Consider the following 72,089-nt stretch of genomic DNA (forward strand, 5'->3'; position numbering starts at 1 on the left):
TATTTCCAATAGGAAACATTTTATGATAACTTGGTATTAACTATAGTATCACATGAATATCCAATATTGCAGCCATGGCAGCTGTCTCAGTAACCTTATTGCTACTCCACCGGAATGGATGGTCATATCAACTTTGTGTTTTCACTGAAAGACTCCTTATGATGCATGACTAATAGGTGCTGGTCCAAAGCCCAATGTATCTATCGCAATCACAGTATTGAAAATCTTTGTAGTACTACCTCTCAATGAGGACTGAGCATATTGACATTGTCACGAATATCTTACTAGGATATGATAATTTGTATCTAATTATTTTAATTGTTTAAATGAATTTTTCAAAAGTTAACCTTCCTACTCTACATATTAGTAGACTGAGACAAACTGAAACTGAAGTATGTCAGATACCTCACAAGAAAAGGCATAATTACTTGAGTAACTTTGATTGGCATTAATTTCAAATTTCCTCAATTCTTGGTATTTTATTTAATAAATATCGGTAAGTTCATCCATTGATAAACACGGTCTTTATATGTATCCTTTAAATAAAAGCAATTAAACTCGAGTTCTGGTCTAATTTATCATTTATTTTTAAAACCATAACACAAATAAAATGGTTATGGAACTTTATTTACTTTTATCGTAGCCAGAACATTAAAATGCTTTTCCTGTTCATTGGCATTAATACAAAGTCATAATTTTACCAGTGTGACATCAGCGTGTTGCTTACTATTTAAATTTTATCCTTTAAATAGGAGGAGGAGGAGGAGGATCAGGCAAGTTGAATTTTTCTTTTTATCTCTACTGATCCTTGTTTGCTGTCACTACTCCTCGTAAACTATTTAAAAAATTAACCTTTTTCCATTGTCTAGTTGGTCATAAAGCAAATGCTCCTGCTCAGACAAAAATATTGCAGTCACATGAGCCATCTTCAAAGTCTTGTTATTGATATTCCTTCTGAATGGATAGTCATATCAACTTTGATTTGAGACTGAAACTTGTTCCTTCTAATGTCTAGTTAATCCTAAACGAAAACGATACTAATCTGAGTTCCAGTATGGCCACCAAAGCAATCATCTTCAAAATCTTGTTATTTCTACTCCTCCAGATTGAAAAGACATTTTGGATTGAGATATCTACCAGGAGATTTGTATGATATATATGTGATCCTTACATATAGTTGCTTCAGCTGGTATCACACAGATATCTAATATGGCTGCCACAGCAGCTGTCTTTATAATTGTATTCCTACTCGACCTATATTGATGGTTTTTCCAATTGAGGATTTCACTGGAAGACTTCTTATTATGTCTATTTTGTTCTGAACGAAAATGGTGCTGATCCGACATGTAAAATGATCACCACAATGACCATGTTGAAAATCGTATTACTAGCTCTTAAATAACTGAGCATTTTGACATTGTCACCAAAATCATATTAAAATGTCTTAATTTTCATCTAATTATTTTAATTGTTTAAATGACTTTCTCATAAGCTAACCTTCCTAGTCTACATATTAGTAGATTGGAAAACAATGGAAACTGAAGTATAGAAGATACGTCAAAAGAAAACACCTAATTATTTGAGTAACCTGGTCATATTAAAAATATCTAATAACTATCCTAGATACCGAAATGCAGCAACAATATGAGTAGTAAATTCCACAAAGTGTGGTAAATTCTCTTTTAAACTTCACATCCACAGTGTTATTTTACAGGCTGACAAATGATGAACCAAGAACAATTCTTGTTTGAAAGAAATATCAAGATGATTTCAGCATGCTTGTGACCTTACTGTGAATGTGATTATATCATTTTATTTAGCTGTCAGCATCAGTTCACCTTAGAGATAACAAATTGCTCCAAACTTTCTTTGGTTTAAGCCTTTTCACACAGAACATTTTTAATTGCTTGCTTTCGTAATAATTTTAAATTAGATTTAATCTCTAATTTTCATAAATTTTTGATATTTCAATCAATGTGTGCATTCTTTGACAAACATGGCCTTTGTACATACTTTATAAAAGCAAGATAAATATATTTCTTGTCCAATTTTCATGTATATATACATAATATAGAAAATTTGATAATGAAACTTTTTCATTTATTCACCGCTTTTATTGTAACCAAAACATAGGAATGCTTTTCCTGTTCCGCTGGCATTGACACAATCGCATCATAGTTCACGAATGTGACATCAGTTTTTTGTTGATTATTGGTCTTTATCTTTTCAACAGGTGGAGGAGGAGGATCAGATAGTTTGAAATCAATTTTTATTTCTGCTGGTCAATCTTGTTGTCACTACTACTCTTGAACTACTTAGAGAACTGATCTTTATCCTATGGTCCAGTTTAAAAAGCAAGTGTTGTTGCTCAGACATTCATTATGGCATCTGCATCAGCCATCTTGAATATCTTGTTATTATTACGCCTCTTGAATGGATAGTCTTATCAACTTTGAGTTGAGACTGGAAGGCTCTTTCTGTTTCTACTTGGTCCTAAATGAAAATGATACTGATTTGAGTTTCAGAATGGCCACCAGAGCAGTCATCTTAAAAATCTTGTTTGAATTGCTCCTCCAGATCGAAAAGACACACTGACTTGAGATGTCCACCAGGTGACTTTGTATGATATTCAAGTGATCCTTACATATAGTTGGCAAAACTGGAATCAAATGCTCACCCGATGTATCTGCTACAGCAGTTGTCCTGGTAATCATTTTGCATATTGCTGCTCCACCTGAATGGATAGTTTTATCAACTTGGGTTTTTCACTGAAAGACTTGTTACAATATTTGTTTTGCCCTTAATGAAAACTGTGCCAATCTGACATCAAAAATGTTCAACACAATGACCATATTGCACAATCTTCTAACTAGCTCTTAGGTGACTGAACATATTGACATTGTTGTTGTTGATGTTGTTGAGTGGTTATAGGCCATTTTTCAGGACACGATAGGCTATACATGGCGGCCAGTATTAGTGGTGGAGGAAGAGCCCGAGAAAACCTCGGAAAGAACCATAGACCCACGAGAAGCTTCTGTCAAGCTTTCTCACATACCAACATTGGCTAAATCAAACCCTCGAAAGCACGCAGACACAGATGGGACGGCTGTGATCCGTGACGGAGAGCGCCTTAGACCACTCGGCCACAGCGGGCCCCATATATTGACATCGTCACCAAAATCTTATTTAGATATCTCAATTTGTATTTACTTATTTTAATTGTTTAAATGACTTTCTCATAAGTGAATATTCATACTCTTCATAGTACTAGATTTAAAAAATGGAAACTGAGGTATGCAAGATATTTTACTTGAAAACTCCTAATTACTTGATAAATCTGATCACATTCAAAAACTATTATCATAGATACTGAAAGTCAGTAGCAATACCAATGTTTAATTCCACAAGGTGTGGAAGGTTCTTTTTCATATTTGACACAGAGTCTGGAACAGGATACGAATGAACAGAGAACAATCCTTGACTTCATAGAATTGTCTGGCTTGAGGCCTTACTTTGAATGTGATCATATCGTCCTGTTTAGCAGCCAGTGTCAGCTGACCTTAAAGATAACATATTTTTCCAAACCTGTTTTTATTTTAAACTCTGCTCCCAGAAAATGTATTTTCACTACCTCATTTGTTATATAATTTGTGGTTAGCTTCAGTCTCTAATTTCCTCAGTTCTTGATATTCTATTAATACATATTACCTATGTTCGTGGTTTGATAAGCATGGCCTTTGTTAATACTTTTCATAATGGCAAGAAAGATTGATTTCTAGTCTAATTTATTTACTTGTATTTATTACATAATACAGAGAAATTGGTTATGGAACTTCTTGATTTATACATCACTTTTTTCGTAACCAGAGATAAAAATGTCAGTTCACCTTAAAGATTACAAGATTTCTCCAGAATTTCTCTGATTTAAAACCTACTCCCATAAAACTTATTTTAATTATTTAATTTCTTAAATGATGTTTTGATAGCTTTATTCTCTCATTTTTCTTAATTCTTCGTATTTTAATTAATAAATATCTGTAAGTTTATGCTTTGATAAACAAATCCTTTGTATGAATACTTTTAATAACAGGAATGAAACTAAATTTGGAAATAATTTTTTATTTATTATTACAACCACAACACAGTGAAAATGGTTATGGAACTTCATTTACTTTTATCGTAGCCAGAACATAAAAATGCTTTTCCTGTTCCATTTGCATTGATACAGACTCATTATAATTTTACCAGTGTGACATCAGCGTGATGTTTACATTTTAAATTTTATCCTTTCAACAGGAGGAGGAGGAGGGGGAGGAGGGTCAGGCAAGTTGAATTTTTACTTTTACCTCTACTGGTCCTGGTTTGCTGGCTTTACTCCTCATAAACTACTTAAAATATTACCCTTTTTCCATGGTCTAGTTGGTCATAAAGCAACTGCTGCTGCTCAGAGAAAAATATTTCAGTCAAATGAGCCATCTTCAAAGTCTTGTTATTGATACTCCTTCTGAATGGATAGTCTTATCAACTTAGATTTGAGACTGAAACTTGTTCCTTCTAATGTCTAGTTGATCCTAAACGAAAAGGATACTGATTTGAGTTCCAGTATGGCCACCAAAGCATTCATCTTCAATATCTTGTTATTTCTACTCGTCCAGATTCAAAAGACATATTGGCTTGAAATATCTACCAGAAGATTTTTATGATATATGTGTGATCGTTACATATAGTTGGTTCAACTGGTATCACACACATATCCAATATGGCTGCCACAGCAGCTGTCTTCATCATAGTATTGATATTCGACTAGATTGATGCTTTTTCCAACTTGAAGTTTTTACTGGAAGACTTCTTATTATGTCTATTTTGTTCTGAATGAAAATGGTGCTGATCTGACATGTACAATGATCACCAAAATCACGATGTTGAAAATCGTATTACTTGCTCTTAGATGACTGACCATATTGACATTGTCACCAAAATCATGTTAAGATGTCTTAATTTCCATCTAATTATTTTAAATGTTTAAATGACTTTCTCATAAGCTACGATTCCTAGTCTACATATTTGTAGATTGAGAAACAGTATAAACTGAAATATAAAAGATACGTCAAAAGAAAACACTTAATCACTTGAGTAAAATGGCCATGTTCAAAATCTGTAACAACTATCCTAGATACCTAAATCCAGCAACAATACGAAAGGAAAAGTCAAAAAGGTGTGGTAAATTCTCTTTTAAACTTGACATCCACAGTGCTAATTTACAGGCTGCCAATGAACATAGATCAATTCTTGTTTTCCAAGAACTATCAGGATGATTCCGACATGGTTGTGGCCTTACTGTGAATGTGATTATATCATTCTATTTAGCTGTTAGCATCAGTTCACCTTAGAGATCACAAATTACCCTAAACTTTCTTTGGTTTTAGCCTGTTCACACAAAACATATTTTAATTGCTTACTTTCGTAATAATTTTAGAATAGATTTAATCTCTAATTTCATTAATTCTTGATATTTTAATTAATATTTGCTTATTTTGATAAACATGGCCTTTGTAAATACTGTATAACAACAAGAAAATTGTATTTCTTGTCCGTTTTTATTTTTTATTTATATACATAATACAAAAAATTTGGTTATGGAACCTCTTCATTTATTCACCACTTTTTTTGTAACCAAAACATAAGAATGTTTTTTCCTGTTCTATTGGAATTAACACAATCGCTTCATATTTCACGAGTGTGACATCAGCTTTTTGTTGATTATTGGTGTGTATCGTTTCAACAGGTGTTGGAGGAGGATCAGGTAGGTTGAAATCAATTTTTATTTCTGCTGGTCAATTTTGTGGTCACTACTCCTCTTAAACTACTTAGAGAACTGCCTTTTATCCCATGGTCTAGTTAAAAAAGCAAGTGTTGTTCCTCAAAACATTCATTATTGGATCTGCATCAGCCATCTTGAATATATTTTTATTACTACGCCCCCTCAATGGATAGTCTGTTCAGCTTTGAATTAAGACTGGAAGGCTCTTTCTGTTTTATTTGGTCCTAAATGAAAATGATACTGATTTGAGTTTCAGAATGGCCACCAGAGCAGTCATCTTGAAAATTTTGTTTGATTTGCTCTTCCAGATCGAAAAGACACACTGACTTGAGATGTCCACCAGGAGACTTTTTATGATATCCAAGTGATCCGTACATATATTTGGTAAAACTGGAATCAAATGTTCACCCTATGTATCTGCTACAGCAGCTGTCTTGATAATCATTTTGTATATTGCTGCTCCACCTGAATGGATAGTTTTATCAACTTGGGTTCTTCACTGAAAGACTTGTTATATTATCTGTTTTGCCCTCAATGAAAACTGTGCCAATCTGGCATAAAAAAATGTGCAATACAATGACCATATTGCACAATCTTCTAACTAGCTCTTAGGTGACTGAACATATTGACATTGTTGTTGTTGATGTTGTTGTGGGGTTATAGGCCATTTTTCAGGACACGATAGGCTGTACATGGCGGCCAGTAATAATGGTGGAGGAAGAACCCGGGAAAACCTCGGAAAGAACCACAGACCCACGAGAAGCTTCTGTCAAGCTTTCTCACATACCAACATTGGCTAAATCAAAACCTCGAAACCACGCAGACACAGATGGGACGGCTGTGATCCGTATCGGAGAGCGCCTTAGACCACTCGGCCACAGCGGGCCCCATATATTGACATCGTCATCAAAATCTTATTTAAATATCTCAATTTGTATTTACTTATTTTAATTGTTTAAATGACTTTCTCATAAGTGAATATTCATACTCTTCATAGTACTAGATTTAAAAAATGGAAACTGAGGTATGCAAGATATTTTACTTGAAAACTCCTAATTACTTGATAAATCTGATCATATTTAAAAAACTATTATCATAGATACTGAAAGTCAGTAGCAATACCAATGTTTAATTCCACAAGGTGTGGAAGGTTCTTTTTCATATTTGACACAGAGTCTGGAACAGGATACGAATGAACAGAGAACAATCCTTGACTTCATAGAATTGTCTGGCTTGAGGCCTTACTTTGAATGTGATCATATCGTCCTGTTCAGCAGTCAATGTCAGCTGACCTTAAAGATAACATATTTTTCCAAACCTGTTTTTATTTTAAACTCTGCTCCCAGAAAACTTATTTTCACTACTTCATTTGTTATATAATTTGTGGTTAGCTTCAGTCTCTAATTTCCTCTGTTCTTTATATTTTAATTAATACATATTGCCTATGTTCGTGGTTTGATAGGCATGGCCTTTGTACATACTTTTCATAATGGCAAGAAAGATTGATTTCTTGTCTAATTTATGTATTTACATTTATTACATAATACAGAGAAATTGGTTATGGAACTTCTTGATTTATACATCACTTTTTTCGTAACCAGAGATAAAAATATCAGTTCATTTTAAAGATTACAGATTTCTCCAGAATTTCTCTGATTTAAAACCCCACTTCCATAAAACTTATTTTAATTACTTAATTTCTTAAATAATGTTTTGTTAGCTTTAATCTCTAATTTTCTTAATTCTTGGTATTTTAATTAATATATATCGGTAAGTTTATGCTTTGATAAACAAGATTTTATATGAATACTTTTAATCATAGCAATTAAACTAAATTTCGAAATAATGTTTTATTTATTATTACAACCATGACACAAAGAAAATGGTTATGGAACTTCATTTACTTTTATCGTAGCCAGAACATAAAAATGCTTTTCCTGTTCCATTGGCATTGATACAAACTCATTATAATTTTACCAGTGTGACATCAGCGTGTTGTTTACTATTTAAATTTTATCCTTTCAACAGGAGGAGGAGGAGGGGGAGGAGGGTCAGGCAAGTTGAATTTTTCTTTTTACCTCTACTGGTCCTGGTCTGCTGTCACTACTCCTCATAAACTACTTAAAATATTACCCTTTTTCCATGGCCTAGTTGGTCATAAAGCAACTGCTGCTGCTCAGACGAAAGTATTTCAGTCACATGAGCCATCTTCTAAGTCTTGTTATTGATACTCCTTCTGAATGGATAGTCTTATCAACTTTGATTTGAGACTGAAACTTGTTCCTTTTAATGTCTAGTTGATCCTAAACGAAAACGATACTGATTTGAGTTTCAGTATGGCCACCAAAGCATTAATCTTCAATAGCTTGTGATTTCTACTCGTCAGTATTCAAAAGACATATTGACTTGAGATATCTACCAGAAGATTTTTATGATATATATGTTATCCTTACATATAGTTGGTTCAACCGGTATCACACACATATCCAATATGGCTGCCACAGCAGCTGTCTTCATCATAGTATTGATACTCGACTAGATTGATGCTTTCTCCAACATGAAGTTTTTACTGGAAGACTTCTTATTATGTTTATTTTGTTCTGAATGAAAATGGTGCTGATCTGACATGTACAATGATCACCACAATCACGATGTTCAACATCCTATTACTTCCTCTTAGATGACTGAACATATTGACATTGTCACCAAAATCATATTAAGATGTCTTAATTTCAATCTAATTATTTTAAATGTTTAAATGACTTTCTCATAAGCTAAGATTCCTAGTCTACATATCTGTAGATTGAGAAACAATATGACCTGAAGTATAAACGATACGTCAAAAGAAAACACTTAATCACTTGAGTAACCAGGCCATGTTCAAAAATCTGTAACATCTATCCTAAATACCTAAATCCAGCATCAATATGAATGGAAAAGTCCAGAAGGTGTGGTAAATTCTCTTTTAAACTTGACGTCCACAGTGCTAATTTACAGGCTGCCAATGAATATAGATCAATTCTTGTTTTCCAAGAACTATCAGGATGATTCCGACATGGTTGTGGCCTTACTGTGAATGTGATTATCTCATTATATTTAGCTGTTAGCATCAGTTCACCTTAGAGATCACAAATTTCTCTAAGCTTTCTTTGGTTTTAGCCTGTTCACACAAAACATATTTTAATTGCTTACTTTCTTAATAATTATAGATTAGATTTAATCTCTAATTTCATTAATTCCTGATATTTTAATTAATATGTAAATACTTTGATAAACGTGGCCTTTGTAAATACTTTATAACAGCAAGAACATTATATTTCTTATCCATTTTTATTTTTTATTTATATATATAATACAGAAAATTTGGTTATGGAACCTCTTCATTTATTCACCACTTTTATTGTAACCAAAACATTAGAATGTTTTTCCTGTTCAATTGTCATTGAGAGAATCGCATCATAGTTCACGAATGTGACATCAGTTTTTGTTGAATATTGGTCTTTATCTTTTCAACAGGTGGAGCAGGAGGATCAGGTAGATTGAAATCAATTTTTATTTCTGCTGGTCAATTTTCTTGTCATTACTCCTCTTGAGGTACTAAGAGAACTGCTCTTTATCCCATGGTCTAGTTAAAAAAGCAAGTGTTGTTGCTCAGACATTCATTATGGCATCTGCATCAGCCATCTTGAATATCTTGTTATTACTACGCCTCTTGAACGGATAGTCTTATCAACTTTGAGTTGAGACTGGAAGACTCTGTCTGTTTCTACTTGGTCCTAACCGAAAATGATTCTGATTTGAGTTTCAGAATGGCCACCAGAGCAGTCATCTTGAAAATCTTGTTTGAATTTCTCCTCCACATCCAAAAGACACAATGACTTGTGATGTCCACCAGGACACCTTTTATGATATCCAAGTAATCCTTACATATGCTTGGTAAAACTGGAATCAAATGCTCACCCTATGTCTCTGCCAAAGCAGCTTTCTTGATAATCATTTTGCATATTGCTGCTCCACCTGAATGGATAGTTTTATCAACTTGGGTTTTTCACTGAAAGACTTGTTATGATATATGTTTTGGCCTGAATGAAAACTGTGCCAATCTGACATCAAAAATGTTCAACACAATGCCCATATTGCACAATCTTATTACTAGCTCTTAGATGACTCAGCATATTGACAATGTTGTTGTTGTTGTGGGGTTCAGGATACGATAGGCCAGACATGGCGGCTAGTATTAATGGTGGAGGAAGAATCCAGGAAAACCCCGGCCGGAAAGAACAACAAACCCTCGACAAGCTTCTGTCAAGCTTTCTCACATACCAACATTGGTCAAATCCAAACATCGAACCCACGCAGACACAGGTGGGACGGCTGGGATCCGTGACGGAGAGCGCCTTAGACCACTCGGCCACAGCGGGCCCCATATATTGACATCGTCACCAAAATCTTATTTAGATATCTCAATTTGTATTTACTTATTTTAATTGTTTAAATGACTTTCTCATAAGTCAATAGTCCTACTCTTCATAGTACTACATTAAGAAAAATGGAAACTGATACATATAAGATACTTTACTTAAAATCTCCTAATTACTTGATAAATCTGGTTACATTCAAAAACTATTATCATAGATACTGATAGTCAGTAGCAATACCAATGTTAAATACCACAAGGTGTGGAAGGTTCTTTTTCATATTTGACACAGAGTCTGGAACAGGATACGAATGAACAGAGAACAATCCTTGACTTCATAGAATTGTCTGGCTTGAGGCCTTACTTTAAATGTAATCATATCGTCCTGTTTAGCAGTCAGTATCAGCTGACCTTAAAGATAACATATTTTTTCAAACCTGTTTTTATTTTAAACTCTGTTCCCAGAAAACTTATTTTCACTACTTCATTTGTTATATAATTTGTGGTTAGCTTCAGTCTCTAATTTCCTTAATTCTTGATATTTTAATTAATAAATGTTGCCTATATTCGTGGTTTGATAGGCATGGCCTTTGTACATACTTTTCATAATGGCAAGAAAGATTGATTTCTTGTCTAATTTATGTATTTACATTTATTACATAATACAGAGAAATTGGTTATGGAACTTCTTGATTTATACATCACTTTTTTCGTAACCAGAGATAAAAATGTCAGTTCATTTTAAAGATTACAGATTTCTCCAGAATTTCTCTGATTTAAAACCTACTCGCATAAAATTTATTTTAATTACTTAATTTCTTAAATAATGTTTTGCTAGCTTTAATCTCTAATTTTCTTAATTCTTGGTATTTAATTAATAAATATCGGTAAGTTTATGCTTTGATAAACAAGACTTTGTATGAATACTTTTAATAATAGGAATTAAACCAAATTTCGAAATAATTTTTTTATTTATTATTACAACCATGACACAAAGAAAATGGTTATGGAACTTCATTTACTTTTATCGTAGCCAGAACATAAAAATGCTTTTCCTGTTCCATTGGCATTGATACAAACTCATTATAATTTTACCAGTGTGACATCAGAGTGTTGTTATTGCTACTCCTCCAGATTCAAAAGACATACTGGCTTGAGATATCTGTCAAGGAGATTTTTATGATATATATATGTGATTCTTACATATAGTTGGTTCTATTTTAAATTTTATCCTTTCAACAGGAGGAGGAGGAGGGGGAGGAGGGTCAGACAAGTTGAATTTTTCTTTTTACCTCTACTGGTCCTGTTTTGCAGTCACTACTCCTCATAAACTACTTAAAATATTACCCTTTTTCCATTGCCTAGCTGGTCATAAACCAACCGCTGCTGCTCAGACGAAAGTATTTCAGTCAAATGAGGCATCTTCAAAGTCTTGTTATTGATAATCCTTCTGAATGGATAGTCTTATCATCTTTGATTTGAGACTAAAACTTATACCTTCTAATGTCTAGTTGATCCTAAACGAAAACGATACTGATTTGAGTTCCAGTATGGCCATCAAAGCATTCATCTTCAATATCTTGTTACTTCTACTCGTCAATATTCAAAAGACATTTTGGCTTGAGATATCTACCAGGGGACTTTTTATGATATATATGTAATCCTTACATATAGTTGGTTCAACTGGTATCACACACATATCCAATATGGCTGCCACAGCAGCTGTCTTCATCATAGTATTGATACTCGACTAGACTGATGCTTTTTCCAACTTGAAGTTTTTACTGGAAGACTTCTTATTATGTCTATCTTGTTCTGAATGAAAATGGTGCTGATCTGACATGTACAATGATCACCACAATCACGATGTTGAAAATAGTATTACTTGCTCTTAGATGACTGACCATATTGACATTGTCACAAAAATCATATTAAGATGTCTTAATTTCCATCTAATTATTTTAAATGTTTAAATGACTTTCTCATAAGCTAACCTTCCTAGTCTACATATTTGTAGATTGAGAAACATTAGAAACTGTAGCATAAAAGATACGTAAAAAAACAACACCTAATCACTTGAGTAACCTGGCCATGTTCAAAATCTGTAACAACTATCCTAGATACCTAAATCCAGCAATAATATGAATGGAAAAGTCCACAAGCTGTGGTAAATTCTCTTTTAAATTTGACATCCACAGTGCTAATTTACAGGCTGCCAATGAACATAGATCAATTCTTGTTTTCCAAGAGCTATCAGGATGATTCCGACATGGTTGTGGCCTTAATGTGAATGTGACTATATCATTCTATTTAGCTGTCAGCATCAGTTCGCCTTAGAGATCACAAATGTCTCTAATATTTCGTTGGTTTGAGCCTGATAAATATGGCTTTTGTAAATACTTTATAAGAGCAAGAAATTTATATTTCTTGTCCATCTTTATGTTTTATTTATATACATAATACAGAAAATTTGGTTATGGAACCTCTTCATTTATTCACCACTTTTATTGCAACCAAAACATACGAATGCTTTTCCTAATATATTGGCATTCACACAATTGCATCATAATTCACAAGTGTGACATCAGCGTTTTGTTGATTATTGGTGTTGATCTTTTCAACAGGTGGAGCAGGAGGATCAGGTAAGTTGAAATCAATTTTTATTTTTTGCTCGTCAATTTTGTGGTCACTACTCCTCTTGAACTACTTAGAAAACTGCTCTTTATCCCATGGTCTAGTTAAAAAAGCAAGTGATGCTCGTCAGACATTCATTATGGCATCTGCATCAGCCATCTTGAATATCTTGTTATTACTATGCCTCCTGAATGGATAGTCTTATCAACTTTGAGTTGAGACTGGAAGGCACTTTCTGTTTCTACTTGGTCCTAAATGAAAATTATACTCATTTGAGTTCCAGTATGGCCACCTGAGTAGTCATCTTGAGTTTAAAGTATCCGTTCACCTTAAAGATTACAGATTTCTCCAGATTTTCCCTGCTTTAAACCCTACTCCCATAAAACTTATTTATATTAATTAATTTCTTAAATAATGTTTGGTTAGCTTTAATCTCTAATTTCTTCAATCCTTGGTATTTAAATTAATAAATATCGGTAATTGCTTGCTTTGATAAACATGGCCTTGTATGTATACCTTTAATAAGAGCAGTGAAGCAATTTCTTGTCTAATTCTTTATTTGTTATTACAAACTTGACACATGGAAAATGGTTATATAAATTCATTTACTTTTATCGTAGCCAGAACATAAAAATACTTTTCCTGTTCCATTGGCATTGATACAGACTCATTATAATTTTACCAGTGTGAAATCAGCTTTTTGTTTACTATTTAAATTTTATCCTTTCAACAATAGGTGGAGGAGGAGGATTAGGCAAGTTTAATTTTTCTTTTTATCTCTACTTGTCCTGGTTTGCTGTCACTACTCCTCATAATCTACTTAAAATATTACTCTTTTTCCATGGTATAGTTGGTCATAAAGCAACTGCTGCTGCTCAGAGAAAAGTATTTCAGTCACATGAGCCAACTTCAAAGTCTTGTTATTGATAATCCTTCTGAATGGATAGTCTTATCAACTTTGATTTGAGACTGAAACTTTTTCCTTCTAATGGTTAGTTGATAATAAACGAAAACGATACTGATTTGAGTTCCAGTATGCCCACTAAAGCATTCGTCTTCAAAATATTGTTATTGCTACTCCTCCAGATTCAAAAGACATATTGGCTTGAGATATCTGTCAAGGAGATTTTTATGATATATATGTGATTCTTACATATAGTTGGTTCAAATGGTATCACACACATATCCAATATGGCTGCCACAGTAGCTGTCTTGATACTTGTTTTAGTCACATATTTATTCTCGAATAAACACAAGAAAGAGTGTAAACAACAAGCTTTAAAAAATACAATAATCATATATTTCCCTGGAACATTCTGTAAAAATGAAAAATATATGAACTTACAGTTTTAAGAATCAAATCAAAACATAATCCACGAATGAAGTGTTTGAAGTCCTAATTACAAAATGTTCCAATGATTTCAAGTTCTAGTCTCGACAGAAAATTCAAAATGGAAGATGATGATGTATGCTGTAACCTGTGGTGTTGAAATTTAGAGTTCCTTGTAGAAACAAGAATTATTACTCCGGTTTTGGAAATCTAAATACATTTCTTATAAGAACTGTCTTTGATTAAGAATCTCACGTGTAAACATGTATTTTCCAGAAAAATAACAGAATTAATCCTTTTGAATCCAAGTAACTTGAAATAACTCCAAACAGTACAACATATAACTTCCAGATTAAGAGAAAGCCCAGCTGCAACGGAGAATAATTTTCCGAAACGGAGGTTATATTGTCTTTAGAAATGTAAACAAGGTTCACGTGATCATGTTCTGGAAGCTCGTAGAAATTAAGTTCCTGTTAAAGATCACGTTCACCCAGTGTGGCCCTGACGAAAACCAATCATTTTTCTCTAAGAAATAAATAACATTGTTTACATCATAAACACATAGTCCCATCATCACCTCGACAACACCCAATCATTTTCAAATAAAAATAGAACTTGTTTACATGGTTGCTACAAATTTTTAATCAAGGTCAGGATTTACATCAACACCTGGTGTTTATAAACTAACAATCAAGGTCAGATTACTTTCTGAAAAAGTGTCATATCTAGTTAATAACTTTACATTAAAATAGCATATAATAAAACAATATGTAAAAAAATTGACAAACAATTTAAATGAAATAAATATATTTTAAATCAGATATAATTAAGCCAAATATACATAACAATTGTATTGCTACTCGACCTAGATCGATGGTTTTTCCAACTTGGGGTTTTCACTGAAAGACTTATAATGATGTCTTTTTTTCTTTTTTTATGAAAATGGTACTGATCTGACATGTAAAATAGTCGCCACAATGACAACGTTGAAATTATATTACTGGTTCTAATTACTTTAATTGTTTAAATGACTTTCTCATAAGCTGACTTCCTACTCCATATATTAGTAGACTGAGAAACAATGGAAACTAAAGTATATAAGATACGTCAAAAAAATACCTAATTACTTGAGTAACCTGGTCATGTTCAAAATCTATAACAGCTATCCTAGATACCGAACTCCAGCAACAATACGAATGGAAAAGTCCACAAGTTGTGGTAAATTCTCTTTTAAACTTGACATCCACAGTGATAATTTAGAGGCTGCCAATGAACATAGATCAATTATTGTTTGCAAAGAACTATCATGGTGATTCCGACATGGCTGCGGCCTTACTGTGAATGTGATTATATCATTCTATTTAGCAGTCAGCATCAGTTCACCTTAGAGATCACAAATTTCTCCAAACTATCTTTGGCTTCAGCCTCTACACACGAAACATATTTTAATTGCTTACTTTTTTAACAATTTTAGGTCATCTTTAATCTCTAATTTTATAAATTCTTGATATTTTAAATAATATGTGCATGCTTTGATAAACATGGCCTTTGTATATACTTTATAACAGCAAGAAAATTATATTTCTTGTCTAATTGTTTATTTATTTTATATACATACTACACAGAAATTTCTTTATGGAACCAGCCTTCATTTATATACCACTTTTATCGTAGCCAAAAGATAAGAAGGCTTTTCCTGTTCCATTGGCATTGATACAAGTGTATCATAATTTATTTTTGTGAAATCAGCTTTCGGTTGACTATTTAAATTTTATCTCTTCAGCAAGTGGAGGAGGAACAGCAAGTAAGTTGAAATCAGTTTTTTGCTCTACTGGTCAAAGTTTATTGTCACCAATGCTCTTGAACTATTTAGATAATTACCATATTTCTCTTGGTAGTGTTGGTCATGAAGCAAGTGTTGCTGCTGGGACATCCAATATGAAAACTTCATCGTCCATCTTGAATATCTTGTTGCAACAGCAGTCATCTTGAAAATCTTATCACTACTTTTCAGCTAGGAACGACATACTGACTGGTGATTTCCACCAGGAGACCTTTGAAGATATCTAGGTGGTCCTAGTTTTGTAAATTTGGTATCGTGTGCACATCCAATATGGCTCTCACAGTAACTGTCTTGATTATCGTATTGCTGCTCCACCAGAATGGATAGTCATATCAGCTTGGAGTTTCACTGAAAGACTTTCAATCATGTCTATTTTTAAGATGTCTTCGATTTCCTGAATAAAAATGGTGCGGATGTGACATCCAATACAGCCTGTAAATGGACTAGGAACAACCCCAGATTTACAAGAATTCATCAGACTGAGTCAGACATGGACAGGTCCTCTATTGCAAATGTGGTTATATCTTTTTGTTGAGCAAGTCGGCTTTAGTTCACCATTAAGCTTATTAATGTAACTCAGATGCTCTGGTATATATATATATATATATATATATATATATATATATATATATATATATATATATATATATATATATATATACATATATATATATATATATATATATATATATATATATATATATATATATATATATATATATATGTATATACATACATATATGTATAAACATACATATATATATATATATATATATATATATATATATATATATATATATATATATATATATATATATATATATATGTGTGTGTGTGTGTGTGTGTGTGTGTGTGTGTGTGTATTATTATTGATAACTTTTTAGCATCCTCAGTGTTTAAAACACTTGGTCTTCGTGCTTGCTTTTAACAACAACAGTAAATTTCTTATTTCTTCCACGAAAATGTTGCCCAGTTATAATTCCTTAGAATAACAACTTCAGTCTCATACATGTTATCCACCCACCTTCATGGCAGTTAAAGTGATCTCCATCAATAGTGAAGTTTTCAGTTACTATTTCTGCTCATACCTAGTAGCATGCTCTCTATTTACAATTAGGCCTCACACAATCCATAGAAGTTGTTTGGAAATTGTCTGCCTTAAAACAAGCTCGAGGAAGTTTACGTTTGAAGGGAAGTATACGCCATATGATAAATTTAAAATCATTTATTCTTCCATTCGTCAACGACACAGGCTCAGACTTTTCAGTATTATAATTTAGCCTTCTTCAAAAAATAATCATCCGTTAGAAAATGTCAAACATAAAAAATAGTAGGCGTGTCCGTAGATAATAATTTATTATGGAATGACCATATTGACAAGCTTAGTAAAACACTGTCATCCAAAATTGCCCCACTCAGCAGAATCAAGAAATATATACCTATGGAAACTCACAATCTATGCTACAAGTCATATATTATTTCAACAATGGATTATTGTTCAAATGTATGGGGGAACCGTGTTAAATCGGAGCTTGACAGGATTTATAAACTTCAGAAACGAGCAGCACGCATAATTTTAGATACATCTATTGATCATGCCTCAAAAGCATTGTTTACATAACTCAAATGATTCACAATATATAACATGATAGATTTTCATAAGGCAGCTATTTTATATAAATGTCTACATGGAACTACACCAGAGTATCTGCAGGACTTATTCAGGCCTTTTCCAACACAATACCAGTTGAGATGAATATCACATGGACACCTTCTGGCATCAAAACTAAGAACAGAGCAATTTAAAAGAAATTCCAATACTCTGGTACAGTTCGGTGGAACAAGCTTCCACTACATGTAAAATCTGCTGAAAATATTAGAGCATTTAAGAAGAGATATCATGAGCATGTATGTGTTTCTAATAGATAATGGAATTTAGTATTTTAATACTAAACATGTTAAAATAAACAGTAATTATTTCTATCTTCATATAATGTACACTGTTATAATGGCCTCAAGGGAGAATAGTCATTGACTAATGAGTCACCCTCTATAAATAAAGCATTATTATTATTATTGTTATTATTATTCATATTCACCCACTTGCGGATCATTAGTACACACCAGCAGGGTTCATGATGGTGTTGTCCCATCATATTGTTATAACCATACTAATACGTGCAGGTCTGGTGTTTGATATAGAAACACATTTAATATTATTGTATAATTTCCATTTTGCATGGATACATATAGGTAAATTTTCTTCATTATTTAGTCTTAGCATCCACTTCATAGTTATATATGTGGTGCGTTACTGTATTGACTGCCATTTGGTCATTCCTAAATGTAATGGACATTGTTTTACAATGGATATTGCAGCATCCACTTCATAAGAGTCAATAATGATGCTTCAGTTTCCGTATTATCTTCAGGTACAGCGTGTACTGTGGAAAACTCTTTTTGTTAATGTATGGCTTCTATCATGGTCAAATACTTTTACGAGCGAGTCTTGGGTCTTAAAATAAGTGACAGAAAGAGTGAAAAGAAACAAACTTTGTAAAATTCAACAAATAATTTATTTCCCAAGAATACAAAGTGAAATAAAAGGAGACTTAAGGTATTACGAAATACTCCTAGAATTACAGACATAAGTGGTAATAATTTAAAGTTATGAATAATATTCAGGAGAAGTCCCAAATTAAATCCAAAGCTGAAGCTGTTGATGTGTCTGTTGTAGCTTGTAGACGACTGATGTATGAAGTCTTTTGTTGAATCATATTGATATAATTCTAGGTTTGAATTCACTACAAATTCCAGTGAATGTTTCTGTCCAAGAATTTTATAGAAGCAGCAGAGAGGTTGAACAGGCCATTTCTAGGAGGGTCTATTTGTGAAATTAACCCTTCCTACGAAAACGACACACAGACGTCAATAACACTAAACCAAAACCTCTAAACAGGTTAGCGTATATTATTTTTTCTCTTGAGCTTTGACCATTGTACCAATTTTCACAATTCGCATATATGAGGTTCCATCGTGAAGGGAGAGAAACCTCACTGACTCACATCAGGGATACATCTGGGACTATAACTTCCAGCAATCATGATCTGTATGGAATCGAACACAGAGGACTGGGCAGGTAGGGGCGAGTTTCCTTCTATCATAATGGAATGCGAATGGAGTGTGTTCCCTTGGGATCAGTATTTACATATTAACATTCTCAAGATGAAAACCATTCCAAAAGCTTGTTTTGGTGGCTGGATTACCTACATGCGACTAGAGTTCTCGTTCTGTCCAACAACGCTGTGGTGACTTAACTCAAACAGCAAGGTGAAACCAAATCACCAGAACGTTTTAATCTTGACTGGGATTTTCTAAAGTGGTGTCCTCAATGGCAAATCGTTGTCCAAATTCAACATCCACTTGGATGGTTAATATATTGGCACAACCACAAAAGCCAACTTAATTAAATACAAACAGAATGGTCACTTCATCCCCCGGTTTGCAGTCAGCATGTATCCAATGGAACTGATCTATCGTGGACCTGTTAGTGACAAGGTGCAATGCCAAAATAACAACATTTGTCTCACCAGTCCTTGATCAAAAGGCCTTGATAGTATATGTTTTTTTTAAATATAGATTGGAATGACCAAATGAATACAGCATATGCTACTCCCCAAAGTCCTCGGGTTGCAAAGGTGATGCATCAATTTAAAGAATCAGAGTGTCGCCTCATCCGTGTGACTTTTGCTGGATTTGCTGTAGGGAAAAATATTCCCTTTCAAAGCATCTCCCTTATAAATGAAATGTATTCTCTAGTTGGTAATCTAGAAGCTGTCTACCATACGTAATAGTGGACCTGAGAAAAGAATGGTGTCTCAGGGGTAAAGAATTTAATTCCCTCCATCTCTTATCTATTCTCCTAAGGTGTTTGATTGGGTAACATATCTGAAGAAGAAAACAACTTTTTTCTAGTAAAATATGTTTTTTCAATAATATTTACCAGGTCATAATACATACAACCTCCAGACAGATATATCCATATAAAGATCATGCCTTCCACTCCAGTAGCAACTGAAAAATTCATGGAATAGGACACCAATCCCAGTATCACGTGGAGATCACTCTATTTAACTGCTACCTAGGTGGGCAGAAAACGTTTAGCTTCTTAACTAAAAAGATTTAATTTGGAAGGGCAGGATTTGCAAGGTAGTAGTAGTTCCCCAAAGGTATTATGACTGGGCAAGTATTGTCGAATAAACAAATATTGCTAGAAAGAAAAGGTTTGTGATCTAAATTTATTTTATTTTGGTATGCATAATGCAGAAATTTCTTATGAAACCTCTTCATTTGCAGCACTTTTATCGTAGCAGAGCAAAATGTTGTTACCAATGTTCTGACATTGGTGCCAGTACATTATGATTCACTGGTATGATGGAGGCTTTTTGTGAGCTATTTAAATCTTATTTCTTACAGGTTCGTCATCATCAAATATACATGGTAAGTTGAAATTATTAATTTTTAGATTAAAGAGACATAGACCAGAAGAAACCCTTTGATAGTCTGTTGTCCATTATCTGCCTGTCTGTTAGTTCAGGTTGTCTCTCAGTTTTGCTATGAAATTATATACACACATTTAATACATGGTCTTAAATGAAGATGATACTGATCTAAGTGCCACAAGAGCTGTCAACATGCAAATCTTGTTTTTGCTATTCCTCCCAAATGAAAAGCCATATTGGGATATTGTGATATTTCCACCAGGAGACTTCTTTTGGTATCTGGTTGGCTTCCAATAAAAGTGGTATCACATTCACATACAATATGGCTGCCACAGCAGCCTTCATGATAATATTTTGTTACCACACCAGAATGGATGGTAATATCAACGTTGGGTTATCACTGAAAGAATTCTTATGATGCCTAGTTTGTCCTGAATGAAAATTGTGTTAAAATCTTATTATTAATACTTTTCCTAAATGATTGCAGAATATAATGATAGCGAGTCTACAAACAGTTTAAGGTGTCTGGTTGGTTCCAAATGGAAGCGTTTCATGTCTTATATCTTATATGGCTACCATGGCAATCTTCTTGTTATTGTTACTGCATCAAAACATAAATAGATATCAACATGTAGTCTGAAAGTAAAATGATGCAGATCTAATGTCTAATATGGCCACCGTATTGGCCATCTTGAGAATATTATTCTCATTACCCGATTTAAATGGAAAAGTCATTTTGTCATGGGGTTTCATCAGATGACTTATTATGGTATTCTAAATGACAATTATGCAAGCTGTTGAATAGGTTTTGGCAACAGTTTCCCCGTACCATATTACAATGATCAAAGTAATACTGATCATAGCTTTTATAAAAGCCAGATACTGCGAGAAATACGGAGGACATGTTTGATCTGGGAGAGTAACCAGATTGTAGATGATTATGTGCCTGATGTGTTCATTCATTATTAAGGTTCTTTTTTCACATCCACGCCGATAACCAAATCAAATGTGACAACATGTATTGATGCTTTCTTGTAAGAAAGATTTCTACATCATACAATAATAATAATAATAACAACAACAATAATAATAATAATAATAATAATAATAATAATAATAATAATGAGGACTTTGTATGGCGCCTAATCTTTAGAAGCTCTAAGCGCTTTGAAACATTAGACAACACCTATAACATACAAAACATACAATCATATTAGTACAAAAAACTAACATCATGAAATTAGAAAACATAAAAAACATTCTGAAAATATTTAAGGTAGGAAACATTATTAGGTCCTTAAGTTTGTTCTTGCAGTCAAAATAAGTGAGTTTTAAGAGCACTCTTGAATGACATCACTGTGTTTTTGTGTCTAAGTTCAGTGAGCAATTCATTCCACGTTGCTGGGCCCTGGTATGCAAAAGAACGCTGTCGATATGACTTCGTTTTTGTATTGGGAATAATGAGTATACGATTGTCAGAAGAGAAGGGTAAGTATCTTGCTGGTGTGTACGCATGGGTGAGGTCTGATAGATATGTTGGACTGGAGTCCGTCAGTGAAACGTAGCACAGAGAAAAAAAATTGTGTTTGATACTGGATCGAATGGATAGCCAGTATAGGGTAGCGAGCAGCGGGGAGGTGTGCTTTGATCGTGGTACTCTAAGTATGATCCGAGCAGTTGCGTTTTGAACATTTTGATGTTTCTGAAGTAGATATTGAGATGAACCAGACAGAATTGAGTTACAATAGTCCAGTCTTGAAAGTACTAATGAACACAGAAGTGTTTTAGTGACATCAACTGTAAGATATTTGCGAACGAAGCTGATGCATCTCAGCTCAAGATATTCAGCCTTGCATATGTTCATTACATGTTGGTGCAATGTGAGAGTACTGTCCAGAGTGACACTTATGATTTGTACTGACTGTGTGAATTTAATGTTGGTGTTGCTGATCTTTATTGTTTGAGGCAAAGGATGTGACTGAGAAAGTCTTTGTGTTGTGATCAGAATGGTCTTAGTTTTATTATCATTCAAATGCAGCTTGTTACATGTCATCCATGATTTTACATCAGCAATGCACCTCTCTACACCTTGGGTGGTAGCATCACCTTAGATGGGTGGCTAGATTTGTATATTTGTGTGTCGTCAGCGTACAATTGATGAGACACTGCATGATGATCTATCACACTTGAGAGAGGCTGAGTGTATAGAATGAAGAGAATAAGTCCAAGAACAGACCCCTGTGGAACACCACAACATAGATTAACTGGGCTGGAGTGTATTCCATTTGCAGACACAATTTGTGTCTTGTTGACCAAGTAGGAATTGAACCACAGTAAGGCTGTATCATGAATGCCAAATACGTGCTGGAGATGGTGAAGTAATATATCATTGTCTATTGTGTCAAATGTTGCAGACAAATCAAGGAGGGTGAGGAGTGTAATCTTTCCACTATCCAAAGCAAAGAGAATGTCAATAACTACTTTTAGGATTCTAGTTTAAGTACTGTGGCAAGGGCGATATACAGATTTTTCATTGCTAAAAAGACTGTTTAATTTCAGATGAGATACAAGCTGGGATAGAACAACCTTTTTAAAGATTTTTTTATATGAATGGGAGATTAGAAACTGGGCGGTTGTTCTTTAAATCGTTATGGTCGAGTGTTCGTTTCTTCTGCAGAGAACCGCTCTTGTGGCCTAGTGGTTAGGGCGTCTGCCTCGAATTTGTGAGGGCGTGGGTTCGATCCCCGGCCGAGTGATACCAAAGACTTACAAAAATGGTACTAACAGCTGCCTCGCTTGGAGCTCAGTATTAAGAGGTTAGTGTTAGGACTAGTCGGCCTGGTGTCAGGATAATGTGACTGGGTGGTACATCATACTACATATCTGCGGCATGATGCCACAGTGCTAGATATCACTTTAAACTACCACACTGCAGACATCGAGGCGATATGACTGAACAATTGTTAAAGCTACATTACAAATCCGAATCACACTCTTTAGCAGAGGCTTTACAATGGCAGTTTTGAAAAATGATGGGAATCCCCTGGATGAGAGAGAGGTATTAATAACATCAGTTAGTGAAGGCAATATTGTATCTAAACACTCAAGCAGCAGTGATGTTTTAATTGGATCAAGTTCACATGACTTTGGTGCACTCTTCATCATGATTGTACGTACTAAATCCATAGAGACAGGTTCAAATGTTGCTAATGGTTGCCCCTGAAATTCTGTATCCCAACTGTATTGTGACGACGAGTCAATTGAAATTGTGTTGTCAAGCTTATATCTAATGCTTTGTACTTTGTCATGGAAGAAAGTTGCAAACAGATCCAGAAGGTCGAATATACAGAAGGTATTTGGAAGTGGTGTACATTTGTTCCTTGACATTAGCTTGCTAGTAATCTCGAAGAGCTAATAAGGTTAATAATGTTGATCTTCTCTGGGTTGCTGTAATCAGAATACTTGTATCATTTCATTAATTTCCATTTTGTTCATATCAAACTTCTAAGTGAACTAGGGTACCTTCTAAATTAGTTGGTAGTACAGATAAAGAAAATTGGGTATCAGAATGTGGTATCATCACTTTAGAGATCTGGAGATGAAACATTGTTTTTTTTAAGTAAGGAGATGTCAAGCTATTTATAAAGATTAAAATCTGGATGGAATTTTGTACTGAATCTTGATAAATATCAAAATATCACGGTCCTGGTCACTAAGGTAAAGTTTGTAGGGAATAATGGCAATTTTCTTTACTTTTGAGGCATATGCAATTACGAAATAACACTTACTATCCAGGAACAACAAAAAAAAAGTTTGTTACACTGTACCTTCAAAACAGAAGAAATAAAGCAATTCCCTCGTGCAAAGAAGATCTCATCTTTAACAAATCCAGGCATGGGAATGAGGATGAATCCAACAAAATCGCACACATTGTACTTCCTGCATATACAAACGACTGCTGAGACCAAGGGTATTTGTATGTATTAGTAAAGAAGGAAAACTATTGATAATACCCAGTCCTATTCTATAACTTTTTGTAATGTACACAAGGCGGTAAACTTCAGCTGTTTGAAATTTTCCCGAGCCATGATGATTATGTGCTAATTTTTGTTATTCCATCAGCACCTTTATTCACTGGTTAAATATCAATGCATAAAAGGAAAAATTCCGAATTTGTTCCGCATGTACAAATTAAATAAAATAAATAAATTCCTTTGTATGAGGGTCTCAAGGTAAATTAGTTCTTAGCTAATTGTGTTACCCTCTTTAAATAAAGTCATGATTGCTGTTATTAAGGAAAGGTGCTTCCAGGATATTTTTTAGGGCTTCACCCTTTGTCACTGAAATAAGGGGAGAGTACAAAAGAATGCGGGGTTAAAAAAACAATCATGGTTCAGTATTTACCTACCACTTCAATACTCAACTTTTTTAGAGCTCTACTGAAATCAAAATCTTGAATAGATGTTACCTCTAGTTGTATAAGTATTAATCTGTTAATTATTTATGAGCATAATCTGTTCCTTATCTGCGTGTGAATATTTGTCTGTGCTTCCTTCTGAAAGGGCATATACATAGATAGCTTTGTCAGCTTGAAGATGTTGGGAAACTAATATTTGTGCCTATTATTTAGAATTTTCCAGTACTCATAAATATTTTCTTTTGGATACATCTGCTCCAAAATAGGATTTTTCACAAACACAAACTTACTTCTTGAATCAGTAGTTTACTGGCTACTGTGCCTGATTTCCTATCTGTTCCATAATGCTGTGTTAGGGTTTTCAGTCCATCAATGCCATAATCTTCTTGTGCAGACAGAAGTATTCAAGTAAATATCTTTACTTCTAAATTTCATTTTTTATAATCCTTAATTATTCGGTTTATCTTAACACTGATATTGATATATGGTTTTGTAGCGTATGATTCACAGGGCTAAATTGATTGATTAAATAAATGAAAATTGCATTTTTACTTTTAATTGTCTGTAGTTTAATTAGGCTCAGTTATTCTGACCTTTCTACATTTAATTTCATAATACCGCTACAAGGGAGACTGACCGTCATGCCATCTATTTTTGTCCATCCAACATGTACATCGACTTGTATTTAACACCATTTTTGGACTCAGATTCAGTCACTGGCATCTTCATTAAGAATTTCCCAGCTCCAGTAATCCAATATACTTCATAACTTTAAAAATTATTGCCATCATAACTATCACCAGCCGGTATTTGGCGAATGTAAATGTAATGAACCACGCCTGGGATCAGACATTTTGGGTTTTCTAGGTTGCCCGTATTTAATATGCTCATTTGTAAAACTTCTTTCATGACGGTTCAAACTACAATATAACGCTTATTCCAGGGCAAAATATGCCAATCAAATTTAGTTTGACAATCATTTTTGCAATACTTCAAGACCTTAGATATGTAAACACTAGCCTACCCTACAAAACAGATGTCGCGACAAGAATGGTTAAATAAAAATGGTATAATTTGTCGACCACGTTTTCATATGCGGGACGTTCAACTAATTAGTTCTCGTGCATCACCATTCTCCAACTGTGCAAATTCATACATATTTTGCATGATTCACGCAATCGCACACCCTGACATCATCTCTGTTTAATTACTTTATATATCAGTGACTTTAGAGCGAGGTTTCTCTGGTGCTTTGCCAGTACTTCTTGTCTGTCACGCAGGGAATCAGCTACACTGATTCCTGATTGGTAGTTGTTATTTAACCTCAACTGGAACAAACAGTAACCACCAATAAGATTTGAATGTGGAACACATTTAGAATGTATCCCTTATGCTGAACATGCTGCTGGGTTAAGATAATTAGCAAGGAATTAGGGTGGGGCAGATTACGAATTATGTCATTTTGAATTTGCAGACAACGAGCAAGTAATCTCGATAGTCTTTTTCGTATTTACTAATAAAAATGGGGGCCCTGAGTGGCCGAGTGGTCTAAAGCGCTCTCCGTTACGGATCACTGCCATCTCACCTCTGTCTGCGTGGGTTCGAGTCTAGGATTCGGCCAATGTTGGTATGTGAGAACGCTTGCCAGTAGCTTCTCGTGGGTCGGTGGTTCTTTCCGAGGTTTTCCCAGGTTCTACCTCCACCATTAATACTAACCGCCATGTATAGCCTATCGTGTGCTGAAAAATGGCGTTAAACCCCACAACAACAACACAGCTAATAAAAATGAGGACCTAGGACAGCAAATGCTGTTTCAGATGAATTCTATATTTAAATAATAAGAAGGCAGACTAATGATAATTACAGTAGAACCTGCATTGAAAGACCACCCCTTCTGCCAAAAAATATGGTCTCTCAAGACAGGTGGTCTCTCAGAAAAGATTATACCACTATATAATTAATAAAACTGTGCATTGAGAATAGGTCTCTCAAGACAGGTGGTCTCACATAGCAGTGGTCTTTCAAGACAGATTGTAGTGTATACATAACTGCTGAAGACTAAAATAACAAACACGGCTAGTATTGTTTTGTATCGATTCTTCTTCTCTTGTTTTGATATGTATATCATTCCAGCAAAAGTATCGATGCATCTAGATATCAATGAATCATTTCCCCCTACTAAGAATGTACCTACAAACTATTAAACTTCCATCATGGCACTATAGGCATCTCAAAACTCATGTTTCCAATACTTCCACTTGTCTAAATGGTGGCATCAATATGAGCTTCATTACATACTTCTACCTATAACTAATTGGGTCTGTATGCAAATGGTGCAAATCTGACGACCAACATAACCAAACTTTTGTGAAGAGGTAGGAAGGCAAATGCAGTGGATCTTCTGGCAGTGTCCAAGGTCATTTTTCACACTTTTGCACTTTATAAATGCATTGAGTTGACTTGTATATGTTCAAGTAAGTTTTAACCTGACTTTGTATTTAGTTACATTACAATGAATAAATTGATAGTCACCTCTTGGTCGCTGAATTCGATTTTATAGGAAGTTGTCATGGCTTTGTTTTTTTACATCTACTCTCACATAAGCAATATAAAGCATAGATGAAGTATTTTAGCACAAGTTCTCACTAATCATCCTAAGTTTCACTGAGTATTGTGATGAAACTTTGTACTAATTCATCCCATTCTCTATACAAGGGGTCTCAAACTCATAGCACCCTGAGGACCGCATGAGGGCATTTTCGACGGCCCAAGGGCCGTACCACCTTTATCATCTCTCATGACACCTTGTGATGCCAATCATTTTTCGGGGCAAAGGATTCTGCTTAGTGGGGTGCATGCGGTCCACAGGCCGCGTGTTTGAGACCCCTGCTTTGCATGATCCTAAATGAAATGGTTCCACAAGGACATCCAATATTTTCATCACAGTGACCATATTAAAATCGTTTTTAAGGCTAACCCACCTGCATTGATTGTCGTATCAACATGGTATCTTCACTAGAAGACTTCTAATGATCTCTGCTTGGGGTTATACGAAATTGGTACCAATATCACATATCTGACATTCATTCTAGCCACTAATGTAGCAGCCATCTTGAAAAAGTTGTAGGTACTGCTTTTGAATGGAACATCATATGTACATGGGGTTTTGACCAGAATTCCTTTTATTATATGCTCATTTTTGTCTCCGTTAACTTTACATTGTCAGAATCATGCAGTATTTTACGATACTGAACACATTTATGTTGCACGAACGCACCTATATCTGTATAGTTAATTAAGAACTACTTAGTAAACAAACCAGGTACACTCATGTAGTAGATGCTTTAGGTTTTGGTTGGTTAAATTTGTTTCAGAATGAATTAAAACAGATGTTTTGTCCATGTGAAAGTATAAATGATAAAGTTAACGACGTAGACGAGTTCACCGAGCCATAAATGAAACTTTCAAATAAGCAAACTAATGAACGTAATATTCACAATGTCAACAACAAATATGACACATGCGGTAATTGAAAATACTGTTCTGATCGTTGATACAGTTATTTAGGAGGATATTCATATCTTTTAGAAAATAGAATGGATACAACTATGATGAGTGCTCTCTAGGGGTTAAACAAATATAGCACAGTAAAGCATATTAAAGCAATTGGTTCTGACATATCCATCAAAGATGGACCATTTTCAAAATCTTTCAAAATAATTGATTCGAGAAACAATGCAACTAAGATTTTAGTAGGAAACTAAGTGCCTCAGAGCCAATAATCCAAGACGAAGAAAAAGTATTATTCCGCTGGGTAAATGGAGTATCACACAACAGTTTCTTTTCAATTTTCCCCATGTAACTATTTTGATACAATGTTAGGCTAATGAAAGAAGAACACACTGTATGATACAGGTCATAGCTAGGGTCCCTCCAACAGCAAGATGCTAGTGACAGGGCATAAGCATGTTTTCTTTAGCTGGTAATAAGAATGGTAATATACTCAGATTTATGTGTCTTGAATTTCATCAAAATGTACTTTCTTAGTTCTTCAAAACTGTACTGGAATTTTGAGTAGCCTATATTTCCAGCTGAAATCCATTATTCTTACTGCACTGAATTGACCCAATAATCCAGTCCCTCATAATCAGAAAAGCAGAATTGAGTTGAAACAACATAGAAACAAAATCCATGCACATTCATTCACACTAAGAATCCTCTAAATTTCAATTTTAAGTACATCAAAATGACAGTTAGTTTTGAAACTGATGTAGGGTACGCGACTAAGTTAAAAGGTCACAGGATGGAGCCTTGTGTGCATGAATACTATTATCGTCAGTTGATGAATCTACAGTTGTGAATTTGTTTTGAAATTAATCATAAATTCAACTACATTGTTTCTTTAAATTTCTTTTATTATTAAACCTTAGGTTGTTAGACAAAATGAGCATATAATAAAAAGCTACTGCATTAGTATGGGAAAATATAAACTTGATTTTAAAAAAATACTTCAGCCCTCAAGTTCGTGCAGTATTTTTTTCCGAAAAACTTGTTATTATTTTCCCATACAAATGCAGCAATCTCTTCTTATGATGATTATAGTCGGGCCCGAATGAAAGTATTTCTAATCTGACATCCAGCATGACAAACTCAAGAGCCATTTTGCAAATCTTGTCACTGTTACTTTTTTCAGAATAAAAGCCAGCTTGGCATAGTGTTTTCATAAGACAACTACATATGACTGTTTTCTTCAAATGTTATATCTGGATAGTTTTACAAAATGGAGTATTTACTGAAAGAATTCTTATAACATCAAGTTGGTCCTAAATGAAAATGGTACCAGGGTGATGCCCCATACAGCAGTAATCTTGATAATCTTGTTCTCACCACTCCTAAATGAATGGTTATATCAACATCGATTTTTTACTGAAAGACTTTTCATATTGCCAAGTTATTCATAAATAAAAATGGCACCACTCAAACAACCAATATGATTGTGACAGTGAACTTGAAAATCAGGTTTTCGTACATTAATTTCCTATGATACCTAGTTTGTTGTGAACTAAAATCTTGCCAGTCATACATCCAATGGAATGATTACAGAATCATAATGCATACAGTATTATAATGCATAGTGTTATGTATATTTGATTTAATTTAATTGTTTGTAAGTTTCAAAATCTTTTTTTTTAATTTCATAACATGTTAATGTAATGTAAATTTGTTTACAAAATTTTTATATTTTTCCAGAAATATTCATTTTGACCTGACTCTTTTCATAAATACCTAATGATAGAAACACTGTTTCTATCTTTGATTCAGTTCCCGACCGTGATACAGAAATCACTGTGACAAGTAAAACAACTTTTTATTTTTATTTTATTATTGGAGTAAAATGGTTGGTTTTTCTCAGGGTCATATTGGGAGTATGTGACCTTAAACTGTAAACTTGATCACGTGACCCTCTATTTCGCAATTCAGGCATGTCCGAAATTAGATTTAATTGAGATGTCTTGTGAAATAATTTCACTTTGGGCTTTTAAACATTTGTCGTCAAGTTGTTTTCATCTGTTGTGACCAATTTTTGAGTTTCATTTAAATTTTTCAGATTCTAAAAGATTAATTCGTTTCTCTGAAAATATTTGTGCTCATACAGAATTTTTGGACAGAAACATTTATTTAAATTGTATTCACAAATTTAAACACCATAAATATTATACAAGGGCAAATTTTACCAGTTTTTTTTTCTGATGTAACGGAATCTCTGTTTTCTTTTCTCACCTGCATGTATAAAAACACCATAGGCAGACAGAGAGGCAGTGTATCCTATACACTATGTTTTTTCTTCCTCTAGAATTATATAAAAAGTTTATGGATCGATTGAACCCAGTGAAGAAAATAGGTTTAATTTATTGAAAGACAACAAACATAAATTCTTAGTATATTTGCACACATGATTTTATATTTTGGTTCATTTGAGATTCATTATTTCCTGGTTCCCTTGGGGTTCATTAGATCCAAGTTCACTGTATCGTGTAAATATGCAATGGAGTTAAGACAATATAAATATACAGCAGTTATCACTGATTAATAAGTTCATAACTTCCTTCATGTTGCCCATTCGGGATATGGTCATACTAATTCTTAATCTATTTATTGCTTCCTTCATGTTACAGTTGTGAGACATGGTCATGCTGATTAATAATATGATCCCTCATGTTACAGGTGTGAGACATTGGGTCACACTGGTTATTAATATGTCCCTTCATGTTATAGATGTGACACATGGTCACAGTGATTATTAGTTTGTTCCTCCATGTTACAGATGCGATACACTGGGTCACACTGATAATTAATATGTTCCTTCATGTTACAGATTTGAGACATGGTCACACTGATTATTAGTTTGTTCCTTCGTGTTACAGATGTGAGGCACAGGGTCACACTGATAATTAATATGTTCCTTCATGTTACAGATGTGATACATGGTCAAATTGATTATTAGTTTGTTCCTTCATGTTACAGATGTGAGACACTGGGTCACACTGATAATTAATATGTTCCTTCGTGTTACAGATGTGACTCATGGTCTCACTTATGATTAGTATGTTCAGTGCTTCATTCATATTACAAACTTTAGGCATGATCCATATACATTTTTGTAGCATGAGACCATATATATATATATATATATATATATATATATATATATATATATATATATATATATATATATATATATATATATATATATATATATATATATATATATATATATATATATATATATATATATATATATATATATATATATATATATATTTACATGCCTGAACCTAAATAGTTGATATATAGCATAAGGTTTACTCTTTCATATGGTGAAGTAATACAAACTTGTATTGCAGGCATTGGAAGACTTTTCCTGGGACTTGGCGCTGGCTTCAACATTCCATATTGCATCATCATTGGCTTGCTGACAATATGTATACTTTAGAAGGTTGGGAGTCCTTTGTCTTTTTTATGTATGAGTAGTGTATTTTAGATGGATTTGTTTATTATGACAAGATGACATGACAAAAACTTGTTTGTCCAACAGTGCAAAGTGGAAAGAAAAGAATGATGTAAAACAAATCTAAAGAATACTTGTTTTGTATATTACATTCCTATACCCTGGTCTGTTTTGTATATTACATAAGAAAATCTATGTGTTGTCGGAACTTATGAATTGATTTTATATCCGTCCAGGTTTGTCACACTATTTTATACTCCTTTAAGGAATTTTCTTTTGATAATTAATATATCATCTAATAAGAAAACAATCAGCTTTGTGTAACTTTGTGTGCATTGTCTTCATTTCAATAATAAAAAAATATATCTTGTCTTAATTTTCATACCAAACTGTTTGCTGTATGATTCATGTTTCATAAAGATTTTACAATACCTTCTGGTTATATACATAAATATATATATATATATATATATATATATATATATATATATATATATATATATATATATATATATATATATATATATATTCTTACCTGCAATGATCTCATTGTGACTTTTTAATTGGTGTGAGAAAAGTGTACCAAAATATAGGCAGTGAATAGATGTAAAAGAATTGATTGGGTGGGTGGGTGACTCAATTGTGTTTTTTTTTTAATACCAGCTGCAACCCAAGGATTTCTCCAGAAAATGTATAGCCCCCATAAACTGAACTAAGGTGCTCTTTTAGCAGCTGACAATTATTACCGTAGGTTCTATCTACAGCAAGCTGAATGTTTTTTCGATCTGTCATAAAATGTTTCACCTTTTGATAGCCTTGAATGATTGAAATTGTATTATGGTATGCATATAGAATATTAATGGGTATTGAATCACCATGATATCAATTCATCCAGCTTAAAGTGGTAACATTAGTATGTTGTGCATGCACAATTAGAATTAGTATGCATCACCTGACTGGAAAATGTAATATGAAGTAGTGTCATTATGGCAGCTTTGCCTTCCCTTTTTCTCTTACTCTACCTGATGTACGTCACAGCCTTTGTCCCCCAAGATGTTTGTCCATCTTAGCGAGCAAACCTCTTATTCTAATATGTGAAACCCGTGACTGATTAGTATCAATAATCTACAAAAGTGAAGTGGCCCGAGCAAGAGACATACAGTGACTGGGAAAACTGACATTGTCACTTCACTCATGTTTAAACTGTAATACACTTCTCATTGCCAGACTTACATATACTGAATCAGACAGTCGTTAAGCAGCCTCATTAATAACTTTACAAACCTCAGTCAGCATTGTTTCTGTTAATGGTAATTTAATTTAGAAGGTATTCTATTCACTAACAGTCGTAGCCGATCTCAAATTGATTGAACTGCTTGCTATCACAGTTGTTTCATCTGATCCTCAGCAGAATTTTTAAGACTATAAACGACTTACATTGAAACTTGTTTGGCAATAGGAGAAGAACATGATGATAATGTTTTGAGTATCTTGTTTGCGCCCGTGAACAATCGGCGAACAAGGTCACCGAGGCCAATTCCATAATATGTCATGTAAACATATTTTCTCTCTTAACATCGTGCATGGGTGTCACTTGTCCAGGTACAACCGTCATGATCTCATTATAGTAAATATCCCGTTGATTTCTAATGTGCAGTTGTATTGTCAGTATTTCACTTCGATTATCTACAACAAGTGATCTCCATCCACAATAGTAAAACGGATATATAACAAACAATTATTGTAGCATTGAAGATATACAGATCCCAATGACATAACTGATATTAAATTACCTGTTCCCAAAGTTGTTGAAAACTCAAACAGTACGTAACTATATGAGGCTATGCCTCCCGCACCTAGGCCTTTTTCGGACTTGCTTTCCTAATTACCACTGATGGAGTTATAGGTTTGATTTTATTCGTGTATTTAAGGTGTCTATGGCAAGCGTGATATGATATGCAGTCCTTTTAGTTCCAGCATGCAAAATATTTCATTTTCATGAGCATCTAAAAAGCCAACCAAGAGATATTGTGGAGGATGATTGTCCAATGTGAACTAAATATTATGAAGATTCAGCTGCGATGATGGAGGTGAGTGTGGGCTCATGTTCACGTATATAAATATTAGTCTTTACCGGTCTGCACTGAAATTCTTTGTTAGACCTCAACATTGACTGAGGTATTAATATACATAATCTTGTGAAAACACAAATGTGCTATTATCAGGCAGACCACAAAACGATGATTGTGATAGGATATCAAGCTAACTAATAAACTCATAGCAACGCAAGTTTAGTCACAGTTGTGCGTGATTTGCCAGCTGTAACAGTTGTATAAAATGTCACACTGAATTATAGTTTGGTTGATGAGATTGTGAATATCGAAGGAATGCTTTTGATTTTATTTAAAACATCCTGTTGCATCGCAATACATATTTTATATAAAATATAATCTCAACTTAGCTGTATCGTCATATACAACATTGACATCTTCAAAAAGTTCATGTATCAACATAAAAACGTTCTTTTTGACCATGATACCATTGGTGAGCAACCGCAGACAAAACAATGTGACTTCATTAATCAGCAAGGTCGTTAGAATTACAGTCCACCAAGGCCACTTCCTTTCTTATATTCTTCCTGTATAGGCGTATGTGTACATTTTGGTAAATGATTCTTTGCCAACCTATTAACTTGTTCTTCTATCCATTCTGATTTTTCTTCCGTTGTGCGAAATTCAGGTGCTAGTGGTTGCTTTTGTTGTGCTGTTTTTACAATGTTTTCTTTGCAATTTTTGCTGGCGGAGACAATATTGATACACGTTTTTTTGTATGTATAGTAAACCATGTTTCTTGAGCTAAGGGTGTATTTTTCTCTTTTATCAATAGTTAGGCTGCTGCTTAATCCAAATATTCATCTGCCGCTTCTGTCTCAGTTTCAGAGGTTTAATGACATTATTCTTCCCCACCAGGAGTTTTATAAAATAATGCATATTTTGCCTTGTTTTATTATCATTTCCACCTTAGCCAATGCAATTTATTATATTCAAATGGCTCACCAGAGACTTGTTTCAGCACAGTAGACACCTGTTTATCCACTTGGCCCATACCTTTTTATATCCTGTGATGGTTCTTTGGTCAAAAAATGTTTCCGTTTGGGGATATAGATAAAACTGCATGAATGGGATCTTCAGAGATCCACTTGCGACTTTTATCATTAATGGTTTGCTTTGGTGTTTCCATCATTCACTCATAAACGGGTGGTAGGGGTGGATTCCAACACCCAACCAAAGCATGCTGAAATAGTAGTAAATCATGTTGGTGATACGTGTTACCGACACGACATTGTGTACCAAACACCAACATATATCCGTGCACTTCAACGTGCAGCTTGGACCTAATTCATGATTTGAACGCTATTAATACTATACTCGGAGAACGAATCGCAAGATGGATTATCAAAGGCGGAATGAAAGCCAGTAATGTTTTAGAAGGCTATACTTCATGTGGACAAACTTCAACTCACGATGTCTATTGATGTGTAAACAGTCTTGAAATGGAATGATACTCCAAGAAAGCCAACACGTAATCCTTGATGGTCTATTAATGAATGACCAGCAATGCCACCAGGAGGAGTACTTTTACGAGGAGAAATGAATGTCATTCAAGCAAATGAACTACCACCAATATTTCTTTAAACACATTGATGCGCTACTGAACGTCTTTAGATATCAATCATATTAACATACACCAGCCGTTAATATCATGTCCAAACTTGCAAGTGTCAATTCCGTCATGGAATATACATCACTTTGTATCAAGTGCGACAAACTTACTTTGGTACATCGATATACACTCATGCGATGTTTCCGACACCATACTATATTTGCCGTGTGGGCGAATTCGCGTCTGTTTCGACTGCTGCCGCGGCCTAAGTGGTTAGAGCGTCTACTTTGGATGCTTGAGATCTCGGGTTCTAACCCGCGCCTAGTCATACCAAAGACTTATAAAAATGGTATTAACAGTTGTCTCGCTTGGTGCTCAGCATTAAAAAGCTAGTGTTAGGGCTGATCGGCCAGGTGTCAGGATATTATGACTGAGTGGGACATGATGTAATATGTCTGCGACATGACGCTCCAGTGCTAGACATCACAATAAACTGAAATACTGCAGACATCGTAGCGACATGACTCAAATTGTTAAAGCTACGTTAAAAATCCTAAAGCACAAAACACACACGTCTCCCCTCGAAGAATGTCCATGTCGTGTGTGAGACCCTTTTTCAAAATGACCCATAGGATACCTTTGACATTTTTAATATTCTTGCCGGATACAAGCACGACTTAATACATGTTGGGTCCCACATAGTATTTGATTGGGTACCCGAGCTTTTATCTTTGAACTTATGAATAGCCTTTTACTTTAAATTACTAAACAACTGATGATATTTGGGATACTCAATGGTTTCAACTTCATTTACCAAATTTGTTTTCATTCATGTTCGCGAACACTTCATTGGTTGAGATATGTACCAGCATTGGGTCATTTTCGGTGTACAATATTTTGACATTGTCATCGTATCTTGGCTTAGTCTTGTCGTAAAAATAAAACTCGTACATATGTAAATTGGATATGTCCAACATCGATAGGTTGTGTGAACATTAGTTTCAATATTTTGCCTATGAGAGGCAACACGACCATCGTCAAAGATCTGCTGATTTTCAAATACCGGGCCATCAATGAGTCTTCAAAATTTGTCTTGCTCACTATAACTGATAACGTTGACTGAAATCCACTTGCGCAAATTCACCGTCGTCTTGCTTATAAATCATTGTTCATGAATTTAAAGATATCTTTTTTTTAAACTAATGTGACCGCTGTGTGCAAATCCGTATTAATTTTTATATACGGTACCAACCATTCGTGCGGGTGAAATTCAAGCACTCGATGGATCCTGGTTGCTCGCATTCCCAATCGGAAGTAAAGATAAATATTTCGTGCATGTAGTACAGTGGTTCCCAAAGTGGGCGGTACAGACCCATGGGGGCATTTGGATTAACGAGGGGGGGGGCGCTAATGCTGATTAATGAGTTTTTCGGGATAAGGTAGGGGTCCCTGATGATAACCAAGGGGGGGGGGGCAGTGGCCCGAAAACGTTCGGGAACCACTGGTGTAGTACATAGTTGTGTTTCGACCCAAACCTTGAACAAGTTTAGTGCATTCAATAAATTTAAGTCCGCATTCATTCACACTTTCTCACAGATAAAAAGACAGCCATGTACATGGTACCAACTGCGCCTCAGTGAAAGCGGATAACCGTTGTGTAAATATGTTAATGACCTGGATATTTTAGGACAGATTCAAACAAATATCCGTAGTTGTTGTTTCTGTTTCACTTGCGTATATGTTTGTGTAGATCCACGAGCAAGGGATCAATCCAGTGAAATAAACCAGCCGGTCACAGTTGCGAAATCGCCCTGTTATAAGGTTTTTGACTTCTAGATACATCATGTAACTGTTAGGGGCACCAGGGTCATACCCATCCATGCTTGGGGTATTTGCACAACCATATATCTGACTCACCTTAGAGATCCCGCTACGAAGTGATCGCTTAATAAACAAATGTTGGTGAACGTCAGTGAGGGATTCCATTTTGATTTGGAGTGTGGACACAACGCATCTCAAGTCTTGACTGGTGATGAGAAGTAACACGCGGGATGTACCTCATAAGTGTGCATGTGAGTGTCAGGAATTTTTTTTTTTTAAAATACATCAGTGAGTAACACATCAGTATGCACATACAAATTGTGATAGTCACCTGTATTGGAGCAGCAGAGAGGTGAACAGACCTTTTGCTGAAACGTCATTTATGAAAACTAAAACCTCATGCGAAAAAAATAAAATATATAAGCGTAATATCACTAAACCAAAGCCTCTAACTTTACAGACAGTTTCTCTAATTGGGTTAGTTTATTTTGTTACTTTATCTGTTGTCGTTTGTGTTTTTCAAAATTTGTATGTGTGTTTTTTTTTTTTTTTACCCAGGGGACGTTTCATTGAGGTCGCACCCTCTCTGCTGCTTTAATTATATCATTATTATAACAGCCAAATATCTTACCACGACCTACACGATATCATGTTCTGGGATCATTTAAATTTATTGCTTTTAACCCGTGTGGAGCACATTGTGCTTTTGAAAAGTTTTTAAACTTATACATGTCCATGTCTCCACTACATCAGGTTTGATGAATATTCGCAGAGTATGTATATCGCCACAATTAAAATATTACAATTATCTCTGATGACTTGAGGTATTAGGGTATATCGCTGAGTAACATAAATCACATCAGTATTTGTATACCTTCCACGAGAAAATATTCCTGCTAGATTTATTTGTTTGTCAAGCATACCATCATCATACACAACTAAATTATTCATAAATACATCTAATTCATCTACGGACGGTGCTTCATTAATATATGTAATACAATCAATAATATCATCGCCATCTTCATTGAATAACTTTGAGTTTTAATTAAAATCTTTAAGTATGTCATAACATCTCTGATCATCAACTGACGGAGCTACTATATATGAATCATCCCATTTGAGCCATCTCATTATCAAACTAAGGAGTAATTTTGTTTTGCCAGACCGAGATGGACCTATTATTATCATTCTGATAACAGTCGGTTATGCTGAAATATGTTTTACTGGCTCTTGTTTTCGTGTCGCTGATAAATCAATGACATCCATGTTGTAGAAATTTAATAAATAATATGGGTATATATTGTGTTCGATGTAGAGCATCCACTCCCACAAGTGGATTGACAACAATAATAACAAAAAATAAAAAAGTGCACTTACAGGTAAATGTGTAAGATGTGGTACAAATAAATATAAATTTTATTTCTCTTGACGAGTCAAGGAAAATTGGAGGTGATATCGCTGCTTCATTAGGATAATTACCAGGAACTCCATGGGCTAAATACCCAGGAGAAAACAATATTCCAGGATATAATTACTGTGCTCCTGGAACTAGACTTGACAGTCTACTTGACAACCAAGATCAGACAAAACCTGGTCAATATCCTATGAATGATATTGATAAAGCATGTCACGCTCATCGTGTAGCTTATAAAAGTAAAGATCAGCAACAACGACATATTGCAGACGTAAAACTAATTCATGCATTAAATTCTATATAAAAAAAATCCTTCAGAGAATCATTTGCTAATTGGCTGGTAAGATCTGAAATGAGTGGAAAATATTATTCAGAACCGGTAAATAATTAACCGATTATTAAAATAATGGAATCGATTTATTAAATCCCAAAAGGATATTGGAGGGCTAGAGCAGCGATTAGTAAACTCGCTGATGCAGCAAATGGTACACGTACTGCTGCTGAAAAATGGTTAGCACGACAGGCAATATGGCAAATTTACCTACCACCACCTAAAAAATTCAGCATGCACATTTTGATATCAGCACTCCTAGTGAAGTTCATCAAGCAGATATTTTATTTTTACTACATGATACTTTTAAAATTGGAAGATGTCAATAACGTAAATATAAATACGCGTTAACTGTCGTTGACGTTGCAAGTAGATATAAGGAAGCAGAACCATTATCAACTAATACAGCAACTGAAGTTTATTCTGCTTTTGAATGAATTTATCAACAATGACCCTTGCGATGGCCACAGCTATTACAAGTTGATCCTGGAAAAGAATACGCGAGCATTGAAGATCTTAAATGAGTAAACTGCGGTGACTCACCATCAATATAACTCACAATTGTACCCTATTTAGTTCCGTCTGATAAATTAATATTTCTTCGGCTTATAAATGTGTTTCTATTCGTTGTATTAGCAATTATACAATCAAACTCACCATCATACATAATCAATCTTGTACAATGTCATATATGATCATATGATCCTCATTTTTCTGCCAAGATCTTTTGCGATTTTATTCTCAAAATCAGTTATATCTGGATTTTCATCATCAGAATATTTTTGTTGTTGTGATAACCAAACTTCTTTCTGCGGACGGTATGATATAATTGCTTCACCTTAATAGTATTGTGTCATCGAGCATATACCGTAATAATATTGTTGGTACCCACATTTTTTCTGAAAAAGTTTGCCAAACTAGACATAACAAATCGGATGAAGATTTTCGGCAAACTTAAATACAAGCGAATCCAGTCAAATAAAAATGTGGTAATGGTCTATTTATCGATACTCGGGTCATTTCGCGTGCTGGATGTCCAAATCGCTAAATATACTTAGAACACTCTTCCATACCAAGAAAACTTCCCGGATAACATGCAGCCATATCAAATGAAATAACATCTCTATAATCCTATTCATTATTCCATAATCCACCGTGTCCGTATTCGACCCAGCTGCGTTGTATTTCTACAAGATAATCAAATCGTGTAGGTTTCCACGAATTTCTCTCTCTAGCAAAATTAGCAGCAAGTGACTGAACAGTAAAACAATTATTCAGTAATTGTTCAGCCCTGACTACGTCAGGGTCATGGGTATATTTCAACGCAATTGTTACATTTCTTCATGGAGAGATTCTGTACTATAAATAAAGCCATTAGGTCGTACAAACTGATCATAATGTTCATTATCTGAACTTTGAAATAACCACACTGATACAAGATCGTTTTTACTTATCTCGTTAATAAAATCAAATATATCTCCTTGGTAAAATTTAAAAGTTCGATTTCGTGGAAATATTATTACTGCATTAGTCCAAGCGCGAGCATTATAATCAATAATTTCAATCGATGCTTCCTTCGATTTATACTTTGATTCGTATAAAATCTCTCCGGGTATCGTTCTTACTTTTATTGGAAATTTTAATTTGCTTCCTAGCTCAGCGACATCTTTGACAGATGCTCCGGTATCTTTAACTATTTTCCACTCGTTTATTATTGTACGTCTTTCATTCGTTAAACCATTTCCAAGTAACGTGTTTGTAAAATGTTCCGTTACTCGTTCAGCTACACAGTTTATTTTTGAAAATTCCATCGGTTTCAGATTATTAAGCTAGGTTAATCATTTATCGGATAAATTCCATAAATAACCGCGATTACAGGATACGCTCTTTCATAATACGGTCTGTCAATACTAGTCAGCATTCCTGGTTTGGAATTTTTAATTAATATGTCAATTTTTTCATTATGAAGGACAGGGTCATGTTTGTCACTGATAATCCAAGTATTGTTTGTTTCTGCTAAAACAATACACTTTATTCTGAAACAATATCAAGATTGTCGAGATAATTAATAATCGTTGCCGCTTGTTTTTCGTTCATTGTCGCATCGACGACTTTGTCGTCACCATCGGTGTTACGTATGATTTTGAAAGTCGACCACACATGAGATGCATCATCTTCGCTAAATTCTTCCTTGGCGTCATAAATAGTATTAATCAAACTTTTATTCGTCGGATCAACCATAGCTCGCATAGGTAAGTCGGGGGGTATTCTGTCAAGAATAAATTTATCTCTAGAGTGCTTAATTTTAGATAATCTCTCAAATTCATCCGTATTATAATTAAGACAAGTATATATATATATATATATATATATATATATATATATATATATATATATATATATATATATATATATATATATATATATATATATATATATATATATATATATATATATATATATATATATATATATATATATATATAGATATGTATATATATATATATATATATATATATATATATATATATATATATATATATATATATATATACAATGATACAAAAAAAGAAGAAATGCAAGTGGCTAATGATAGTTTCTACAACTTCTTCTAAACAAAGCCTGCATAAACCATTCACAAAGCGTACGGAGAGGGAGTTTAGGACCTAAACCGTGACAGAAGTATGGTGTTGGAGTTAGAAGAAGCATGCAGTTGTATGTGCAATGTGGTGGCAAAAAATACAGAGAGCTCAAAAGATATTATGATTAAAAAATTAATACTGATAATAATGGCAAAGATATAAGAAATGCAAAAGACTATCTAGCTAGAGTTTAAATTGAATGATTTAGACAAATTATTATTCAAACAAATGATATTATATATAAATGGAGCAAAAAGAATTTTTGAGACATCCTATCATCGAGAATTATGAAGCATCTTACCTCTCGACTAAAAAAAACCAGTCGGTTATGTCATTAATACTGGTTACCTCATATTCAGTACCGGGAGAAATTAAATATATCTTTGCCATACATTTGTATACGAATATTCCCGGTGGGTACCCGAAGACGGACTTGTGATCGATCATATTAATAACCAGAAACACTTTATATAATTTACGAGCCATTACTCAAAGCGTGAATTGCAGATTTGGTATTACTGGGAAATTTAAAACAATCGGAGAAAAACCTGTCAAATGGGTAAATACAGAGACTGGTGAAGAAATAATATTTCAATCAATGAATGCAGCTGGCAATTGTTTTGATATTTTATTCCTTCGGTACAACGTTTCGCAAAAATATTACTAAATCGGCGTATTCAAAAAAATATCAACAGAAAGTATTATTTCATTATCACCCAATTGTGTTAGACACAGAAAGATGTAGAGAGATAACTCTGTAATGGATACGAAGAGTGTTGAAGAGTTATCACCTATATTTTATAATAGTATTCGCTTCTAAATAAAATATTTTTTGTGATTAATTTTCTCTCTATCGGTACAACAAGCAAATCGCCGTTATAAATAATAGAACCAAATCGGTATTTTCAAAGAAATACAAACAAAAGTACCTTAATTCAGAGTAATTTAATGTTTTATATCCTCGACGATGACACAGTCCCCTGACTATTCCCTTTGACTGTCAACGAAAGTAGAGTCAGTAATCTTTTATTTCCTAATGAATGTGTTTTTGGTTGTATTTTAAGAAACAATATCCTTATTTTTCTGAATCTGTCAGATTTCTTGTTCATCTAAATTTTTCAGCGATTATGATTAATAAAAACAAATAGCGATAATGAACCACACAATTGTCTGGACCATTTTTAGATCTAATTGTTATGCAGAAAATAAAATTCTTCCAACTCTGACTTTGTCATGACAGAAATACGTTTATAATTATTTTATACAACGTGTTTCTCAACAGAAATAAATTCACGCTATAATTTTATTAATCATAATGATTATTTCTTGCAATCCAGCATAAGTAACTTTATAATAATTTCTGAAACATATATTTGTAAGATATGTACAGTGGCAAGATGCTAGAATGTTGGATTCTCAAACTCGAGGTCTGGAGATCGAATTATCGACGGTGGCGAAATTTAGCGATTTTTTTGCATAAGATGAGGATCCGACCCAAAGCTCGAACTTCAACAGAAAAAAACACCCACCCCATCATGTCACCGTGGTGAGCGATCTGTTGCACTCCCCCGGAGTGGTTAATTTGGGGGAGGTGCAAAAAAAATGTTAAACGAAGTGAGAAAACTCCCGTATATGTATTGTGCCGTCCTTAGTTATAGAATTAAGATTGTATATATGTAAATAGCTTACTAGACAAATCTCAATTTGGCTATTCTCACTTTACAAACGTCACTATGACTATTCTCATTAGACAAACCTCACGTTGGTTATTCTCATGAGACAAACTTCACGTTGGATATTCTCATTAGACAAACTTCAAATTGGTTATTCTCACTTGACAAACGTCAATTTGGCTATTCTCACTAGAAAAATCGTAAATTGCCGTCCTTAGAATTAAGATTATATGTTGTGCTGTCCTTAGAATTAAAATTATATATACGCTGTAAATATTTTAATACAATGCTGTAAATATGCTACTAGATGTATTTGTGCCGTCCTTAAAACAAAAATGATATGTTGTGCCGTCCTCAAAACAAGAAACGATTGTTGGTTTAAAAAAGAGTCAATGATGAGATAACGTATGTATTTTAAGTAAATATTCTATAATATATTTAATGCATAATGAATTAAGAAAATATTAATGATCTTATTTCTCCAATAATTTTTTTCAAAAAAGACCGCATAAACGTTCAACTTGTCCAGCAAAAATTATTTGTGATTTTGAATCATTGCAAACGCGTATATTTGATGATAGACATGCACTGCCAGCGGAATATAGGTTTATAAAGATAATACAACAAACTATGTTCCAATCTTTGGCTACTGTAACAGATACGTAAGTTAAAAAAATTCGTTTTCCTCTGAAGCATGATGGAAAAAAATATGACCAGAATTAGCTCACGAATACGAAACGAAGAATATTATTAACAGGCGCGTGAGGCAGTCAAAACAGTGTATGTCAGATCTTGAAAATGAAATAGTGAAGAAGATTTTCGAAGTAGTGAAAGTGAAAGTGAAAATTGTAAAAAAGATTTTGAAAGTATTGACAACATCACTGATGAAAATGAAAGTTACGGCAATGTCGTGGTTAATTATCCTTTAACTTTTATTCTACCTGAGAAATAATAAAAAAACTTTGTCTGTAACTTTTTTTTATCTTAGCTTATGGTAATATACCCATCAATTTAATGAAATCAGATTTTTTTCAGAATTAGACAATATTTTTTAAGATAAACAAATTTAATATAGGAATGTACACAATTCATAATCTGATCTCTATCACACTTGATCATAATAATATGGTCTCGCCGCAGTTCATTTAATTGATCCTGCGTCTTCGTTGCCATGTTCATCAATAACTATATTAACACTAAATCGTTCTGTATTGACTGGGGGCTGTGTCATTATTGTTCTGGTGGCGTTTTCAGGTAGCAATTCTTTCGTCGTGTATGAAAACTCTCAAATGTTGGCACATTAGATAATACCTCTTGATTAAATAATTAATTCTAAAACACTCTGAAAAAATATCTCTTTAAGATCTTACATATAGATTTATATTTAAAAAATTCTCTACGTAAGTCAATTCAGAGTCCGGATTTGTCAGTGAGTGTGAAATGTATTCTTGATAACAAATTATTATGACATGATAGATAAACAGGATTAATAAGTTCTTGTACAATCAAATATCCATGAGGTACTTCAGGTGTAAATCTATACATAATATAACCTTTTTGAGCTTAAATTTGGTTTTTCAAGATCTATTTGATAGCTGCCATCAGTTGCATCACATACAAGATTGACTGCGATTGTTAATGTTATATTTACAATTCCTGGTGAAAAATAACGACCGCCTCTGTATGGATCATTGTTATACTTGAAAATACTTGGAGACGGGGCTATTTTTCTCCATGATTCAACAATTTTAGGAAAGTTTTCTTTGATAAGATTGTTAATTGATTTCTTTAGTTTATCGGTATTAAATCCTGGTTGTATACATTTTAATAAATTCGATTCAGCTATTTTATAGTGATTAATATATAATTCTCTGATGTTTGCTATTTTTCTACTTCCTATATGATAAGTACTAGCATTTATTATTTATATAATAACTCGATTAGTAAACTCAAGATCTGATGCAATTTGAGTTAAATGTTGTATCGTTTCAGTAATTTTCTTTTTTAGACCGTTATTAGGATACTAAGGGATATAATTTTTAAATAATTGCACTCATGTCGTGAATGTAGTTATATGTTCAGTTTTAATTTTTTTTCAGGCAGCAAACTGACATCTCTTTCATAAACAATATGGTCGAAGATTTTTCATCAAAATTGATTATTGATGTTTTAGAAAAGATTCTACCATCAGAACGTTTAATACGATTATTTGTATAATGACATCATGGATATCCATCGCGATATTCGACAGCTGTTATATAAAATTTTCTTATTTATTAGAAATTCATTTAACTTTGGTTTCAGTGGTCCATGATACTCTGCTAGAACTTCAGGACAACCTAAAACAGATCTAATTCATGATTGATAAATATCTACAACGTAATCTGAGGAATACATTTATATCGCAGCTGATAAAGTTGGTTCGTGAACTGTTATAGCTATTTTGGCTTCTATTCCAATTATTAATTTTATTCTACGTTGGAATTCATCATTGATTTGTTCGATTTCATAACTTCCAAAGTTCCATCATCTTTATTTTTATTTGCAAATACAAGCGAATTATTCGCCTGTAATCCACCGAATGAGTTTTATCTGATATTACGATATACTCGTAATTGTGCTAGTGCGATTTCTTTCACTGGAATTAAAGTTGGAAATTTAATATTAAATTCTGGATTAGTTGAGCTCACTGATATCATCGTAGTTTTTGACGGAGTTGTATTAACGACAGTAGCCCGTTCGGAGTTGACATTCTTATTTAAATCCTGATTTTCTAAATCAGGCGTGGATTCTACCAAAGTCATTGCATCCGTGTAGATTTTAATCATCTTCGTGAACTCAAAATCATATATTATTCCATCACTAAGGCTTGTTAATGATAACAAGGATAATTTGGAGTATGCTAACGTCGCTGTGTATAATTTTATTACATAGGTATGCAATTTTGTATTTGTGCACGTACATTACTTTTTTTCTTCCAATATTATTAAGAAAACCGGCAATCGGTTTTGCAGCTGAAACACAAATTGTGATGTCATTGTTACTGTTGATAATAATACACTGGTTCCAGAAATAACAGCAGACACTGAATAAACAATTATGTCAACGATAATTATACGTCTGCTATATGTTTTTTACTTTTACTGCATACTCGTCAACGATATTTTTAATTTTGTTTGCAATTCACGTGCTTGATTGTATCTAAAACGTTGAACGTTAATCAAATACTCATTATATTCTAAGTAGGTGGGAATTTAGCTATAAATTCAAGGCACCAATAATAAATCAAGCCGAGCTTTTTTTCTTCTTCAGGTTCCACAGTAAATGTTTCCTCGTCGTTTTGCTCTAACATCACTAACATAGATCCAGGAGATCCACCTGACGGAGTCAGTGGATAACGCCGTGAAATCGTGGTAGATATTATAAATATTACAACACCGAGTACTGAGAGCCTGTATGTAACGGTAACCTCAGCGTGATGTTTAATGATTTTATTGAGTGGTGACCATATTGCTTAGTCAGGCGCTACTGTATAGAACAGTTTGATAATCTGCTTGTGGCGAATTTTAATCAGATTAATTTTTTAACGATATCAGGAATTCCACTAATAACATCTTCTAGTCTTTTTCTAATATCATCGATATTACTCTGCGCTATCGTAATTATCTCTGAAATTGATTTAGGGTCTCCGATAACAATTAATCTTTTATTAATCGTTTCAATGTCTGACATAGCTATTTTAATATCGCCGAGTTTTGTATTAATTTCAGATAGTTTTACGTCAACAATCAACGGACTTCCAAAGAAATCATCTGCAATTTCAGTAACTTTTCTAAAATTTCTACTGCGCTTTGTAAACGTACTTACGTGAGCGCCATACTCAACTCTCAGCATGGTTAATTTAGTATCTACTGTGTCTACATACTTTTTTGTTGCGGCGTCTTCATCAGACTATTTTATTTCCATTCATGCTGAATTCACCTGTCATTATATCACCGGTAGATCGCAAACGATTAGCAACGCTTTTTGCAATTTCATTTCTAATAGTTACGATTGATATACTCGAGTCTCTGATTCTACCACTGTCAGTAAATACTGAAATGTTATCCTCAGTAGCACCTAGAACCTTATGAATTATGTCATTCCATTTGATATTGCTTGTCTTTAAAACACCGTCCTTATCCTGAAAAAATATCAGCGAGTTCATCTTTAGTCGCGTAATTTGACAAATGATTATCATCTTTTTTTCTTGTCTTTGATAGAAGATCTTCCGTATATATCAACCAATGTATTTATAGATCTGTTTAAAACTATTAACGGCTACTTGTATAATCGTGTACGACTTTATAAGGTGGCAATGATGATGAAGAAATATCATTGAGTACATTAATTACTTCACGACCACATATTGGCGGATCATTTAGTGTTTGTGTTGGTAATGTTGAATATGAAATTGGAGTTTTTATTGTGCTTAAGTAATTTATAAATTCCTTTGGTGCAGCCAACCCTAGTTGGCATCCGTTAGTCTCGAGAGACGATGGAATTGCGCCCATGAGAGATGTCCCGGTTGGTGGTTGTGCAGTGTCTGCTGTGGCTAAGAAGTCCAATGCGGGAGTGGCAGTCCCAGCTGCACTTGCTGCACTTGAAGGTTGTGTCAGGTGTTGGTTGAAGCTGCTTCTTCTTCCTCTGCGATCGTCTTTCATCAGCTAGCAAGCGTTGCTTGTCCTCTCCGGCTTTCAAGACCAGTGATCAGAGTATGTCGCCAGCCTGATCTGTCTAGAGCGAGCTCTTCCCAGATGTTGACATCAATAGCAAGGACTTTCGTGTCATGTTTACAGACATCCTTGAAGCGGAGATCTGGCCGTCCGATCAACCTTTTGCCAGAGGCGAGTTCCGAATAAAGAATGTCTTTGGGGATCCGTCCTTCAACCATCCGACGTACATGGCCCAGCCATCTGATGCGGCATTGGCGGAGGAGTGTGATCATGCTCGGAATCTTGGCACGCTCGAGCACCTCGTTGTTTGTTACTAGATCACTCCAGGTGATCCCGAGTATGCGTCGGAGGCATCGCATGTGAAAGGCGCTCAGTCTTTTCTCTTGTGAGGCGTAGAGAGTCCAGGTTTCACTGGCGTACATGAGAGCGCTTAGCATGCATGCACGGTACACACTGATCTTAGTGTTCATGGTCAGCATGATGTTGTTTCACTCTCTCTACTACAACCTGGAGAGAGTTGTTGATGCCTTTCCGATCCGCTTGTTGAGCTCAGCATCGAGCGAGAGGTTGTTGGTGATGGTAGAGCCGAGATACATGAACTGACTCACCACCTCAAATTCTTAGTTGTTGATGATGATGCTTGGGGGGTCCGCGTCCTGAATCATCACGTTTGTTTTCTTTTGGCTTATGGTTAACCCAAAACTCATCACTTGCTTTAGCAAAGCGGGCCATCAGGCGCTGAAGCTTAGCTTCTGTGTGGGTGGCTAGAGCAGCATCGTCTGCGAAGAGCATGTCCCTGATGGTTACTTCACGCACTTTGCTCTTTAACTTCAGTCGTGCTAGGTTGAACAGTTTACCGTCTGATCGTGTGTGCAGGTAAATCCCTTCTGTGGACGTCCCAAAGGCTTGCTTGAGCAGGACTGCGAAGAAGATGCCGAAGAGAGTGGGGGCAAGGACACAGCCCTGTTTAACTCCACTGCGGATGTCAAAGGGGTCGGATGTTGAGCCATCGTACTGCACTGTGCCTTCATGTCATCGTGGAAGGACTGGATCATGCTTAGCAGCTTTGGAGGGCAACCAATTTTCGCCAGAATTGTAAAGAGTCCGTCTCTGCTGACCAGATCGAATGTCTTGGTGAGGTCTATAAAGGCCAGGAAGAGGTGTCTGTGTTGTTCTCTGCACTTTTCCTGCAGTTGCCTGACAGAGAAGATCATGTCGATTGTGGACCTCTCTGCGCGGAACCCTCACTGCGACTCTGGGTAAACTCTGTCAGCAAGTGTCTGCAGTCTGTTCAGGATGATGCGTACGAAAACTTTACCCACGATGCTGAGAAGTGATATGCCCCTGCAGTTGTTGCAGTCGCTTATGTCGCCCTTGTTCTTGTACAGGGTTATGATGTTAGCATCTCTCATGTCCTGAGGCACTGCCCCCTCGTCCCAGCACTGGCAGAGGAGGTCGTGCAGGTGTGTGAGCAGCACGCTACATCCACACTTGATGAGTTCTGCTGTGATGCCATCCTTCCCTGGGGCTTTACCTAGGGACAGTTTCTCTAAGGCCTTCTTTAGTTCGGCTACAGTAGGTTTCTCGTCCAGTTCGGCCATGAGAGGGAGATTTTCAAAGGCTTTGAGAGCATCATTGTTCACGTGGTTCTCTTTGGAGTACAGTTCGGAGTAGCATTCCACCCAACGCTCCATCTGCTTGTTGTGGATGGTATCGCCTGTGGCAGACTTCAGTGGTGCTGTCACTTTCTTCATGGGACCCATTGCTTTCTTTATGCCATCGTACATGCCTCTGATGTTTCCAATATCTGCTGCTGACTGGATACTCCGACAGAGCTGAAGCCAGTATTCATTGGCACACTGCCGTGCTAATCTCTGCACTTTGCTTCTGGTAGACCTGTATGCGTGTAGTGTCTTCTGACAAGGGGGATCGCTTGTATTGCAGGTGAGCACTGCGACGCTCTTCTATGGCTGGCATGAGTGTGGCAGAGTTAGCCTCAAGCCAGTCATTGTTCTTTGATTGCTTCTTACCAAAGATCCGTGTGGATGTGCTGTATACAGTCTCTCTGATGTGATCCCATCTTTCTTTGGCACTGCCGTTGGGGGGTTCTGAGTCAAACGTCTTGGAAAGAGCATAGGTGAATTCCTCAGCTTTGTCTGGATATGATGTCTTGCTCACATCAATGCGTGGTTGACCCTCTTGCCTAGAGCGGTGGATCTTCTTTGGCTGAAGCTTCATTTTGCACACCAGCACACCAGCGAGTGGTCGGTGTCGCAGTCAGCACTGTGGAAGGTACGGGTAAGAAGCACACCCTTCATGGCTGACCGTCTTGTAATGATCAAGTGCAGCGGGTGCCAGTGTTTAGACCGGGGATGCCTCCAAGACACTTTGTGCTTTTGCTTTGTCTGAAAGAATGAATTGGTGATGCTGAGTTCGTGGTACGAGCACATCTCTAGAAGGCGCTGACCATTCTCATTCATCTTCCCAACGCCAAACTTGCCAAGACAGGAGGGCCAAGAGTCATGATCGGCACCCACCCTAGCATTGAAGTCGCCCAGCAAAATCAAGTTCTCGTCCTTGGCAATTTTGTCGATGAGCACGTTTAACTCATCTTAAAACTCATCCTTGGTATCGGTGGAGGATCTTAGTGTGGGAGCGTAAACACTGATCAGGTTGACAGGCCCGTTTGTGGTGTGGAGGCGAAGGGATAGCAGTCTTCCATTTCCTTGTTGGCATGGTTCTATCATTCCCAGCAGAGTGTTTCTGACAGCGAATCCAACACCAAACTCTCTGGCTTCATCTGCACTCTTTCCTTGCCAGAAGAATGTGTAGTTCTTTTCTCTGTGGGACCCAGAATCTGGTAGTCGTGTCTCCTGTAGTGAGGCAATGTCGACCTGGAGCCTTGCAAGTTCGTCGTTGATGACTGAAGTCTTACGAACATCACTGATTGTCTGGAGATCATCTGAAAGCCCAGTCAGCATGATCCGGACATTCCAGGTACCTTGCTTGAGGATTGAAGTCTTCTTTTTTATTTTTCTTTTAGCCAACCCATACGAATCGAAATAAACAATTCCACGGGGATCAATTGCGTATGCCAGGATATGCGTTCCTGGATCAGAACTATTATCGAGATAAATAATACCTGTTTCAACATTATTTGGTTTGAAAGGTAACTGATCACGCATAAAAACACTTCTAACATTTTTTATATTTAAATTGTTTTCAGCATCAAGTAAATCAAAATTTGACATTGGAAGAATTAACGATGTGATCCTGGAAATCTCATGCCTTTTCCGTACTGATAAGGGTTCCTGGTAATTTTAGGCATTTCCCCTTGTTTTAAATCACTGTCATGTTGCTTTCGTTAATGCCGTTCCAGCGGCGGTTCCAACAACACCAAGTCCAGCTGTTTCTGCTACAGCTGGAGCTTCAGCGGCTTTTAAAGCTGGTATAGCCGCAAGAAGTGGAAATAAACCGCCTGTTTTCATTGAGACTTTAATGGAACTCGGAGAAAGAGGAAGTTGAACTCCAGTTTTTGATTTTAAATCCTTATTAAAATGTTTGAGTTGAGTCTTGGCTGATGATATTTATATTAGACCGCTACTAGAATTTTGATCCTTTTTTAATGTTATTTTTGTTCGGCATTTACTTGCAAGTTTTGATTGTATTTTTTTTTCTGACCTGGAGTCAGAGTGACATTAATGTGACTATGCGAAATTTTTATAATGTGATGAGTGATTTAATTACGTGTTTTCTACTGGAGCGTCAATAACTCTCATTCGTCCACCAACACCATCGAGTAACATTTCTTTGTCTCAAAGTATAACAGCGATTGCCCCGTAACCACCAGCGGGCAGTCGAGCTACACGAGGTCGGAAGTGTATATCAACGACAGATTGCCTGAATAAATCTAAATGTTCCAACGAAAAGTAATATATCGAATATAATGTTGTGAAATCCCGCTGAGATATTTGTAAACCAGTGTCAACATTTTGATCACGCCCCATACATGTCATCGACCGATGATAAGCACGTGCAGCATGATTTTGTTCAAAATTTAGCAAAACTTCTTCAGATGCTTCTTGATGTCCGTGTATTCTCAAAGCAACTTCAGAAACACCAAGTGTGTCAAATACCATTGAATTTCGTTCCTGTGAATTTATTCTAGCCGTTTCCTGAAATGCGATGAATATGTGTCGTGGTGCAGAAACTCCTTTCTGTGATGCTATCTGCCATGTAAATAAACCAGCCGCATTAATTTGAACGCTATCTGTAGTCATTGTCAACCATGATAACAATGATTTGCCACCTTAATTCTTAAAAGCAAGTAGGTTTTCTTCTTCAGCAAGCGATGGAGTCATTACCGGCATCTACAGTGACAGTTTTGTTAGTATTACTTTACCAGCATCAACTGCGCTAGGTCGCCAGATTGCATCATTGTCAGTGATTTTCCTTACAAATGCCACAGTGTGTTTAGTTCCAAGTATAACTTTTATAACATTGCTACAAAATCCAAAGATATGCGATAGTGGAATCGTACATGAAAAACTTTCGTCATTTAACATTGATCTGCGTGTGGCAAATCCTAAGTTGAAATTTTTGTGCATCGATGCAACTTCAGTTCCAGCTGCATTTAGTACTATGTTTCTACTCTCAGGCTGATCAATGGAATCCTTTGCAAAAATCATTGACGGACCAGTTGACCTAGAATAATATGAATATTTTGCAAGGCCAAGTATCATCGAAACAATATCAACATTTTCGAGACACGATTCAATATGTTTCCGTCAATCATGTATTTAGCACTGTTAAATAATGCCATGACATTATTATTAACAAAACTAGCTTGATCACCAATTCCGTACGCTGTATCATCTGCTTTCAAACGTCTACCTTCTACTTCGATAAATGCTTAGCATGTACAAAATATCTACTTGTATCTTGAACTTTTGATTCAACTCAACCATGCTGATCTGGTACACGTGCGTCATAAGAATAATACTGATAATCGCTTATAGATTTATGTTTAAGGACCGTGCGTCCATATCGAACTATGGGTCGGATACGCGTTTGAACAAGTTATTATGATTGTTATCCTCTAACACGAAGACCACTTCCTGTTATTAAACTTGCCGTTATATTTTCCTTTTTCTGACTGAAGTATATTAGCCAACTCTGTTAGTCTTTTATTTGCAGCTTGATTTATTATTTTTCTGACATTTGCATGCATAACTTCAGTGCTGGGTAATTTTACTGGTTGTAGTTTTCTTCGTACTAATCGAGCTAATCTTTCTCTGATCGATGAATATGCTTTACCGGCAACATTACCAATAGCACTAACACCTTTATCACGAACAGCCTCAATAGCCCTCATCCCTAATTGTTTTGCAATCGGCATTGCTTTGTGGAGCCATCCTTCTGAATAAACCCATAACAACATCACCGAGTCCGTCTCCGTAAATCGCTTTGTATGTTGGAAATCGTGAATTTATTACCTTAACTAGTACAGGCCCACGTTGAGCAGTGTGTATAATCATTTTTAAATTACATGCTAATTAATTAATTGTTTTCAGTCGTTGTGATAATCGTCAGCAATTTCATTAATGAGAGAATGGTAAATGTTGCTATTCATAACACCGCCTGTAAATAATCTTTGACAAATATCGGATTTTTCTTTGATAATTTCTGGAGAATTATTTCATGCGCGTTTTCCTCCGATCGGATTTTCTAGTCGGTCAACAGCGGCAAGAATACTGTCAGGACAAGTAATAAGACCACTTCCTTGAGTAGAAAAACCACATCCAGTTGCTCCTTCTTCCTCACGTATTGTTTCATCCGCTTTTCTCTTCCATAGTCTTAAGGTTGATTTTCTACTTTTGCTTTTTTAGGTCGCTCTCTAGACTCTTCAAGTTCCAGCATCATCTCTTGCTGCTGTGAAGAAGATTGTTGTCGTTGTATTTGTTGCTGCGGTGGAGGAAGTTTATATGAAGGCTCTTGCTGGGGTGATTGCGGTGGAGGAGGTTCTTGTTTTAGTGCCTCGTTATAAAGTCTCTGTACCTTTTTAACAAGACTTGTATATCTTAAATCATCTTCTCTGGCTTTTTATTGTTTTAAAATATGCGATATATCCATTTAGTAAGATTATCATCATTTACATTTTCATAACCGGGTTTTTAAAATATTATATTTAATAATTATACTATTTAATATATTTTCAGGTAATTTTTCTTCGTCTCTAAATTTTGTAATTAATTCAATATTTTCTTTTTTCACTTTTGGTTTAGGTACAAGATCTTTTTTTACATCGGCTATTTCAGTACGAACTTCGCCAATACCTTCAAGTATTTCTTCATCTACAGGGGGAGGTTGTGAGGCGGCTATCTCAGTTGGAAGATCTCGTAAAATATTTTTTTGTTTATTTAGTTGTGTTTGCTTTTTTCAGTTTGCTCAGCAGTTTGTTTTACTGGTGGAAGAAGACCTTCTGTAGCCTCTGCAACTCTTTCAGTAACTTTTGTAACAGGTCTAAATATCTGTTCTGCGCCTTCTACATATTCAACTTGAGATTCTTGACGTTCCTGTCGTTTTTGTCTAACAGAATCACGAGCGGGAAGAAATTGTTTGATTGCTTCTAATTCCTCTCGAGATAATCTAGCTGTAAAAGACTCCATAGCTGGTGTCATTATTGATATAATAATGATCTAATTATAGCAACATAGAGGGGGCAACTTAATGAAACGTCCGGTGGGCAAACAAAAGTACACATGCGAATTTTAAAAAAAAACACAAACGACAAAAGATAATGTAATAAAATAAACTGACACAATTAGAGAAACTCTCGGTAAAGTTAGAGGCTTTGGTTTAGTGTTATTACGCTTATAGTTTTTATTTTTTTGTATGAGGTTTTAGGTCTCATAAATGAAGTTTCAGCAAAAGGTCTGTTCACACTCTCCGCTGCTCGTGTGTTTTGCTAACCAGACTCTATACGAGTGCTCGTATTCGTTGCAGAAATACCTTCTTGAGACAGCGACCTAAAAAAGATTTTGATTGGTGGCAAATGAGTTTCAACAAACTTGTCCCCGTCGCTGATGTACTTTTATGGGTACACACTTTTCTTGTTAAAGGGTTTATAATGGTGTGATAGTAACTATGCGTGATTGCGAAGCTTTTAACTAATAGGTTCGTCACTAACCTTTTCAATGATGAATTCAGAAACAGTAATGAATCGATGAACTGCAGTTGGCACAATCTAAATGTCGTGTATATTTCCGTGTTTGAATAACACTTACTGGTGCTTTTTACACTGATGCTATTTTGGCATAATCAAGTACCGTCATACTCACACAAGTTATGAAGCGCCATAGGGATTTTTGTTCTGTTTGGGAATATTCTCAACTGTAGATTGTATGCATTGTGTGCGACAGTGATCGCGTACTTGGGCATCAGTCCCAAAAAGACCATCACATATCCAGCTATGAATGGCTGCGATAAACTCAGAATTGTTATCGCGGATCCTAATCATGTCTGCTGTTGAACAGAGCTCTTTTCGAATCGGAATCCCTTCCACTATGCAACAATGATGGTTTAGCACTGCATCTGACATCTGTATAACAGAATCCGCATGGAGGGCGGTCAGCACCCTGTGTAACGCAGTAAATTTCAGAATGTTTTTAGCAGGTTGGGGCGTAATTGTCCACTTCGGTTTTTCACTAATTCCACAACAGTAAATGTCCTGGTCAGTGACCAGTTGTTGCTGTGTGTTAGAAATATGCATGCAGTGTCTGCATGGATTTTACGTACGCTCGCGCTGGGTTATAGTACTATACCGACCCTGAATCATTCATATCACTCAGCAAGAACAAATCAATCTCGATTCGTCCATGATGTCCATGTCAGGAGAGAGCAAGTGGATAAAGACCTTTATCCAAAGCGAATACGCTTACATCAATAGCCAGATTGTGTGCTTTAGATTTGATCAATGCTGCCTTTGTAATCTCCATGGGAAATTCTATATTGCCAAACTTAAGTTTACCCAGGTCAAGCCAATATTTTCGAGTCTGTTCTTGATTATCACTAGCCGGATATAACGCTGAAAAATATAACAATCACTCTATTCCTTTAAACAAATGTCTAGAAACATGATACATTGCTACTGTAGATTATCATTAGGCAAACATTACACCCATATATATGTGTGGGTGGATGGGTGGGTCGGTGTGTAACTAAACACAATCGAAAGACCGATTCATCTTTACAATTATTTAGATTAGGAATGAGCAACCTGATGTAAGCAACCTTAATATAAAACCTAATACACAATAAGAGAACCAGGATGAAGGTCATTATCCCATCAAATTAAAAATTCAGAAACAAGTTTCTTCAAGAACATTTTTAATTTATTAGAAAATATAGACTATGAACTAAACATCAGTAAACAACTGGTTTATAACTTATAAATGATACAAACAGTTGCGAGTAGTCACGTAGTATAGATTGGCCTGCCTGTGAAAAAGAACTGAGGGAGTTTGCCTTATCTTGTAAACTCATAGAAGTAGTATTATTTATGACACTCAAAGAATAGTTAAAATGTGTCCAGTCAAGTAATTATATAAGTTAATTCAAGTCACTTTGAAACAAAGTTTATAAGAGTAACATTGTAGAATTTTAAAATTCCTAAAGGCGAAATCCACATCAATGATGTATTTAAACTTATTACTTACATTCTTAAAATACATCCAAAAAGCTGGTATATTTTACTAACACGATATAAAAGCAAATATAAATGCTGCGTGGGAATCATCTTGGTGTTTTCACTAAAAACAATTCTCATTATCTTTATTGGTCCTAAATGAAAATGGTGATGAAGTGACATCCAAAGTTAGCACACTGTGATCTGTTATTAAAGGTACTGCTAAATGTATGGTCGTACTGACATTGACATAATAAAACTAGAGCCGAAAGCACTGTTTTTATGCAATACATACTTGTTTATATATGAAAGATACTAATACAACCTCCAAAATGGTTGCTTTCATGGCCATCTTGAAAATCATTTTACAGATATTTCCCCTGAGTGGATGGTCAAATCAACTTTTGCATGTAACTAAAACATTATCAACATGTAGCTGGTTCAGAAGTTAAATTATGCGCAACTGATGTCGAACATGGCTCCATATCCACCTTTTAAAATGTTCCTTTAAATACTTTTTAAACAGAAGGTAGCATTATGGTTTACATTAGCGCACGTCATTTGAATCAAACCACATTGCATATTTGACAACAAGAACATATACACATATTTAAGATCTTGCAATCATTGAAATTGGTCAGGTCAAGGTTCATGGATTGCAGTTTTTCAATTAATGATCACAATCTTCTTCTAGATTTAGAAAATAAATTTGTTTAGAATTTGTAATATTTACATTTCAATAACAGGTTGATGGTCAGCACTCTAACATTGATTATAAACTTTTGACTTAGATGTTTAGCTGAATTGGCATGTAATGATTTATCAAATCCATTTGGTGGAATACCTTGCGTAATTTCAATTCATAAAAGTGAACTATGTTTGGGCTAGGAAGGGGTTTGCTATTTTGTTTTTGGTTTTGTTTTATATGGTTATTAAGCGTGTTGTTTGGATTATTATTGATCATAGATTTAACGAAACTGGGCATGTGGGTATATTTTTACAGTGAGACAGATTCATTCGGTGTTACCATTCACTTAATTTTGTACGCGAATCACTCATAATCAACATCCTACATGTCAAAAAATTGATCAGGAACGTACATTGTTCACATACATTGTGTATTTCATGCTAAAATTGAATACCCAATTTCGAGAGTTTTATTGATACAGGGAATTTCACTGTAGGTTTATATTAATCTCAACACTTTTTGACCAATTTTGCTTCCGTAGGCTTACACCTATTGTGTTATAAACAGCAACATACATGTACGTGAACACAAAATGGCGCAGGTCACTTTGAATAAGTTTAGTTATAAAAGTGGATCTACTATGCAGAATATGCCTGCTTGTCGACACGGAATAACGTTTCACAGATAAAACAAGGTTCTAGAAAAGATGGTTAAAATAGTTAAGTAGATCACAAACTGATGACGGAGTAAATGATATGCAAAAGCACTAGCAAATGAAAAAACTGTCAGCTTATAGTCGGGTACTACTAATTGCCAATTATCCTGTCAAGATATTAAACTAAAGGCAATATTATTGCCAAACAATACAAGTCACAAAAGTTATCCATTGACAATGCCAAGAAGTGAATAGCAGAGAAAATTGCCCTTCTTTTAAACTAAGTTTTAACAAAAGTATGGACGAGTAAAGGGCATATAGCTAACATGCAGTTTTGCAGTGTTATAGATCTACAGGTCTCATTGCTTGGGTAGTTTGCTTTTAAATAAAGCTGTTATGAAAACAATCATACTTATTATACCAGTTAAACATGACCGGGACAAATATTATTATACTCACAAACCAATGCTGTGGAATAATAATAATAATAATAATAATAATAATAATAATAATAATAATAATAATAATAATAATAGTAATAATAATAATAATAATAATAATAATAATAATAATAATAATAATAATACAAATCAAATAGACTTAAAAGAGGATGATTTGATTCAGAGGGCCTATCAAAGAATGCCTTAGAAGCTGTTACGATTTTGTCTTTGCTAAGAACAGATCAGTCTTCGTATTTTACTTGAATTAGCACGTGTACATTCTTTCGTACAATAAAAATTAGTTTCATGCCTTTTTTGTCTTTGCCTGTTTTACGTTCCTAGTTGCAAATTATTTGCAAACACTTGTTCGTGGTATTGCATCCCCAATATGTGGACAGTCGGATTAAATAAACTAAGTATAGAACTGAATGAAACATTGGCTCGCTGACCTTCTGTCCACCATATTAGGTTTAAAAAATCCAACGCTATTTCAGAGTTTTTGTACGTTACATATATCTTGTGATAATGCTAGTTCTAATACAAAACAAACAGGTTTGCTACCAAAATTGCCGAGTTTCTGAAAAATATATGAGAGTTTCAATACCCGGCAGCTAAAGAGAAGAGCAAGATATAGCATTTTCTGGACATTCTTTTAAGCCAGTCGAGTGTTAATCCATTCAATAAACGCCTGCTTATCTCGATTGGTCAAAGAGCTGGCTATAATTTAACAACGTATGTCTTTGAGTTTTGACTTAACCATTACACTGGTCAATTTAAGGTCGGATGTTTACATTTCGGCCATTCTGATTGTTTGATGCTCGAAATAGGGTTAAGTATGGACCTATGTTCTCTTGGTAAAAAGCGTGCCAGAAGAGCATATACCATCCTTTGTCCATCCGATCGTCATTTTTTCCACACTGCTACTTCTCCGAAACTTTAGAAAGTCTTGTCTCTTTGCAATTTTGAGAATCTCATTGGCACTCATTCTGAGTGGATAGTAATATCAACTTGGAATATTTCACCAAACCACTGATTATGATCTGTTGCTTTTGCTAAGTGAAAATCATTCTCCTCCATATGTCCTTGCAAAAGATGATCTTCGATCTTGGATCGAAGTACGGCGGCAATCTTGAAGGATTTCGTCGTATTGTATACTTGACAGTCGTTCTGCTTAAGGTGTGACTGATATTGTTTTAGGTACTACTTCGACACGGCGTACGAAGACTCTGACTTCTTCGATGATGGTTTTGTACTCGCTCGCATTGGCCATAAAATGGAAACGACACTGCTTCGATTCAGTCTCCGACAGTCATACAATCTGTTAATAAATACTTGTCTTGCAACCCCATGTCCAAATGCAAACGATTCATCAATTCTAAAGTGCGCCCTTGTTTGATTTTGTTTCGACGGTTGTTGAATCCCACGTTGTGAGGATTGTCATCTGCTGTGACTGCCGTGTAATTGAACTTCTCCAACATGTCAGGTTTCCATACTGAGGAAGCATTCAGATGGTTTTTCTTGGCATTGTTTCTGTATGTCAAGAAACTTTCTCTGTACGCTCGGTAAGGGTAAGTATCCATGCTGCTGCTAAAGTGTTTGTTATTCAGTTACATATCACTTTGCTGAACAACGAATGCATACAATTGAAGTTGAAAATAAATATGTATACGTCGTCTCTATATGATCCAGTTTATCTACAAGGAATGAAACCTCGGATTCTCCAGGACAAGACACTTCTTAGTCTCTCAGTAACGTACTTTTTGGAGGGTTACAAACATTGTGAGGAATGTTATAATTCCAACAGCTTGTGACATTAAACCGTCGATATATTTATTGTTTACAACACTTCTGATCTCTTTAGCAGCAGAGAGGGCGAATAGACCAACCTTTAGAAGGTTCTAAATACCGAATTAAACCTTCCTAAAAAAAGGGTTTAATGACCTTAAATCAAAATAGCTAATTATGTTGAGGGTTCTCCGAAAATCTCTCCGAGAGTCCCTCTTGGGTTAGTTCATTTTATTTCTCTGAATGAAAACTCATCAATAGTGTAAGTATTACAAAAAATGAATCAACTCGAGGTCGCGTCCTCTCTGCTGCTGTAAATTAAGTTACTATTATATCAATAATGGCAAACATCGGAGAAGCATATACCACTAGATTAGCTCGAGAGCGACTAGAAACACTCAAAAAGGATATGCCGCTGAGAGATGCTGTCAGAGAAAAATTATAAGCAAGACAAGAATCTCAAGTTGAATTTGCAACGGGTGCAGAACAATTATTTAAGCCTGTTACAGCGGTTACTATCTATATGGGGAGATATTAATGATGATGATGAGGATGGTCTTCTTCCAGTATTAAACGAACCGCTGCGCAGACTGAAAAAATAGCTAAAAGATCTAAGCATACAAAAAAGATTTTACGAGAACTCCCAACTGAAATAGCTGCATCTCAACCTCCACCCGTCGGTGAAGAAATACTTGAAGGTATTGGCAAAGGTCGTACTGAAATCGGTGATATAAAAGATCGCATACCAGAAACAGAAACAGAACAATCCAGGGCTAAAGTTGATATAAACGATAAATTTACCGAAAAAAGTATTAACGTCATAAAGGAAATTAAAGAAATAAATAAATTAGTTGAGTTTGCCGCGTGAAGTTATGATCAACGAGGCAAAAGTTTAAAATCCGAGTATGCCAATGATGCTATAGGTCGTGAAAATTGGTACAAGTGGATATTTCGTATACACTATGATGCTGATCAGGCTAGAAACAGTGATATTAGATATATTGCATTTTCAATAGATAATTATTTTACACGAATACAACAATCACAAATAAAACCTCCTCCACCGCAGCAACAGAAAAAACAACAACCACAACCTCCTCCACATCAGCAAAACAAGAAACAGCGACCACAATCTCCAGAAGAAGAGTTTTACGATATACCTGACACCGGTGCTAGTGGTAGTGGTTTGAGAAGTGGTCTTATTGCCTGTCCTAATAAAATTCTCGTAGAAGTGCAACGGTTAGAAATTCTGATTGGGGGTAAACGAGCTGGAAATAATTCTCCGGAAATAACCAATAAAGCAGCTGATATTTGTCGACGATTATTTCAAGGTGGTATCATAGACATTAATGTTTATCGGGAACACAATGATGAAATCATTGATAACTATCACAGTGACTAGTTGTTATCGCGATTAGATAAATGCATAACAAATAAGATGATTATACGTAATGCTCGTCGTGGACCTGTAACGGCTAGGGTGATAAATTCGCGATTACCAGCCTATAAAGCAACTTACGGAGATGGACTCGGTGATGTTGTTCAGGATTTATTCAGAAGGATAGCCCCAAAGCAATACCGATCGCAAAACAATTATCAATGAAAGCTATTGACGCTGTTCGTGATAAAACTCCTGATGCTATGGGTAATGTTGCCAGTAAAGCGTTATTGGCAATTAAGGACAGACTAGCACGAGTAATACGTAAACCTCAAGGAGGTTCACCAAAAGCGGTCCAGCCACAACCAGTGAAATTACCAAGCACTGAAGTGATGCCTGCAAATGTCAGTAAAGTATTAAATCAAGCCACAAATCAAAAACTAATAGCCTTGATAAATCAAGGGGCTGAACAAATAAATACAAGTCTGATATGAGGAATTGGTCTTCATGTTAGACGATAACAAATCTTAATAAAATGTTTAAACGTATATCCCACCCAGCGTTTGATATGGACGCACCAGTACTCAATGATGAGTCTGTGCGTGATTATTATTATTATTCTTATGAAATATTATCGTCAAATCAGCGTGGACGAATTAAATTACGAGTTCACGATACAAGTAGATATTTCTTTCCCGCTGAAGAATTTATTGAAGTCGAAGGTGAACTCGTAACAAACGTTGCCGCTAATACAGAATACGGAGCTAATGTCAGAGTTGGCTTTGTTAATAATAGCATCATGGCCTTATTCAAAAGTGCTATATACATGATCGATGGAAAAGAAATTGAGACAATCCAAGATAATGTTGACGTTGCTACAACGATTATGGGTCTAGCAAAATATTCAGATGATTATATTAGATCAGCTGGTCCGACCATGATGATCGCCAAGGATAATGCTGACCATCCTGATGGGAGATCTGATATTGTAAGACGACCAAGAAACTTTGCCGACAACGCTGACGCTGATGTATGGCCGGTGGTTCATAACAACCCAAATTACAATTTAGGATCTTGAACACGTCAATTAATGTTAAAGGGTAATCGTAGGAGATTTTCATTTGCAATTCCACTGCCCCACATCTTTGGATTTTGCAAAAATGTACGAAAGGTTATTTTTGGAGCCAGACATACAATTGTTCTTCATCGAAAAGAAGATAATGATGCTATCTGGCGTGAAAATGGCGCTGCTGATGGTAAAGTAATATTATTTAAACTTTCGTTGTGGATGCCGATAATGACTCCATCACTCGCTGAAGAACAAAAGTTACTTTCTTTTACGGATCAAGGTGGAAAATCGATATTATCATGGTTAACAACAACTACCGATAGTGTTCAAAATCCCGTCGACGATTTATTTACTTGGCAAATAGTATTACAGCAAAGCGTTTCTATACCAAGGCATATCTTTGTTGCTTAACGAGATGCTGCACGATTAGACAATCAAGAAAGAAATCCAATGGTATTTGACAAACCTGGTGTGTCTGAAGTATCTTTAAGAATAAACGGACAGCAAGAACCATCCGAGGATATATTTTTGAATTTTGAAAATAATTATGTAGCACGTGCATATCATCGTTTGATGACATTTATGGGACGCGATCAAAATAATTAATTGCTTTTCGCTGGAACATCTTGATTTAGTTAAGCAATCTGTCGTTGATATACGTTTTCGAGCTCGCATAAACACAGGTGGTGTTAATTACAAAGTAATTGCCGTTATACTCAGCGACAAATCAATGTTACTTGAAGGTGTCGGTGGGCGAATGACAGTTATTGATGCCCCAGTAGAAAATATGTAGACAATTAGATCAACCGCGTTATTATAAAAATGTCATATAGTCACGTTAATGTCACTCTGACTTACGGTCAGGTGAAGTAAATTACAATCAAATAACTCGAGCGTATGCGGAGTAAAAATAACATTAAAGCGAGATCAAATTGCTAGCTGTGGTCCAAACAAGTTATCGCTGACTAAAACTCAACTAACACATTTCAATAAGGAGCAAAAAGCAAAAACCGGAGTTCAGCTTGATTTCGCTCCAAGTGTCATCGAAGACATGATTAAACCGGTAGTATATTTCCACTTCTCTCAGCAATACCAGCATTAATTGATGCTGCTGCCCCAGCTGTCGCAAAAGCAGCCACGTTAGGCGCTGATGGAACTGCTGCTGGAATGGCATTAAAGAAAGAAACTGGGAAAGGAATTTTACACAAGGAAAGCTTAAAAAAAGATCATCACGGATATGAAACCAACAAGACGCCCAAAAAAGTCCAATATGCCTCAGCCGGGTCGTCTAAGATTACCAGTGGAACAATACGGAGCGGGCCTAAGACTTCCAGGAACTCCACCATCATGGTACCCCAAATCTTTTTAACCCAGAGTGTTTCACCGATGTAAAATTTTGATTTACTCGATGCTGCTAAACAATTAAATATGAAAGATTTTTAGGTGTTTTTATGCGAGATCAGTTACGGAGCCAATCAAATAACCCAGAAACATGAATTATTAATCTTGATAACAGCGATCGTCCAGGAACTCATTTGGTTGCTTATGCGATTGATCCACGTAGAAGTGTTTATTTCGATTCGTATGGGTTAGGTTAATTAGGTACTCAACGCTACCAACACAAATATTACCCGATCCACCAATATGCGGCCGTAAAGTAATTAATGTACTTGACGCGTTATCGAGATCAACCAAAACCACCTTACAAAGTCGTGCACGAGTATACCGCAGCAAAATTTAACATTTTAGACAACCCTTAAGGATAATATGGCTGATATTTACGGAAGATCTCTCAGCAGGCGTAACGGCAAAAACCGCGATTATGTTGATTTTTCAAAATATGCGACCAAAAATGACATATCTGATCTTATGAGCCTATCTGGGATAGACCCAGATGAGGTTGTTACTTTTCAGGATCGATATGGCAAGTTAAAATCCAGCAATATCAGTTGGAATGACATAGTTCGACGAGTACTCGGTGCAGTCACGGATAACATCCCTATGTTTACTGACAGCGGAAAAATCAGAGACTCAAATATATCGTTTATAACCATCAGAGATGAAATCATACAGAGAGTTGCTAATCGCTTAAAAAAGCCGGTGAAACAATGACTGGGTGAACTCAACATGAACGGAAATAAACTAGTAGTGTTAAGAGATCCAACATCCTACGAAGATGCTGCAGAGGAATTATTTGGTACTCCATTGACCGTTTGCGCAATACTCTCTGATATAAAAAAAAATAGGATACGATTAAAAAAACACTCGAACATGTCGTTAGTGGAATTCCTGAGATTGTTAACAAAATTAGTTTGATTAAAATTCCACGCGGAGTAACTCCCGGGCATATTACCAACAAAGTATACACGGTGTCATCTGGATTCGCAACATGGTCAAAGCAAAATAATACTATAAAATATACCGCAACAGTCGCTGGTGTGTACAGGCTGTTTGTGTTCAGTGCTGAAAAATATGAGATATTTACAACGTATCCATGGCGGCATTCAACCGATAAGTTTTCTAGAGTTGTGTCTATCATATTAAATAAGGGAACCGAATAAACATTTATGCTGGAAGCAGCTGATAAGAAATTAACCGCAACATCTTACTGGTGGTGTCTAAAATTTGTAGCTGAAACACCACAATTGGTTACTGCTTAAAATAATAATGTCAGCGACAACATTAAATGTTCAAAATGATGTTGTAGCACAACATTACAGATATGATCAAGTACGTGAATGGCAATCAGAGTTAAAAAAAATACCATCGAAGAGTATACGCTGAAAGTAAAAAAAATACAAGCTGCGTGCAGCTTTCATCGATGTTGTGGTTTATTCAGCATTTGCGTTAGTTGCATCCACCCGGGTAGTATTATCAACGCTAACACCAGTAACAACTGTAGTAGCAGTAACAATATGCGTTTCATCGTGGGCTTCCATCGCTGGTGTTTTTAATATTATCGCGAAAGGATATCCACGTGCACGAATACAAAACTCAACGACTACGTTACACGACTAAACGCAGCCACAGCAGCATATTCTAAATTATCGTCGCTGATATCATCAAGCCTCGACGATACAACGATACCAGATTCCGAATTCGCGTTAATGGTTGACTCATACAATGAAGTCAATTTAAAAGAAAATAAAATAAATAATGACAGAACTACTTCAGCAGATAGCCGCAAACACAACTCCACCGAAAACAACAATGATAACAGTAAGCTCAACCAAGCCTGAATTCAGTATCAATTTTTCAACTGCGATTTCGGTAAGCGAGATTGCGTTATGACAGTTGCGAGTATACCACAGTTGGCCAAATATCAGATCAAAATCATTTGGTAGATTACCAGCAAATAATTCGTTTGTGTTTGCAAATAAAAATAAACCAGATGGTACACCCGACTGGACGTTGTTGAAATACCAACCGGATGCTATCAAATCGAAGAAATAAATAAGGAATTGCAGCGCAGAATAAAAAAAATATCACCGGGAAAGAATCCAAGATAACAATAACAGCTCACGAACCAACACTGTCTTCCGCGACAGAGATTAACTCTACCGATTACGCCGTGGATATATATCAGTCATCGATCAGAACAGTGCTAGGATGGCCTGAAATTCCACCACCGCTGACTTTTCCACTACTTGAACCAACAAAGCATGATTTTATCACAGCCAAACACTCATACCACGATGTTACCCCATGTTACAAAGATCATTTACTTGCTATAGGTGGGTAGTGATTTTAACTTCTCTGATAAATACGATATGTCGTGGAGTTTTATTTATGAACAAATTCCCATGGGAAGAACTAAATCCATTGTTATTCGCCTAAAAGAAATTATTGAATATTTTAAAGAAATTAATCAAGAACATAAAATACAACGAGATCGACTACGGCAGAACTTCCAACAATATCTTTTTGATGGAACTATACGCAGCGAAATCATTAAACAAGTAGAAACATTAAATCAGCTTGTATCCGACATGGAATATATTAACCAGCGGGTGATCCAGGTAATAATTGATTACACCGACGACATAAATAAACATAATCAACGATTTTTGACTGCATATCCGATAAAAAATGTGATTTACCGAAATATAAATTTCTCGGGTATAATTCAGACGAATTAAGAAAATCCGTCATTGATCTTATCGACGAAAACTTTTCTGAAATACTTCAGCAATGGAGAAAAACACTACCGTTACCAACTATACTCCGATACAACAACAATCCACAAGGAGAAGGACGACATGTATCCCCGGAAATCGTAAATATAACCCAGGTGGTCGCGGTCAATCTTGTGTGTGATGTAATTGATGGAAGTTACAGCACAGACACAACAATATCAGATCAAGCGCAGCAAGGATTTGTTCTTTATTCGTTCACACCAAGAGAACCACCCGGATATCTGATTGTACAAGAATCGATCAATCCGGTCTATTTACGATGTCATAATCCATCGTTATCAAGAATAAATTTCTAATTAACTGACCAGTCCGGCCACTTTCTGGATTTAAGATTTTATACGGGGCATTCTCTACGCTCAATAGATTTTTGCACACCCTGCCCATAATCACCCCGTGGGTGATGCAAAACGTATACCCACCACGTGGTGAGTGTGGAGAAAGGGAGTTTTTCTTATTGAGCTTCGAGGCTAGGCGGAGCCCCAATTATATATTAATAAAATCGCAAATACGCGAAAACCACAGAAGTTGTCAGTCATGGGACTCGATCGCCAGATCTCGAGTATCACAGTTCTATGCTCTAGCAATGAGCTACTGCAGCATCTGAGAGATACATGTTTTAGAAATCATTATAAAGTTAGCCGTAACATTTTCCCAGTTGGATTGAAAAATACAACTGAATTTTAGTTCTGAACAAACAAATTCGGAAGAAATACCCTGGATGAACGTATTTCTACCTAACAAGTCAGATTTGTAAAGTGAGTATTTTTCTGGATAATATATGTACCCGAAAATAATTCGGGAAACGGTGTGGATACTCATTTTTATTTTTTCGTTTTATTAATTACTATCGCAGAAAAAATACAGATAAACCAGGAAACCAGACTTATTTAATAAAACAAAAAAAAAATATTGTTTCTTAAAAAGAAAATATTATTTCTTATTTACCCTTACACATACCGTACTGATATTCCTTGATATACAACAGGGGAAATAACCGATAAGCCATTCTCGGCAAACGCAGAAATCAAAATAAGCACGGTTTGTCGAATTAAGATTACAATACTACGGATTCTCAACTGATATATAAGAGAGATAATTAACCACAAACGAATATTTATTTACAAGTCTGTATTATTATTTCTGACATGGTCAAAGGGAGGTAACTAATCGCAAAAAGTATCCTGGACGGAGTTATCTCCCTGAAATAATGCTGAAACCTCGGATTTTAGTGATATAGAATAACAACAAAAAAAAATTAAATAAATGGTTTATGAATATACTTAGGCATATAGGCATACCTACCGATCTAGCAATAATGGAAAATAATTTTTTGTTTATATTTTATTGAGAATGCGGATTTATATATATTTTCTGCGACTCTTCTTACTGAAGGTATACAAATATCAAAATATTTGCCAGCTGCATTCGTTCATTGAAAAATTCTGTCCTCGCCAGTCTCTAAATTATGGATACAACTGCTTTGTCGCTCTTATCATTACAGCCACAAGACCAACTGGTCTTTTCAACCTAAAGTGTCTGACTATACCATCACTATTTGCTTCATAATTCTTAATGATATGATGTATGACAAATTCTTTTTGCTACCTTTATATGTAATATTATTTGTCTAAATTATAACTTATCTTCAAATCTGGCTATATAGTCTTCAGGAGTTCTTATAACCTTCTCAATGACCATGACATAGTTAAGGGTGGTTCTTTTTTGTCATAATACGGCTTCAATTCTCTATATCTCTTACCACCACACTGCACGCACAGCTGTGTTTTTTTCCACTAACTCCAATACCATATCGTAAACACGATTGTGGACCAAGACTTCCTCGTCGTACGCTTTGTAAATGTTGACCGCAGAATTCATTTACGCAGGACTTTTTACAAGTAATTGAAGATCCTACCATCAACCACTTTCACTGATTTCTTATTTGAGTCATTATATACATTATTTTTTATTTATATATTTGTCTGAAATATAATAAGGAAGAGTTTGAGAGATTATCTACAATCCAGCCTTGGAAAACTTCCAGATTCGATCTTGGCAGACTAACCCCTGACTTGCGGAGACGAGGTCTGACTGATCTGATTAATATTATCAGGGGTGCTACAAAAGAATTTCATGATAATGGGGCATCCCATACATGGTCTACATTCAAAATTGTACGCGATGACAAAGTCATCGACTCTGTCAAGGATGAAATTATTGATGCTACAATGAACGATACGCGGGCGAAAACGATTATCGATTACCTTGATAATCAGAAATATTTTTTCTGAATAAAGTTTATTGTGCTAGAAGATTCCGCTACATGGATTATCCGTGACAAATGTGACCCTGTCCTTGCTAATTGAAAAATTGTTGTGTTAAGTAAAATTTCCAAGCCAGGAATACTGACTGGTATTGACAGACCTTATTACGCTCGAGCGTATCCTGTGACCTCGGTTATTTATGGAATTTATCAGCTAAATGATAAACCCAACATTAATGATCTTGCACCAATGAGATTTTCAAGGTTGAATTGTGTAGCCGAACGAGTAATGGAACATTTTACAAATGCGATACGTGGAAACGGTCTGATGGATCTACGACGTGAAAAAATAAATAAATGGGCTGATTCGGTCAAGGATACAATAAATGATTTTGCCGAGTTAGAAAAAATATTAAAATAACCGTAAAAACAACAACAGGGGAAGTATTGTACGAATCGAAATATAAATCGAAAGGAGCTTTGATAAATATCGTTGATCATAATGCGCACGCCTGAACCAACGCAGTAACAATATTTCCACGGAATCGTACTGTAAGACTTTACCACTCACAGTGGTTATTTGAAAGTTCTGATGAAGAATATCATCAATTTGTAAGACCTAACGGTGATTTATGTCGTCGAGAATTTCTTCATGAAACAATGAGAAAACTCGCGGGAAGATTTTCAACAGAAAACATTAACCTGTTACTGAGTAATTGTTGTACAGTTCCGTCAGTCACGGCTCATTTTGCAAGGCAGAAAAATTCGTGAAAACCAACACGAACTCGATTTCTCGAGGATGTTCAAGCTAGTTGTGTCGAATACGGGCATGGCGGTTTGTGGAATACCAAATATGATCGTGACGGTATGATATCCGTTGACATGATCGAATGTTATCTGGTGAGTTTTCTTGGTTAAGGAGAATGCCATAAGTATTTTGTGCGGTTTGGACATCCCATGAACGAGATGACAAGAGTTGCCATAAACGGATCGTTACCCGATTTTGATCTAACTGGATTTGCTCATGTGTTGTCTTTCGAATGTGCAGGGATCTTCATCCGGTTTGTTATATATTGGCATTTTTCAGAAAAACGCTGGGCGTCAATAGTGTTATTACGATATATGCTTGACAGTAAAATACTGATATCGTTGACGGTCAGCGAGGCAATTATATCGCATCGGAAGCAGACCAAAGTTTGGTAACCTACACCTAAACTACTTCCTTATCCTGCTGACGCTGACGACTTTGATGCGCGACATTTTTGCGAAAAATACCACCGAAGAAAGCATTGCAAAAGATCTCGGTAGAAAAATAATCGGTAAATTTACTCAGGGTGGTGCATATTATCATCAACTGCATTGTGCAAGATTGATTATGGATCCCACCGAATATGAATTCGTGGTCGCTGATGCAGTAGCGAAAAATATATTTTGTAATCGGGAAGACGTTTACTTATCTGAAGGGAGAAAGTTAGGTACTGTTGTTAGTTTTATCAGTGGAGAATCTCCTCAGTATACTCATTTAAGATCTTCAATGCTCGCTTATGTGTCTATAAACCTGTTAAAGATGATAAACATATTTCCTCACATCGCAGTCAGAGTTGCCATGGATTCATTTTATATCGATAAAAAATATTTAGAATTATTGGTTCGGTTTACGAGTTCTGATGCATTATGGAGTTCGTCGAGAATAAAAGAAGAAACGTTACATAATTATTGTGAATCCGCGGATGTTGCAGTTAAAGATAGTTATCGCAGCGATCAAATATCAGAATTGTCATCTGCGGCGTCCGTGTATGATCCAGTATCCAGACACAAGACGGTTTATTTAAGCGGACCGGGGGGTTCTGGTAAGACAACTCGGGTGATCGAATTATTTCGACATAATTGCGATGACATGATTGTGCTAACACCAACACATAGACTTGCACGAGAAATGAAACAACGAGGAGTCAATTCTTGTACTTATCACAGCTTTTTCAGATACAAGGGTGACGCATGGACTCCTGATCGAATAAGAGAGAAATATGTTCCTGGTATCATCACAAGTATGAGATATGCACAGTGTCGCTAGATATATTAAAAATGTTTCTCGATTGATTATTGTTAAAGAATGTAGCTGTGATAATGTCCGGCGATCACGGTCAACCACCACCGTTTGTTGGACCATCTCCACATCATTGGCTAAAGAATTGTGTAGATTATTACGAGGAAATAGCCGATGATCATAGATCTCTTGATTCAGAATTAAGAGAATTTAAACAATTAATCAGACTACAACCGAACAAACTTCAGTGTGAAATAGCGCGTAAAATAATTTCTGAAACTTTTATGAACAACTTTTGGGAAACGTGGAGACCAAATGATTTGATAGTGGTAAGTAGAAAAATAGTCAGAGACACACTTCAACGGGAGTTGTTTCGGTTACACAAGGAGAAATTCTCAGCGTTACGTGTACCATTGTGTACCATTGTGTACCATTGTGTTATAGACCAGCTGATACACGACGACAGAATATCGATGTTGATATATCAGGACCCTTCACAGAGTCAAGGGAAAAACGGAATCTTGTATTAAATGATATTGTTTTAGTTGATGTCAATGTTGTTGAAGATGCGCTGCATGCTGACAAATCTCCGTCGACGCTAGGATACGCAATGACGATACATTCATCTCAGGGGTTAACTATTACTG

General features: G+C 35.4%; 1 long non-coding RNA gene across 1 annotated transcript; it reads left to right on the forward strand.

The window, feature by feature from the left end:
- Window positions 1–6,833: 6,833 nt before the first annotated feature.
- Window positions 6,834–32,344, forward strand: LOC149802450 (uncharacterized). Its single transcript, XR_016420019.1, has 7 exons — window positions 6,834–6,845; window positions 7,850–7,876; window positions 9,338–9,355; window positions 12,816–12,880; window positions 15,986–16,006; window positions 20,522–20,545; window positions 31,870–32,344. It is a non-coding gene; the product is annotated as an uncharacterized LOC149802450 (long non-coding RNA).
- Window positions 32,345–72,089: the final 39,745 nt, after the last annotated feature.

Source organism: Sinohyriopsis cumingii, chromosome 3 (assembly GCF_028554795.1).
Source record: "Sinohyriopsis cumingii isolate HCF-2022 chromosome 3, ASM2855479v2, whole genome shotgun sequence".
Taxonomy (NCBI): Eukaryota; Metazoa; Mollusca; class Bivalvia; order Unionida; family Unionidae; genus Sinohyriopsis; species Sinohyriopsis cumingii.